The following is a 70,109-nucleotide window of genomic DNA, read 5'->3' as shown; positions in this document are numbered from 1 at the left end:
TTTTTCCGGTGTTATAACTCGGCTCCGGTGCTTGATCTCCAAATAATCATGAAACATGCAAAATAGATGAAATAACATAAGTATTGTGTCCCAATATGAAATATATCAATGAATAACAGCAAATTATGATATAAAATAGTGATGCAATTTGGACGTATCAGTGAGCTACTCGTTAAGATCGGTAACGAGCTAGGCTTCACCAGGTTTGACTTCGAGTGACTTTAGTTCTCTCAAATATTTGGCACGAAGGAGCCAAGCAAAATAGTGTTCTTAACCATGCTTGAAACTCCTACATCAGGATCTAAAAACCTATGCTTTCTCTCTTCCTCACCAGGCAATGGACACATGTTTTTTTTCCATTGCCTCCTTAACGATCCTTAACGAGCTGCTCGCGAGCGCTCGCAAGAACATAACGAGTCAAGCTGAACAGTGATTTCAGCTCATTATTCTTAACGAGCTTAACGATTCGAGCCTTAACGATCACGAGCTTAACGAGCCGAGCCTTAACGATCCGAGCAGCTCGTTAGTCCACCCCTAGACACGCTTCAGGTGTTGTCACCTCCTTGTAGGTGTTGATCTAGATCCCTTGTCTATGTTAGTTCTATTGGTGTCTCTTAATCATTTTGGTCATTGTCTAGTGGAAGTATGCTCAAAAAGATGGTTCGACGTGGTTCGACGTGTTTTCGGTATATATAGGGATGGGATGAGGCAACACCTCGACAACCTTTCTACCATGTTTAGCTTGTTGTATTTGTTCTTGTAGGCTATGATGTTGTTCTTCTCTCTTCTATGTAATATAATTGTAAGCTGGTGTTATCACCAGAATTTGACCGGATCAGAGGTGGGCCACGATTGAAGATGGGCTTGAAGAATATACATAGAAGAAATACATGAATCGGCCTTATATGCAAAGTTTGGGCTAGTTTGCCCATGTATCTGTAATATAGTAGGATACGTGTTGATTAGACAGAGTTTGGGCTCGTGCCCGGTTGGGATTGTTCCCACGTTAGAGAGTCTACGGACTATAAATATGTATCTAGGGTTTATGGAATAAACAACAATCACGTTCACCACAAACCAATCTAGGCGCATCGCCAACTCCCTTGTCTTGAGGGTTTCTTCCGGGTAAGCACCATGCTGCCTAGATTGCATCTTGCGATCTAGGCAGCACACGTTTATTCGTCGTTCATGCGTTGCTCGTACTGAAGCCTTTTTGATGGCGAGCAACGTAGTTATCATAGATGTTTTAGGGTTAGCATTGTTCATCGTATCATATGCTATCGTCGTGCGACCCTTAGATATCTAGCCGTCCTTACACCTATCTTGGGTGTAAGGGCGGCACCCCGCTTGATCATTGTTTAGTAGATCCGATCCGTTATGATTGCTCCTTGTTCTTCAAGGATTAGTTTAATATCTGCATAGTTAGGCCTTACAAACGGGTTGAAGGATCCAGTGGCGCATAGGGTGTAGTTTGCTAGCCCTAGACAGGATGTTCCGAGGATCAACTTCGTGTTGGTTTTTAGGCCTTGTCTAGGGTCGGTTTACGAACACCGTGCGTGGCCGCCGAGCTCAATCACGAGTAGGATGTTCCGATTATGCGGTGAAAACCCTAAATCGTAGTAGGTCGTTTTAGCTTTATCTTGATCAAGCAGGACCACCATCCGATCGTACACCTCGTACGTATCATGGGTGGATCGGCTCCTTGAGCCGATTCACAGGACAACCTGAGAGCCGATCGAGGCTCGTATTTAATGTTTACGTGTATGCCATGCCGGAAACTAAGCGAGGCACATCCAACACCTTCCTGACCAGGTATAGGTCAGGTGGCACGCCCTTGCACCAGCATCGGACGTGTGTGCCGAGGCTTTGCGGGCCGTCGCTCGGAGGGACCAGGCCCAGCCCGCAGCTCCCGGGAGCCTCCCGGCTCTACGGTGTTGCCCGCCGCTACCCGCCGGTGGGTTTCGACCGCAACACATTCCGGCACGCCCGGTGGGACAATCTTCGACATCAACCGCATCGCCATCTACATCCGAGATGGCGGAAGGCACTCCAGTCAAGTACGAGGATCTGACCGAGGAGCTCAAGAAGAAGCATGACGAGATCAAAGCAGTCCTCGAAGCCGACCTCATCGGCTCTTTTCACAGAACCCGTTCACATGGCATCAGGTGGAAAGGGTTCTCACCTGAAGGCGCGCTCGATGGAGTGGACCTGTCCACCCCGTCAGAAGAACGCACCAGGTCTCTGCGTCAGGAGATTAACTTCATGGTGGCTCATTCGCTGCACCGCCATTCTGAGAGCCTGGTGAACACTTTGGAGCGTGTCGCTCTGCGCGTGATCCAGGAAATCATGAGCCATCAATATTCTCCGTCAGGACCAGCTCTGGGGACTCACCAAGGAGAGATGCCACTCCAGTCCCGTTCGCCGCTGCCGTTCGCGTTGGCAGCGCCAGAAGTGCCAAATTCACCGGCATCCGCCGTTAACATGGTGGAGCGCGCTTACCCTGGAGGGCGCCAGCCAAGATTCTCGTTCAATATCAACATGATAGGGCTCGGGCACCACCCTGGTAAGGACAGAGACGAGGGCAGCTGCTCTCACAGCGAAGACAAGGAGGAAGCTGTTCCACGCGATCGGCCCCGACACCTCCAAAAAACCCCGGTTACAATCAAGATGAAGGCCGATTCCAGCGATCGGCCCGCATTATCCGTACCACACGCTCTCCCTGTATTTGGTGTCGACCTCACAGGTGACGGAAAGCTAGGATATGGGTTTACATCGGCTGATGAGCTAGAAGAAGTCGACATCGGTCCTGGGGATAAGCCGCGACCAACTTTTATCAGCAAGAAGTTAGATCCACATCTTAGGGGTCGATGATAGCTCTGCTAAAAGAATACCCGCATTGCTTTGCATGGGATTACACAGAGATGCCCGGGTTGGACAGGAGCATCATTGAACATCGGCTTCCCCTTAAGAAAGGGTTTCGGCCGTTCCAACAACGAGCACGTCAGATGAAGGCCGAAATTCTGGAAGAGGTGAAGAAAGAGATCGAGAAGATGTTGGCCGCCGGGTTCATCAGGCCGTGCAGATATGCTGAATGGATCTCCAGTATCGTTCCTGTAGAAAAGAAAGACGGCCGATGGCGTGTGGCCATCGATTTCCGAGATCTTAACAGAGCCACTCCAAAAGATGAGTATCCGATGCCTGTGGCAGAAACATTGATCAATGCAGCTGCTGGCCACAAGGTGTTGAGCTTCATGGATGGCAATGCCGGCTATAACCAGATCTTCATGGCTCCAGAAGATATACACAAGACCGCATTCAGAGTACCAGGGGCAGTGGGCTTGTTTGAATATGTGGTCATGACCTTTGGGTTGAAGAATGCTGGTGCAACATACCAAAGAGCCATGAATTATATATTTCACGATCTGATCGGCAAGTTGGTGGAAATCTACATTGATGACGTGGTAGTCAAGTCTGTCTCCATGGAGGGACACTTGGATGATTTGCGACGCATCCTAGACCGAACTCGGAAGTTCGGATTGAGAATGAATCCAAAGAAGTGTGCCTTTGGTGTGAAGGCCGGTCAGTTCCTAGGTTTTCTGGTTCATGAACGGGGAATTCAGATCGGCCTGAAGAGTCAGGAGGCAGTGCGTACCATGCAGCCGCCCACCACGAAGAAAGAGCTCCAACGTCTTATCGGCAAGATCAACTTCGTCCGACGATTCATCTCTAACCTGTCAGGGCGAATCGAGCCGTTCATGGCGCTGGGTGAAGATTAAATCCGATGACGAGTTTCACCGGGGGCAGCAACGGCAGCAGGCGTTTGACGAGATTAAGCGGTATCTGACAACGCCGCCTGTGCTAGTTCCACCCCAACAAGACAGGCCGTTCTATATCTACTTATCAGTATCTGACACGTCCATCGCTTCGGTGGTGGTGCAACTCTATGAGGGCGTTGAAAAGGTCGTTTTCTACCTCAGCAGAAGGATGTTGGACGCGGAGACAAGGTATCCTGAGGTCGAGAAGCTTTGCCTTTGCCTGTTCTTCACCTCGCACCAAGCTTCATCACATCCTTTTGACGGCAGAGATCATCGTCATATGCAAATCGGACGTTGTCAAGCACATGCCGTCGGCCCTCGTTTTGAAAGGCCGGCTTGGTAAGTGGATGTTTGCATTGACGGAGTTCGATCTTCGGTATCAGCCTGCGAAAGCAGTCAAGGGACAAGCGTTGGCCGATCTTATAGCTGAACGGATTAATACTAATATAGCAGCACTATCTGTACGTGCGTGGGCTATGTTCTTCTATGGATCGGCTTGTGATGATGGTTGTGGCATCGGCATTCTGCTCGTGTCGCCTCGGGGGGCAACATATTCTTTCGCCATCAGGCTATCTACCCCTTGCACCAATGATGGCGTGTATTTCACACGTTCGTTGGGCAACCCCAAGAGGAAGGTATGATGCGCACAGCAGCAAGTTTTCCCTCAGAAAGAAACCAAGGTTTATCGAACCAGGAGGAGCCAAGAAGCACGTTGAAGGTTGATGGCGGCGGGATGTAGTGCGGCGCAACACCGGAGATTCCGGCGCCAACGTGGAACCTGCACAACACAACCAAAGTACTTTGCCCCAACGAAACAGTGAGGTTGTCAATCTCACCGGCTTGCTGTAACAAAGGATTAACCGTATTGTGTGGAAGATGATTGTTTGCAGAGAAACAGTAAAACAAGTATTGCAGCAGATTTGTATTTCAGTATTAAAGAATGGACCGGGGTCCACAGTTCACTAGAGGTGTCTCTCCCATAAGATAAAAGCATGTTGGGTGAACAAATTACAGTCGGGCAATTGACAAATAGAGAGGGCATAACAATGCACATACATGACATGATAAGTATAGTGAGATTTAATTGGGCATTACGACAAAGTACATAGACCGCCATCCAACCGCATCTATGCCTAAAAAGTCCACCTTCAGGTTATCATCCGAACCCCTCCAGTATTAAGTTGCAAAGCAACAGTACAATTGCATTAAGTATGGTGCGTAATGTAATCAACAACTACATCCTCGGACATAGCGCCAATGTTTTATCCCTAGTGGCAACATCACAACACAACCTTAGAACTTTCTGTCACTGTCCCAGGTGTCAATGCAGGCATGAACCCACTATCGAGCATAAGTACTCCCTCTTGGAGTTAAAAGTAAAAACTTGGCCAGAGCCTCTACTAGAAAAGGAGAGCATGCAAGATCATAAACAACACATGTATAATAACTTGATAATTAACATGACATAGTATTCTCTATCCATCGGATCCCGACAAACACAACATATAGAATTACAGATAGATGATCTTGATCATGTTAGGCAGCTCACAAGATCCAACAATGAAGCACAATGAGGAGAAGACAACCATCTAGCTACTGCTATGGACCCATAGTCCAGGGGTGAACTACTCACTCATCACTCCGGAGGCGACCATGGCGGTGTAGAGTCCTCCGGGAGATGAATCCCCTCTCCGGCAGGGTGCCGGAGGAGATCTCCGAGAATCCCCCGAGATGGGATCGGCGGCGGCGGCGTCTCAGTAAGGTTTTCCGTATCGTGGTTTTTCGCCTCAGGGGTTTCGCGACGGAGGCTTTAAGTAGGCGGAAGGGCAGAGTCGGGGGCCAGACGAGGGGCCCACACCACAGGTCGGCGCGGCCAAGACCTGGGCCGCGCCGCCCTATGGTCTGGCCACCTCGTGGCCCCACTTCGTGTGTTCTTCGGTCTTCTGGAAGCTCCGTGGAAAAATAGGACCCTGGGTCTTCGTTTCGTCCAATTCCGAGAATATTTCGTTACTAGGATTTCTGAAACCAAAAACAGCAGTAAAACAGAACCGGCACTTCGGCATCTTGTTAATAGGTTAGTTCCGTAAAATGCACGAATATGACATAAAGTGTGCATAAAACATGTAGGTATCATCAATAATATGGCATAGAACATAAGAAATTATCGATACGTCGGAGACGTATCAAGCATCCCCAAGCTTAGTTCTCGCTCGTCCCGAGCAGGTAAAACGATAACAAAGATAATTTCTGAAGTGATATGCCATCATAACCTTGATCATACTATTTGTAAACATATGTAGTGAATGCAGCGATCAAAACAATGGTAATGACATGAGTAAACAAGTGAATCATAAAGCAAAGACTTTTCATAAATAGTACTTCAAGACAAGTATTAATAAGTCTTGCATAAGAGTTAACTCATAAAGCAATAAATCAAAGTAAAGGTATTGAATCAACACAAAGGAAGATTAAGTTTCAGCGGTTGCTTTCAACTTGTAACATGTATATCTCATGGATAATAGTCAACATAGAGTAATATAACAAGTACAATATGCAAATATGTAGGAATCAATGCACAGTTCACACAAGTGTTTGCTTCTTGAGGTGGAGAGAAATAGGTGAACTGACTCATCATAAAAGTAAAGAGAATGGTCCTTCAAAGAGGAAAGCATCGATTGCTATATTTGTGCTAGAGCTTTTATTTTGAAAACATGAAACAATTTTGTCAACGGTAGTAATAAAGCATATGAGTTATGTACATTATATCTTACAAGTTGCAAGTCTCATGCATAGTATACTAATAGTGCCCGCACCTTGTCCTAATTAACTTGGACTACCGGATCTTTGCAATGCACATGTTTTGACCAAGTGTCACAATGGGGTACCTCCATGCCGCTCGTACAAAGGTCTAAGGAGAAAGCTCGCATTTTGGATTTCTCGCTTTTGATTATTCTCAACTTAGACATCCATACCGGGACAACATGGACAACAGATAATGGACTCCTCTTTAATGCATAAGCATGTGGCAACAATTATTATTCTCATATGAGATTGAGGATATATGTCCAAACTGAAACTTCCACCATGAATCATGGCTTTAGTTAGCGGCCCAAAGTTCTTCTCTAACAATATGCATGCTCCAACCATGAAGGTGGTAGATCTCTCTTGCTTCAGACAAGACGGACATGCATAGCAACTCACATGATATCCAACAAAGAATAGTTGATGGCGTCCCCGAAACATGGTTATCGCTCAACAAGCAACTTAATAAGAGATAAAGTGCATAAGTACATATTCAATACCACAATAGTTTTTAAGCTATTTGTCCCATGAGCTATATATTGCAAAGGTGAATGATGGAATTTTAAAGGTAGCACTCAAGCAATTTACTTTGGAATGGCGGATAAATACCATGTAGTAGGTAGGTATGGTGGACACAAATGGCATAGTGGTTGGCTCAAGTATTTTGGATGCATGAGAAGTATTCCCTCTCGATACAAGGTTTAGGCTAGCAAGGTTATTTGAAACAAACACAAGGATGAACGGTACAGCAAAACTCACATAAAAGACATATGGTAAACATTATAAGACTCCATACCGTCTTCCTTGTTGTTCAAAACTCAATACTAGATGTTATCTAGACTCTAGAGAAACCAAATATGCAAACCAAATTAGCAAGCTCTAAGTATTTCTTCATTAATGGGTGCAAAGTATATGATGCAAGAGCTTAAACATGAGCACAACAATTTCCAAGTATCAAATTATCCAAGACATTTTAGAGTTACTACATGTAGCATTTTCCAATTCCAACCATATAACAATTTAACGAAGAAGAAACTTCGCCATGAATACTATGAGTAGAGCCTAAGGACATATTTGTCCATATGCAACAGCGGAGCGTGTCTCTCTCCCATAAAGTGAATGCTAGGATCCATTTTATTCAAACAAAACAAAAAACAAAAACAAACCGACGCTCCAAGCAAAGTACATAAGATGTGGCCGAATAAAAATATAGTTTCAGGGGAGGAACCTCGATAATGTTGTCGATGAAGAAGGGGATGCCTAGGGCATCCCCAAGCTTAGACGCTTGAGTCTTCTTAATATATGCAGGGGTGAACCACCGGGGCATCCCCAAGCTTAGAGCTTTCACTCTCCTTGATCATATTGCATCATACTCCTCTCTTGATCCTTGAAAACTTCCTCCACACCAAACTCGAAACAACTCATTAGAGGGTTAGTGCATAATAAAAATTCACATGTTCAGAGGTGACACAATCATTCTTAACACTTCTGGACATTGCATAAAGCTACTGGACATTAGTGGATCAAAGAAATTCATCCAACATAGCAAAAGAGGCAATGCGAAATAAAAGACAGAATCTGTCAAAACAGAACAGTCCGTAAAGATGGATTTTATTAGGCCACCAGACTTGCTCAAACGAAAATGCTCAAATTCAATGAAAGTTGCGTACATATCTGAGGATCATGCTCGTAAATTGGCGTAATTTTCTGAGCTACCTACAGGGAGATAGACCCAGATTCGTGACAGCAAAGAAATCTGGAACTGCGCAGTAATCCAAATCTAGTACTTACTTTTCTATCAAAGACTTTACTTGGCACAACAAAACATAAAACTAAGATAAGGAGAGGTTGCTACAGTAGTAAACAACTTCCAAGACACAAATATAAAACAAAAATACTGGAGTAAAAACATGGGTTGTCTCCCATAAGCGCTTTTCTTTAACGCCTTTCAGCTAGGCGCAGAAAGTGTATCTCAAGTAACATCAAGAGACGAAGCATTAACATCATAATTTGTTCTAATGATAGAATCATAGGGTAACTTCATTCTCTTTCTAGGGAAGTGTTCCATACCTTTCTTGAGAGTAAATTGATATTTAATATTACCTTCCTTCATATCAATAGTAGCACCAACGGTTCGAAGAAAAGGTCTTCCCAATATAATGGGGCAAGATGCATTGCATTCAATATCCAAGACAACAAGATCAACGGGGACAAGGTTATTGTTAACCATAATATGAACATTATCAACTTTCCCCAAAGGTTTCTTTTTAGCATTATCAGCGAGATTAACATCCAAATAACAATTTCTCAATGGTGGCAAGTCAAGCATATCATAGACTTTTTTAGGCATAACAGAAATACTTGCACCAAGATCACATAAAGCATTACAATCAAAATCTTTGAATCTCATTTTAATGATGGGCTCCCAACATCCTCTAGCTTTCTAGGAATAGAAGTTTCAAGTTTTAGTTTCTCTTCTCTAGCTTTTATGAGAGCATTTGTAATATGTTTCGTGAAAGCCAAATTTATAGCGCTAGCATTGGGACTCTTAGCAAGTTTTTGCAAGAACTTTATAACTTCAGACATATGGCAATCATCAAAATCTAAATCATTACAATCTAAAGCAATGGGATTATCATCCCCAAGGTTGGAAAAAAATTCAGCAGTTTTATCACAAGCGGTTTCAGCGGTTTTAGCAGTTTCGAGTAATTTTGCGCGCTTTGCACTAGGAGTAGAAGCATTGCCAACACCAATTATTTTACCATTGATAGTAGCAGGTGCAGCAACATATGTATCATTAGCATTGCTAGTGGTGGTAATAGTCCAAACTTTAGCTACATTTTCCTTTTTAGCTAGTTTTTCATTTTCTTCTCTATCCCACCTAGCACGCAGTTCAGCCATTAATCTTATATTCTCATTAATTCTAACTTGGATGGCATTTGCTGTAGTAACAATTTTATTTTCAATATCCCTATTAGGCATAACTTTCGATTTCAAAAGATCAACATCAGAGGCAAGACTATCAACTCTAGAAACAAGATTATCAATTTTATTGAGCTTTTCCTCAACAGATTTGTTAAAGGCAGTTTGTGTACTAATAAATTCTTTAAGCATGGCCTCAAGTCCAGGGGGTGTATTCCTATTATTGTTGTAAGAATTCCCATAAGAATTAGCATAACCGTTACCATTATTATAAGGATATGGCCTATAGTTATTACTACAATTGTTCCGATAAGCATTGTTGTTGAAATTATTATTTTTAATGAAGTTTACATCAACATGTTCTTCTTGGGCAACCAATGAAGCTAATGGAACATTATTAGGATCAACATTAGTCCTATCATTCGCAAGCATAGACATAATAGCATCAACTTTATCATTCAAGGAAGAGGATTCTTCAACGGAATTTACCTTCTTACCTTGTGGAGCTCTTTCCGTGTGCCATTCAGAGTAATTAACCATCATATTATCAAGAAGCTTTGTTGCTTCACCAAGAGTAATGGACATAAAGGTACCTCCAGCAGCTGAATCCAATAAATTCCGCGAAGAAAAATTTAGTCCCGCATAGAAGGTTTGGATGATCATCCAAGTAGTCAGTCCATGGGTTGGGCAATTTTTAACCAGAGATTTCATTCTTTCCCAAGCTTGAGCAACATGTTCATTATCTAATTGTTTAAAATTCATTATGCTACTCCTCAAAGATATAATTTTAGCAGGGGGATAATATCTACCAATAAAAGCATCCTTGCATTTAGTCCATGAATCAATACTATTCTTAGGCAGAGATAGCAACCAATCTTTAGCTCTTCCTCTTAATGAGAAAGGAAACAATTTTAATTTTATAATGTCACCATCTACATCTTTATATTTTTGCATTTCACATAGTTCAACAAAATTATTGAGATGGGCAGCAGCATCATCGGAACTAACACCAGAAAATTGCTCTCTCATGACAAGATTAAGTAAAGCAGGTTTAATTTCAAAGAATTCTGCTGTAGTAGCAGGTGGAGCAATAGGTGTGCATAGGAAATCATTATTATTTGTGCTAGTGAAGTCACACAACTTAGTATTTTCAGGGTTGGCCATTTTAGCAATAGTAAATAAAGCAAACTAGATAAAGTAAATGCAAGTAAACTAATTTTTTTGTGTTTTTGATATAGCAAACAAGATAGCAAATAAAGTAAAGCTAGCAACTAATTTTTTTGTGTTTTGATATAATGCAGCAAACAAAGTAGTAAATAAAATAAAGCAAGACAAAAACAAAGTAAAGAGATTGAGAAGTGGAGACTCCCCTTGCAGCGTGTCTTGATCTCCCCGACAACGGCGCCGGAAAATATGCTTGATGGCGTGTATTTCACACGTTCGTTGGGCAACCCCAAGAGGAAGGTATGATGCGCACAGCAGCAAGTTTTCCCTCGAAAGAAACCAAGGTTTATCGAACCAGGAGGAGCCAAGAAGCACGTTGAAGGTTGATGGCGGCGGGATGTAGTGCGGCGCAACACCGGAGATTCCGGCGCCAACGTGGAACCTGCACAACACAACCAAAGTACTTTGCCCCAACGAAACAGTGAGGTTGTCAATCTCACCGGCTTGCTGTAACAAAGGATTAACCGTATTGTGTGGAAGATGATTGTTTGCAGAGAAAATAGTAAAAACAAGTATTGCAGCAGATTTGTATTTCAGTATTAAAGAATGGACCGGGGTCCACGGTTCACTAGAGGTGTCTCTCCCATAAGATAAAAGCATGTTGGGTGAACAAATTACAGTCGGGCAATTGACAAATAGAGAGGGCATAACAATGCACATACATGACATGATAAGTATAGTGAGATTTAATTGGGCATTACGACAAAGTACATAGACCGCCATCCAACCGCATCTATGCCTAAAAAGTCCACCTTCGAGGTTATCATCCGAACCCCCTCCAGTATTAAGTTGCAAAGCAACAGACAATTGCATTAAGTATGGTGCGTAATGTAATCAACAACTACATCCTCGGACATAGCGCCAATGTTTTATCCCTAGTGGCAACGAGCACAACACAACCTTAGAACTTTCACGTCATCTGTCCCGGTGTCAATGCGGGCATGAACCCACTATCGAGCATAAGTACTCCCTCTTGGAGTTAAAAGTAAAAACTTGGCCAGAGCCTCTACTAGAAACGGAGAGCATGCAAGATCATAAACAACACATGTATAATAACTTGATAATTAACATGACATAGTATTCTCTATCCATCGGATCCCGACAAACACAACATATAGAATTAGAGATAGATGATTTTGATCATGTTAGGCAGCTCACAAGATCCAACAATGAAGCACAATGAGGAGAAGACAACCATCTAGCTACTGCTATGGACCCATAGTCCAGGGGTGAACTACTCACTCATCACTCCGGAGGCGACCATGGCGGTGTAGAGTCCTCCGGGAGATGAATCCCCTCTCCGGCAGGGTGCCGGAGGAGATCTCAGAATCCCCCGAGATGGGATCGGCGGCGGCGGCGTCTCAGTAAGGTTTTCCATATCGTGGTTTTTCGCCTCAGGGGTTTCGCGACGGAGGCTTTAAGTAGGCGGAAGGGCAGAGTCGGGGGCCAGACGAGGGGCCCACACCACAGGTCGGCGCGGCCAAGACCTGGGCCGCGCCGCCCTATGGTCTGGCCACCTCGTGGCCCCACTTCGTGTGTTCTTCGGTCTTCTGGAAGCTCCGTGGAAAAATAGGACCCTGGGTCTTCGTTTCGTCCAATTCCGAGAATATTTCGTTACTAGGATTTCTGAAACCAAAAACAGCGTAAAACAGGAACTGGCACTTCGGCATCTTGTTAATAGGTTAGTTCCAGAAAATGCACGAATATGACATAAAGTGTGCATAAAACATGTAGGTATCATCAATAATATGGCATAGAACATAAGAAATTATCGATACGTCGGAGACGTATCAACCAACAATGCTGCTGAGTATGAGGCAGTGCGCAAGGGAATGGAGTTTCTTTTGGAAGCCGGGGCAGAGGCAGTGGAGCTTTTTGGAGACTCGAAGTTGGTGATATCTCAACTCACGGACGAATACAAGTGCGAGAGTGAGTCACTTTTTCCGTATTGGGTGGAGTGTCGTGAGCTGATGACACATTTTCGGTACATCAATTTCAATTGGGTTCCAAGGTCTCAGAATACCGACGCCAATGATCTCGCACAGATGGCGTCAGGATACAAGGACATACCAGACGGGTCAGAAGTTCAGGTGCAGTTCCTGGAACAGGATGATTGGAGAGCCGATATCTTCAATTATTTGAAGGATTCGGCTCGGGGGGCACCTAAAAGGATAAGATACAAGGCTATGAAATATGTCCTTATAGGAGATGACATGTTCTACGGGACGTTGGAAGGGTTACTACTCAAATGCCCGGGACCAACCGAGTCTAATCGGCTCTTACATGAGGTGCATGAAGGCGCCTGTGGAACTCACCAATCGGCCCATAAGATGAAGTGGTTAATTAGGCGATCAGGATTTTATTGGCCTACCATGCTGGAAGACTGCTTCAACTACTACAAGGGATGCCAAGCGTGTCAGATGTTCGGAAAAATCCAGATGGTGCCCGCATTAGCGATGAACCCCATCATCAAACCTTGGCCATTTCGAGGTTGGGGCATGGATATGATCGGCAAAATACATCCTCCGTCAAGCAAGAACCACGAGTGGATTCTGGCCATTACAGATTATTTCACCAAATGGGTGGAGGCCGTTCCCATGAAGAAAGTAAAATCGGAAGATGTTATCCAATTTGTCAAAGAACATGTCATTCATAGGTTCGGGATTCCCCAAACCATCACGACCGACGGAGGTTCGGTCTTTGTTTCTAAAGAATTCAGAAAGTTCTGCGATGACATGGGGATTAAGCTAATCCGATCATCTCCATACTATGCTCAAGCCAACGGGCAAGCCGAAGCATCCAATCAAAGCCTGATCAAGATGATTAAGAGGAAGATTGAGGAGAACCCCAGGGTGTGGCATGAGACGTTGTCAGAGGCTTTGTGGGCCTATCGCATGTCATGCCATGGAGCTATAAAGACTTCGCCGTACCAGCTTGTCTATGGGCAGGAGGCCGTATTACCTTGGGAAATTACGGCTGGATCGAGACGTGTCACGTTTCAGAATGACCTGACGCCTGAGGAATATGCAACCCTGATGAGTGACACTATTGAGGATGCAACGGAACTTAGACTTTGGTCGTTAGAAAAGATTAAGGAGAACAAAGCCAGGGTGGCTCGGGCATACAATAAGAAGGTGAGACCAAAGGAGTTTCAAGTTGGTGATCTAGTATGGGAAGCCGTGTTGCCACTAGGAACCAGGGATAAAACATACGGCAAATGGTCTCGTAATTGGCACGGTCCTTACAAAGTCATCCAGGTTCTGAAGGGCAATGCCTACATGCTTGAACAGTTGGATGGTGTGAAGTTCCCAGTGGCCGTCAATGGCCAACATCTCAAGAAGTATTTCCCAAGCATGTGGGAGGATGGGCAGTGAGATATGGAGGCCGATTCTAAATCGGCCAGTAAAAAAAAATCACAGCCGATGCGCAAACATCGACTTGAGAAAACATGTAGAGACAACAGTATGCGTACAGCCGATGCACGGGTATCGACTTCAGAATAATAAAAGCCGATGCATTGCCATCGACTCTAGAGGTACAAGCTCAATTAAGCAGGTTAACAGAGGATGGTTTGGACATGAGCTAGACCTGTTGGACCGTGTGGATAGGCAGCGGCTTGGCCTCAAATCGCGTTTATAGTACAAGCCGATGCCCTGCCATCGGCTCTCTGTACAGCGACTTCGTTCGACGATCGGCAAAGTTGACAAGAAAGCAAGATTAATTGGGGAATATTTTCTTCATTAATAGTGGGATTTCTTACAAAGAAAGAGCCGATTGCTCGGGGAAGAAAGAACAAAAGCCGACTACTACTACTAGTCCCTAATCTAAGGGCCGTTGCTGCCCTCGTCGTCGTCGTCGCTGCCACCAGCGCAGCTGCTGATAGGCTCCTCATCGCTGCTCCCGTAGCCTTCTACAGGAGCCTCGTCTTCCTCATCGTCGTCATCGCTGCCGTCGTCCCACCAGGCGCGGAGGCGCTCCGCCGGTGGGTAACCTTCGAGGGAGTCGTCGTCGTCCTCCTCCGCCTCTTCCTCGGAGGAGGTGAAGTCGTCCCAGGAGAAGCGGTCGTCCTCGCTCTCCGCCTCCTCCTCCCCGTCGACGAGGAATTGAAGGTCGTCCTCTCCGTCGGTCAAGGATGTGTCATCCTCGGACCAGATGGAGGAATCGTGTTCCTCCTTGTCCCACGTCGTTGGGGCGAGGATGTCGTGCGCCGCCAACGAGCCCCACTCTGGCGTCGGCTCACGGAAGGGAGATGATACATAGGAGAAGTTTGAGGAGGCAGAAGAGGAGGAGGAGGAAGAAGACATGGCTACGGAGGAATGGGGTTTTTTTGCCGATGGCTAGTACGGAGCAGGAGGGTGAAGGGGCGAACTGCTCGACGCGGTTAAATAATGGGATATTGGGGAGAGTTAATGCTACAACAGTTTCCGAGGAAATGGTGCCAAAGAATTGTCGAATCGCGCATAGAAGTCAAGAAGGCAAGGCATCATGATGAAGGATACTGCGACGGTTCTGCTCTGCCACGACATGACCCGACGAAGAAAAAGCAGAGTGATTTTGGAATTGTCATTTCCAAAACCAGGGGGGCATGTGTTATCACCAGAATTTGACCGGATCAGAGGTGGGCCGCGATTGAAGATGGGCTTGAAGAATATACATAGAAGAAATACATGAATCGGCCTTATATGCAAAGTTTGGGCTAGTTTGCCCATGTATCTGTAATATAGTAGGATACGTGTCGATTAGACGAGTTTGGGCTCGTGCCCGGTTGGGATTGTTCCCACGTTAGAGAGTCTACGGACTATAAATATGTATCTAGGGTTTATGGAATAAACAACAATCACGTTCACCACAAACCAATCTAGGCGCATCGCCAACTCCCTTGTCTCGAGGGTTTCTTCCGGGTAAGCACCATGCTGCCTAGATCGCATCTTGCGATCTAGGCAAGCACTACGTTTATTCGTCGTTCATGCGTTGCTCGTACTGAAGCCTTTTTGATGGCGAGCAGCGTAGTTATCATAGATGTTTTAGGGTTAGCATTGTTCATCGTATCATATGCTATCGTCGTGCGACCCTTAGATATCTAGCCGTCCTTACACCTATCTTGGGTGTAAGGGCGGCACCCCGCTTGATCATTGTTTAGTAGATCCGATCCGTTATGATTGCTCCTTGTTCTTCAAGGATTAGTTTAATATCTGCATAGTTAGGCCTTACAAACGGGTTGAAGGATCCAGTGGCGCGTAGGGTGTAGTTTGCTAGCCCTAGACAGGATGTTCCGATGATCAACTTCGTGTTGGTTTTTAGGCCTTGTCTAGGGTCGGTTTACGAAAAGCGTGCGTGGCCGCCAGGCTCAATCACGAGTAGGATGTTCCGATTATGCGGTGAAAACCCTAAATCGTAGTAGGTCGTTTTAGCTTTATCTTGATCAAGCAGGACCACCATCTGATCGTACACCTCGTACGCATCATGGGTGGATCGGCTCCTTGAGCCGATTCACAGGACAACCTGAGAGCCGATCGAGACTCGTATTTAATGTTTACGTGTATGCCATGCAGGAAACTAAGCGAGGCACATCCAACACCTTCCTGACCAGGTATAGGTCAGGTGGCACGCCCTTGCACCAGCATCGGACGTGCGTGCCGAGGCTTTGCGGGCCGTCGCTCGGAGGGACCAGGGCCAGCCGCAGTCCTGGGAGCCTCCCGGCTCTACGGTGTTGCCCGTCGCTGCCCGCCGGTGGGTTTCTGACCGCAACAGCTGGTCACACCATCAACGTCTCATGTATGTATTGTGTTGGGGTAGGGGCGCACAAAGCAAAACCACCTCCTTACTATGCATGTGTGAAATTCAAGATAAATTTCAAGGATAGCTTCAACCAATAGAACAAACACAAGCACACGCACAAGTGACACAAGGATTTAAGTGGAAAACCTCCTCAACTTGAGAAGGGAAAAACCACGGGTGTGGACCAACCGGTCCACGCAAGTATTCTCTAGAACATCTAGAGATTGCAACCCACTTCACCTCGTTTCCCACCGGCAACAACAACAACAACCACGGGGCAAGATACAACAAGGCAGTGCTCTTCGGTAATAATCAAGCTGCTCTTAAACCGTAGATCCAATTAGCACCAAACTTGGCAGACAAGCAGACATATGAGTTTCCAACATACTGGAAAAAAAATCAGCTCAATCGGACACCATTTACCTGCCCAAACTGTTCGTCTCCCAAAACTACTCTGTCTGAAACTGCAGCAGTCCGTACTGACTTCACCACTCTCAAATCTGATTCTCCTCTGACCCAAATCTCAAACCAGATATCCAGATCGAAGTACTCAGAGTAAGGAACAAGCCCATCGAGTTTGGAGCCGATCCAAAAACCTTTGAGCCTCCAAACACCAGCTTGAAGACAGACCAGTTAGATCTCAGAAATCTGGACATAGACCGCCTCCCCTTCTTCTTCTTCCTCTCTTCTCACTTGGTTATGGTATTCTAGTGTGTTCTCTCACCCTGTCACAACAGCAGCCACGTTCTGACTTGCTCTTGCTCTCACATTTACAGCCACCAAGGGTGGTTAGGGTTTTCTCCTTATCTACCTTTCAAGGAGGCAGCACAACCGTTAGATGCGAGCCTCGATCATCGGTTGATACGTGTTGGATTTTCTGGGCTGATGTTGGGTTGCCAACACACCTCCATGTGGAGGGACGTGGCCCAACATATTGTTGGTTGTATGGGGATTTATGAATTTGAAGTCAGGCATGTTGGTGCCTTCTCTATATAAAAAAAAAGTTCACTGCTATCTCTCTCCGCAACGACGACTGTGAGATAAAGCCGTTCACGAAAAAAAGGAAGATAAAGCCGACTGGTGGTATTGCCAAAATGGTCGCTCGGCAACAGATCTTGATGGTTACATAGTATCGGTTCTTGATTTTGTTGATGCTAGTACTAAGGATGTGAATCAGAAATTCAGATTTGATCTTGGGTGCATATGCTCTCCATTTATCTAAAAACTTAAATTTCAACGGGACCATAAAAATGAAGGTTCAAAAGAAAAATCAAGTATTCCTTCTGTTTAGAAATTGTTTGATCTGGTATTTTTCTAAAATGAACGAACCTACACACAAAAAAGGTCTATATATGCGCAACTAAACCAAATTTAACCAAAAGCTGCATCAACTAATTTAGAATTCGGTGCAAATACACTGTGAGTCAGCCACTGATGCAAATTATGTTGCAACACACACAAAGGCAATATCAAGACGTGCATTACGAAGAAAATGTTAACTTCAAACAGAAATCAATGGACTCGATCATGGCAAGTAGAAAAGAAGAAGGCTCCCAAGGGTGCACTAGTATATATCGAACTTTTTAAGGTCCCCTTTCGCACATGGTAGGCTTTTTTCTTGTGCGGTGTGGAAGCTTACTAGCGGCTAACCATTTTGACAGTATGCCTATGGTCTAGGAATGATCTTTCATGGAGACATTGCACACTGAAAGCATAAATAGATTGTCACTAAACTATCCTACACGATTTCGGTGAAATCGTTAGAATTAAACCTAACCGTGTGCACTATGTGAGCTACGGTTTCCAAACTTGTTCAATTTTGATCCTGGCCATAGACGGGACGTGTGTGTTGTGCTCCCACCAAATTGCCTACTGGGTTTCATTTAAACGTGTGGAGCCTGTTCGCCTCCTCCAGAAGGCCACTTGTTGGCGATGAGGCAGCTTCCTTCGCTGCATCGCTAACCCTATATAAAGCCTCCGCGACACGCCACCCCTCTTGGCACGCAGCAGCTCTCCCGTTGATACACTAGTTTCAATCAAGGTTTTGGTTTCAATATGGCTCGCGGTAAGAAGACCGAGATTTCCTCCACCAAAATATTAAGATATCTAATGTTACAAATTGCAGAGGGACAATAACGATTAATGCAAAAAGAGGCCTAGATTTCGTCCACCGAAATCTTAGGGTCTCCAGTGTTCCAAATTCATGCCGTGCACTTACTACTTTGAATCAGGGTTTGATTCATTTCAGATAGGCAAACGAACCAACATAAGTGTCCTCTTTTCATTTGTCCTTTGTTTCTACGTTACGTGGTACATATACTATACAACACAATCATGCCCTACCTACAGTACAGGCTATCACATTCAGAAACTCCATATTTATTTACTACTACTCCACAATGTTCTTGTACTGAACCACCCGTCTACATATGCAGTCTACTCTTGTTTCTCCCACTGGTACGGCCTGGCAATTAGCCGAAGTCCCACCCGCCTTGGCATCGTCAGACCTGGTGTGTCTGACATGTCGAGCTCCCCGGGTGCCATGCCATCCGGCAGCTCCCATTGCATCCCTGGGCAGATCCTTCGCCCAGCGCCGAAGGGTATGAACTGGAAGTGTCCGCCCCTGAAGTCCACCTCGCTCTCCAAGAACCTGAACATTTGGGAACGGATGATTACCATCGCAGCGACATAGATGAATTCAATGATCAAGCTTATCTTGGATGTCAACCTCTCGGGGAGAAACTCGTCGGGCGCGTGCCAGGAGGCTGGGTCACGGTTAATGGCCCAGGAATTGACGAACACCAGCGTGTCCTGGAGGCGGAGCGTCTCCTTCACGACCGCCTTCAGGTACGGTGTTGTCGCGGCGCCGAGCATGTCCGCTTTGGCAATGCCGCCGGCGTTGCGGCTGCGGACCTCGTGCTCCAGCTTCCTCATCGTCGTGGGGTTCTTCATCAGCTCCGACATTGCCCACTCCAGCGCGATGTAGATCGTGTCGTGTCATGGACCAAATGGAAGATGTGGCCAGATCAGCTTCAGGAAAGCAGCGGAGGAGATTGAGACGCGCAGGAAGAAGACCGGCCAAGATCGACGGTCCTGAATGGACGCAGTGAGGACCAATCAGTGACTGCCACGTGGTGGCTGTGACGCAGCAAGATGGTCAGGCCGGTGTCTTAGCGAGTGCGTGCGTGGGTTACGTTGGTCGTTGGACCAATGTGTAAACAGACTTCCTCTCTGTCCCTCTCGTGTTTCTCTCTTCTTCCCCAAAACTGCTACCTCCAGATCTAGTTCCTACCTCCATTGTTGTGCTTAAATCCTTGTAAGGTGTATCTGGAAGTAGAGGGATCTTAACATGTCGGTACCCGCCGCAAACATGTCCTGCGCGCGTGATCAAAATCCAGAGCCATATATCGAAATTTGTTGCGAGCATTTAGAAATAATGGATGTTTTCCAAATTCAAAATAAATACCCCCATGAGCGACTTGACGATTTCCCTGCTAAGCTCGAACCCGTCATGTCCCCCTTGCTCCTGTAGCGCCAGCAGCACGTCCACGAAATCCTCCTCCGTGCCGTCATCGTCGTCGCCACGCCCACCCCTCCTACCCTCGTGCTCCTGCACCACCTTCTCCAGCAGCTCGTCCCACCGCCTCGAGTTTCTCCGAGCCCTCGTGCCGCCGCCAGCGCCGGGCAGCAGCACGTCCGCCCACGCCAGCGCCGGGAAGTAGTCTCCGACGCGGAACCCGCCCATCAGCGCCGCGTTCTCCTTGATCAGCTCCCTGAACAGCTCGCTCCTCCCCTCCTCCTCCCTCGAGTGCCTCCTGCAGACCACACGGCAGATCACGTCGTGCGCGAACCGGTACAGCGCCCCGCTCACGTCCACCACCGCGCCGGCAGCGGCGAAGGAAGCGACGGCCTGGACCAGGGCGGCCACCTCTTGCTCTCTCATGGGGTTATGGCGGCGGGACCGTGAGGAGCTGAGGACGTGCTCGGAGCAGCAGGAGCAGAGGCGGCGGACGTGGCGCCAGTGCTCGCCGTGGGGCGTGAACACCATGTCCTAGAAGCCGTAGGTCATGATCTCGGCTGCGCGGATGTAGGGTCGCGTGGCGAAAACGTGGTCGTGCGCGCGCATTAGCTCGAAGGCCGCGGCGGGAGAGGAGGCGACCAGAGCGGGGACATGGCCGAGACGGAGCCGCATCAGGTGGGGCGCGCCGTTGGCCGCGGCGAGCGCGCGCAGTGCGCGGTGAGGGATCGCGCCCACCTGGTGCAGGTTGCCGATGACGGGCAGGCCGCGTGGAGCCGGAGGGAGGCGCCGAGGGTCGACGCCGCGGCGCTTCTTCTCGAGGTAGAGGAGGCCGGCTAGGAGCAAGGGGTGGAGTAGGAGCACGGCGGCGAGTAGATCCATGGTGACCGCGACGGACTGTTTCAGTGAATCTCGACAAGCTTTGTGCTCAGTGGTTAACTGGCTATATATGCTACTGGCCTGAGCTATAAACAACACTTTTTGCAAGGAAAATATACTCTCAAGTCTCGAGCAAGACTTTGAGCAAGACTTGTTTTTGTTAGGGCAATATGCTTGTTGTATTACCAGGGGCCAAAGGCCACAATATATAGTACATGTACACGTGCACATATGCAGAAAGCCCCCTAACATATGGGGAAACTACAATAGACAGATATATACATCTAACACCCCCCCTCAAACTCATGTTGGATCCACAACACTGAGTTTGGAGAGTAAGAAATCATGCTGCGCTCGAGTCTGTGCCTTCGTAAAGAAATCTGCCAACTGCAAATCTGAAGGCACATAATGAACCGCAACAACATCATCACTGTACTGTGCACGTGTGTAAAAAGCATCAACACCGATATGCTTGGTCAGCTCATGCTTGACCGGATCACGTGCAATGCGATAGCACCTGTACTTGTCGGACAAAAGTGGAGTGGGTGTCGTAACAGAGACCCCAAAATCTGCAAGCAACCACCGTAACCAAGTCACCTCGGCAATCAACAAAGCCATAGCCCGCAACTCAGCCTCAACACTCGAACGGGAAGCTGCGACCTGTTTCTTCGTCTTCCAAGCAACAAGCGAACCACCAAGAAACACACGGTAAGCGAAAGCGAACGACGATCCGTAGGATCACTCGCCCATGTAGCATCCGAATAGCACTGGAGCTAGAGAGAGCTGGAACGGGGAAAGAAAAGGCGACGAGTGATCGTGCCACGAAGATAACGAAGAACACGGGAGGAGATGACTATAGTGAACAGTGGTAGGAGCTGAGACAAAGCGACTCGGAATATGAACGAGGGTAAGAAATATCGGGACGAGTGACAGCAAGATAAACAAGACTCCCAACAAGATGGCGATAACGGGTGGGATCAGGAAGAGGATCACCATCAGTAGGACGAAGCTTAACATTAAGCTCCATAGGAGTATCGACTGTGCGCTCATCCCCAAGAGCGGCACGAGCAAGAAGATCCTGAATGTACTTTTCTCGAGAGATAGAAAAGCCATCGAAGTGGAGGAAACCTCAATGCCAAGAAAATAGCGAAGAGGACCAAGATCAGTCATAAGAAACTGATCACGAAGACGAGCCTTGACGAAGGCAATATACTCGGGATCATCACCGGTAATGATCATATCATCAACATAGAGAAGAAGAAGAGTACGTCCACGAGGAGAAGTGTGAACGAAAAGTGCTTGGATCATGAAGACTAGGAGAGAAACCAGCAGCGGTCACGACAGAGGCGAAGCGCTCAAACCAGGCACGAGGTGCCTGTTTGAGACCATAGAGAGAACGTCGAAGACGACAAACCATCCCATCGGGAACGAGAATACCCGAGGAGGAGGCAGCATGTAAACCTCCTCACTCAACTCGCCATTAAGAAAAGCATTCGAACATCAAGGCTGGGAGACGGACCGGCGGCGAACGAAGCAACGGCAAGAAGGGTACGCACGGTAGTCATATGAGCCACGGGGGCAAAAGTCTCATCATAGTCACGGCCGTGCTCTCGCTGAAAACCACGAGCCACAAGACGCGCTTTATAGCGCTCAAGAGATCCATCAGAGCGAGTCTTAATTTTATAGACCCACTTACACGTGATGGGACGAACACCAGAAGGGGGAGAAACAAGATCCCAAGTGCTAGTGCGCTCAAGCGCAGCGATCTCCTCAGCCATGGCAAGCTGCCATTCAGGATGACGCTCGGCATCCCGATAAGAAGTCGGCTCGGAAACGACAGAGAGACCATGCCGACTAGGAGAGTAACGAGCCGGAGCACGACGCCGACGAACAGGTCGGGAAGGGGGAAGCTCATCTGCAGAAGACAAGTCATCAGAAGAAGAGGAAGAAGGGACAGCATCGGAAGGAGCCGGAGCCGGAGAACGAGGAGTACTAGGTAGACTAGACGAAGGAGAGGATGGCGCCGAAGGGGGCGCATCAGAAGTAGGAGGGAGGGGAGGAGGGACAGCAGGGGGTGCATCCGGAAAAAGAAGAAAAGAGATATCATCCACCGGGTAAGTACCCGGGGTGGGGCGAGGATAGAAGGGACGCGTCTCATCAAACGTGACGTCACGAGAGATGCGCATCCGACGACCAACGGGGTCCCAACAGCGATAGCCCTTATGCTCATCACCGTATCCGAGAAAAACACACTCAACGGACCGAGCGGTCGGTTTGGTGCGTTCGCGAGGAGGCAGAAGGACATAGCAGACGCAACCAAAAGAACGGAGAGGCGAGTAGTCTGGAGAAACACCAGAGAGACGCTCGAGAGGAATGCCACCCTGTAGAGCAGCGGAAGGCTGGATGTTAATGAGGTGAGCCGACGTAGCAACAGCCTCAGCCCAGAAATGTGGCGGAAGAGAAGAGGCAATCATCATAGCACGGGTGGTCTCAAGAAGATGACGATGCTTACGCTCGGCGACGCCATTTTGAGCATGCGCGCCGGGACAAGAAAAGCGAGCGAGGGTGCCCTCCTCGGCAAGGACACCACGAAGGTGCTTGAGAGATATACTCACCGGCGAGAATCGGCATGGAACACGCGAATGGGTGAGGAATGCGAGTGCGGACCATGGCCGCAAAACGCCGATAAATAGAGAGCACCTCACTTGCGAGAGTGCATGAAAAACACCCGGGTGTACCGTGAAAAATCATCAATGAATAAGATATAGTATCGATGGCCCCCTTTCGAAGCGAAGGGAGCCGGACCCCAAACATCCGAATGGACTAAATCGAACGGTCGCCGAGTGACGGACACACTAGTAGGATAGGGAAGGCTGAATCTGTTTGCCTAACCTACAACCACGACGAGTGTAACGACCCATCTCCGGAAACGAGACCCTAGAAGGCCACGATGAACCAAAGACGACGAGGCGAGAGTCACAAAGGTGACCAAGACGATGATGCCACTTGCTGAAAAGAGCCGGTGACAGAGGCAACAACCGGAGGAGAGCGCGGATGAAGTGGCAGCGGAAGGAACACGAAGCCGGTCTAACTCCCAAAGCCCCGGAGGCGACGGCTACGAGGGCCAGCTCCAACCGGGGACTGTGTGCGACGATCCCGAACCGCACAAGACTCGGCGTCAAGAATGACGCGACAACCAGAATCGGTGAGCTGGCTAGCGAGAGAAAAGGTTCATTTGAAGGCGAGGAACATGAGAAACATCGGGGACGAGAGAAAGAGGGAGTAGAAAGGGTGCACGTACTAGAAACGAGGAATAGAGGTACCATCGGCCGTGACAACACGGACGGGAGAAATAAGAGACCGAAGAGCGGACAGAATAGAGGACTCGGAGGTCATATGAAAGGAAGCTCCGGAATCCGGATACCACGGGGACGTACTCGATCGTGTAGAAAGTGGTGGTCGCGCGGTGCCGGAAGAGCCGGTCCACGGAACCGGCGAGCGCCGGCGAGTAAGAGTACGGAGTAGCGAGCGGACCACGAAGACCCACGAGAATGTCCTGATCGGAGAGTGCAAGCGCGAGAAGATCCCGAAGAGCCAGCCTGGCGACGATCCCGGAGCTGGCCGACGTAAGCGGGATCCCGCGTCCAACAGGTGGAGGAAGTGTGGCCAACCTTGCCACAGTAGGTGCAATGAGGACGAGATCGGAGACTCGGACCGCGAGGGTGCTGACGTATACTGGAATCCCAAGCATCAAGCAGGCGGTGAAGCTGCGCTATCTCATGCGCAGAGAGGGGCGCGACTGGAGAGGTCGACATACAATCAGGTGCTGACGAGGAGCTATCACCCACACGCACAGAGGCCACCAAAGGGGGTGACGAAGAGCAACACGCCGATGAAGACAGAGTCGGCAAAGCGCGGTCATAACCACGTGAAGAGGCCGTGAAAGTCGATGTAGAGTGGCAGGCCGACGTAGACGGAGTCGACGAAGCGCGGCCATAACCGCGGGAAGAGGCCGCAAAAGTCGATGTAGAGCGGCGGGCCGACGTAGACGAAGTCGGCGAAGCGCGGGCAGAGCCGCATGAAGATGCCGCAAAAGTCGGTGAAGCGCGGGCAGAGCCGCATGAAGAGGCCGACGTAGACGAAGCCGGCGAAGCGCGGGCAAAGCCGCATGAAGAGGCCGCAAAAGTCGATGTAGAGCGGTGAGCCGACGTAGACGGAGTCGGTGAAGCGCGGGCAGAGCCGCGTGAAGAGGCCGCAAACGGAGGCATACACGGAGGCAGCGGACAAATACCAAGTACCGAAGGGAGGCCCAAAGATAAGGCGGGATCAGCAGAAGAAAACATCGGATAACAACAGCCGACGACAGTATTTTTTTTCTGTTTTTTTTTCTCTTTTTTTTTTATCTCAGACGTAAGTCAACTAGACCAGAAGCTGAGCCAAAACCGGAGCTGAGCCACGCGCTGAATCAGATCGGAGATCAGATCGGGGCAGGAGAAACCACACGCGGAATCAGATCGGAGCAAGAAGCCACACGCGCGGAATCAAAACCGGAGCTGAGCCACGCGGAGAGCAACACATCCAATCCACACGGAGAGCAGCACGAATCCACGCGAAGAGCAGGAGAGATCAAATCCGGAGATTAGCAGGAGAGATCAAATCCGGAGATTAGAATCCGGGCGGCGCGACGCGGAGCCAGGAATCTAGGGCGTGGCGCGGAGATCGAATCGGGCGGCCGGCCGGGCGGAAGATCGAAGCCGGCGGCACGCGCGGGGGAGGAATCGGGCGGCCGGGCAGAATCGGCCGGAGAGACTGGAGCAGAGGAACCGGGCGACGGACGGGAGATTGAACAAGCAACTTCGGCCGCGGAAACTAGAGGATCAATATTTGCTCTGATACCATGTTAAGGCAATATGCTTGTTGTATTACTAGGGGGCCAAAGGTCACAATATATAGTACATGTACACGCGCACATATGCAGAAAACCCCCTAACATATGGGGAAACTACAATAGACAGATATATACATCTAACAGTTTTCTCTATTCAAACCATGGTGTACTGAGGAACCAACCTATCGAGGTCAGGGAGTTGACATTTTGTTGTGACTTAAAAGCATGCAGGTTTAAAGAGCCTCTCTTGTATACTAACTTGTTCTCTTCAAGTGCTAAAAGAATTGGGTAAGTTGAATGCTAGTGGAGGCGACAGCCCTCTGTTGTAACTTGTTCTAAGTGCTAAGACTAGTCACAATGGGAAGTATCATACACTAGTATCATCCACATGATATTAGTTTATGATACTAACCCCACAATGTATAGTATCATAAGATAGTATCATAGTATCATCATATTTAATGTTTTGTAGAATCTCAATGCAAATGTGTGTACATGATGTGTTTGCCATTAAGTTTTCTAGTTTTACGTGCTATGATACAGTATCATATTATGATACCACTCTCATCTCTCACCTCATTAATTGGTGTGCCACATCAGATTTTTGCCAACATGGTATGCATGATACTACTTAGACTGCTCATAGTGGGAGTAACATAGGTAGTAACATCACACATATCAAGACATTTTGGTGACATGGCATACTAATAAATGAAGAAAGAGAGTGAGGTGCTAACTAGCTATGTTACCATAACATCACATATCTCAAGGCAATATGAGTCTACGACATAATTAATGACACATTGCATGACACCACATCTAAGTTACTTCCACTATGAAGGTAGTAACTTAGACTAGTAACATGACATATGTTACTAGTCTAAGTTACTCTCCACTATGAGCAGCCTTAGAGCAAGTACAATAAGGTCTAGTCAGCTGGCTACAAGAATTAAAATAATATATTTGTGCCTAGTTGGAGGAGAGAGAAGAGGAGAGAAAATGTAAGTGGGCTCTTATGCAAGAGCTAGCTCTAGCACGTGCTCCTAAACAAGGTGTGTGAATGAAAGGCGGGCCATCCATTGAAAAAGTAGCACATTCTTATAGCCAACTATTGTACTTGTTGGCTATATGTTAACTATAGATGATATGGCATCTTGCTTATAGCCAACAACCGGCTATACTATTGGAATTGCTCTTATGATACTTCCATTGTGGCTAGTCTAAAAGTATTTTGTAGGTTGAATGTTAATTAGTGGTGGCGGCAGCCCTCTGTCGTGACTTTTTCTGAGAGTTTCAAGATCGAGGCGTCACATTTGAATTTAGGACTGAACTACCGACCATCTTATAGTGCGGCGCCTTACTCGCTTGTCAGACATGTTTCCCACAAGAGAGGAAATTGCAGCTTTCATCGGGTTACTGGAGGCTTTTACCAATTAATTCTATAAGATTTTTGCATTTTTCACTACTTTTCCGGTCGTCACCACATCATATATGTCAACGCAAACACATCACTATAACTTGAGTCATATCCTCTACGTGAATTTATTTTCTACCCTCGTAAATAATATACTACATTATACTCCGTCATATGTCAATGATCGGGATACATCGACAAGCACGAAGGAGAGAAAGGGGGCATGAAAGCTCGAGGAGTGAAGACGATCCATTTATTGAGTTGTATCAAGATCCTCTTCAAAGATTTTTTTTTTTTTGAAACGAGGCAAAAGCTTTGCCTATCCATTAATTAAGAAGAAAGGTGCCCAGTTAATTAACGACCGGGCGAAAACCGATACAAACCCAGACTAAGACCGGCACACAAGGACCCAACACATCAACGATACAACGGACGACACACTCGCCAAGATCAGCTGGCCTACCACCCATGCCGGAGAGAAGACGCCATAACTGCTATGGGAGGAGCAGGCATAGGACACTCCGACAAGGTGAATAAACCGAACCTCCAGGAGAACTGCACCAAAGCGATCTTGTCGCCCACACGACACGAGATCGATGTCCACAACACTGCCAAACTTTCGGGCCGCCGCCCCGACATCCAGCCACTCCGCCACGCCCAGCGCAGACCACCGACACCACCTTCCGGGACCGCCATCCCGACATACCACCGCTCGCGACCGAGCTGTGACGCCGCACGACCCGGCCGCCCGCAGCCCAAGCTACACCGACAAACCGCCCGCAGACCACGACCGCCACACCAGCATCCGGGGCCGCCGCCCCGACGTAAAGTCCAACCACCTCCGCTGAGACGCGTCGACCGAGCCGACAACCTCGCCACACAAGTGACACAAGATTGCCACCCAAGCCAAGCCAAGATTGCCACCTCTTCAAAGATTTGGTTTCCCCCTCTTCGTGATTTAGTAGTGCTTAGTCTCTCCCATGGTAGGGATTCTACCGAGTTGCTACTTTCTCACCATGAGTGTCATTTCTTTGTTGATCTCTCCCATGGAAGGGATTCTTCAAAGAGTGAGTATAAATATTTGCAACTAATGTGACTTTAAAGATTTTCATTTCCATTCAACAAATCCTGAAGTCTAAAAAAATATGTGCTTTGTGATGAAATGTGAGTCTTGTGCAAATTCCTATCAAGCCGAGTTGTGGCAGAAAACCCTTTCGGTGTCAGTGATTGCAAATATGTTGGCCAAACAATGGAGAGTATCTTGCCGTCCAGGTAGACTGGTGCGCAATAACACCGAAAAGCAATTATAGTGGTTTCAAGTTGTTCAGAATCAAGGAGAGGGATATTAGTTGCTCAGAATCAAGGAGAGGGACATCACCATCGAGGTCGTTGAAATGGACAACAAGAGTGACGAGGCAACCAATTCACGGTTACTCACGGCGATGGACCTAAACATGATATAAGCTTCTACTTGATGCGTGGAGCCAATAATGTTAACCGCATATGAAAGCATACAACACTCAAGGCCAAGCAGGCTAATGCACTGTTCTGGTCTCCTGCTGGGCAGTTCATTGTTCTTGCTGGGATGAAGGGTTTTAGTGGCCAGTTGGAGTTCTATGATGTTGATGATCTTAAAACCATGACCATAGGAGAGCATTTTATGGAGACTCGTGTCATGTGGGATCCCACTGGAAGGTGAGCAAGTCTAATCCTATATAACCAAGAACTTATTGGCCTCACTATTTTCGTGAAATTTACAAAAACGATTTTCTAACATATGTACACATAATAGCTTATGTTAATTATTTAAACTGAACTGTTGAAATATATGATCTTTAAATTTAGTTGCTCGTAATATGCAGCTAAACTGGCTATGCATAGTTTGTTGGTAGTACATTCAGCATATTTCCCATCAAATTTAGTTGAACTAAGATATTGTTTTGTCCAGCTTCATTGCAGCTACAGTTACCTCAGTTGACGAGACTGAGAACACTTTTCAAATCTTTTCTTTCGCTGGGAAGCAGATTTATAAGGTGTCAACGGAACAGTTTTGTCAGGTACCTTAGTTCTTGTCTGAAGGGACACCTTTACATGTCATTGCAATGCTTTGCTCCTTGCTTTTTATTATTAACTGAATGACGGTGCAATTCTATTGGCGCCCAAGGCCACCTTCACTGCTTAACCTTGAGAAGGTTCAAGAAATCCCATCTCAACCTCAGGAGGTACAGCCAAAACCGCCAACAAGAGGCATTCAACCAGCTCCACAAAGAGGAGCATAAGAGGAGGAACTGGAAACAGAGGAGTTGGAAGATGTCACTCAGTAAATTGTTTGCTTTTAAGCTGGTCCTGGTCCTCTTGTACATTGTTACTAACATGGATAGACACATATATGCCTTCATCAAACTAGGTACAGGAACCTAGGTACACATCTGCATCCACAAGGATGCATTGCTGCAATCAATCATCCCATCAACGCTACATAAGGACACTTAAGTTGACAACTGAATCCTGAATTTCCAGACTCCATCCATCAATAGTCAAGTTTCTAATTCTACATTGCCCATGAAAGTGGTGCCTGCTGATGTTTGAATGATATTGCCCTCTTTAGAGCAATACAGCAAAATAGAATGGTGGAGCTAAAAAAAAGGGAGGAATACACCTACAGCACTAATTTATTGGCTGGCAAGTCCCCTCCACAAATAGATTCCTGATCACATATCAAATCTAACATCCCATTTTCCATCCATATAACCATTAAGAGTCCAGTTGTTTTCCCTCAGCTGGAAATAAGGCATCTGCAATCACATGTTTTCAAAACAAAATTACAAACACATATGAAATTCAAACTAGCTAATGTGGTGCTCAATAGTAAATGAATGACCTAACTGATCCTACTATTGTGGTGTAAGGTGCGGAAGAAATGGCTGTCAGGGTACACAGTTATCAACTACATCAGCAAAACAGATGGCCAAAGGAACTCTTAACGGAAGATAGTCAAAAGGGGACGCATGGAACCTCATACCTGTGTCTGAAAATTATTTGTACAAGAACTAATAAGATACGAGGAGGTACATATCAGACAATAACCGATATTAAAGTGAAATTAATTTCTAGTAATCTGACCAATATACTTCTATCTCCTAAGGTTTCTTCAGAGAATGTATGGTGACTGACTCTTGAGGACCAAGTGTCTGCTGCTCTGAACCTTTTCTAAGAGGAACCTTCGTATGCATAGGCATGGATGGTTTAGTGTCGGCCCGATGGTTTGTTGCTAACTTATATAAATTCAGACACAACCAATGTTCCTAAACTGTGAATGGTTTATAATGAAAAGAGAAGTAGCGAATCCCAGCAGACCATACGGGAATAAAATTTGCAGAACAGTTGAACATCTTAATTTTGCAGATACACACATGTAGAACACTTATCACAAATTCAGCAGTTGGGCTGATAACCACTGTGCATAGAAACGACAGACAGATAGGCATTGGTAATTGGGCAGGCATTGTGCAAATCATACCTTGCGGTAGAGCTCGTATCCGGCCTTGAGCCTGACGTCCTGGCCCTTTCTGAAGTCAAGAATGGTCCAAGCAATTTCGACGGCACCGCTCTTATTCCTCTGCGAGAACATAACAATGCTAAGGTTCAGTGCAAGAGATGATTAAGTAAGGCCACGAATGCAGGTGGAAGAAGGGTGCAATGAGAGCATTTGTACCGGCTGGAAGTCCTTGTCGGCGAGGAGGCGGCCCTTGATGTTGAGCCCCAGGAGGCCGTCGGAGGTGAAGGAGACGGCCTTCTTCCCGCGGAGGCTGTACCTAAAGATGTTGCCTCTTTCCAGCTGCACTCCTGCTCCGACATTGGCCGATAGCTGGGATTCCCGTTGAAGATGAAATCTTTATCTTCTTGACTCGGCAATGGATGGAGAGCGTGGAAGTGGAAGGGGAGAAAGAAACGCAGTTACCAACCTGTGGGAAGAACTGCCTAGCGAGGAGGGCGAGGTGGCTGGGTTTCCTGGTGCTGGTGTCGATCTCCGCGTGAGCCTGCGATCGATTGATTAACTTTGGTTAGGGCAGAGGTAGTAGGAGGAGAGTGGGTAGTAATGAGTGAAGGGAAGGGGGCGTGCGTGCGTGCCTGGAGGAGGGCGTTGGAGGCGAGGGGGAGCTTCTGCTTGGCGTGGATGCGGAGGCCGTGCTGGCTGGGAGTGGAGTCGGCGCCGCGCAGCCGCAGGGAGGTTTCCATCACCATCCAATTCCACTACACTACTACCAGACCCACCGCGACGGCGGCGGCGATGGAGTGGAGATAGATAGGGTTCGTCCTGTCCTCTGCACTGATGAGCTTGGTTTGGGAGCCGAGCGGAGAAGACGATGACGAGGACTTTGATGCGTTGGGCCGGGCCTGCTTCTACTCTTCAGCCCGCCCACCATACACATGCATTGCTTCTCTTCTTCTAGCCCATTCCATCATTTTGGCCTGGGCTAAGATTACACCTGCCAAAACTCGGCCCGGTGCTAAAAATGTAGGCCCAAGCCCAGCCCTACTGCGATGCCTATAAATCAGACCCAAGTCAGGTCACGAACAAGGAAAAGCCTGCCCTGCCCGCCCTTGCCTTGGGGCTCACGCCCTCGTCCGCCCCGACGTGCAAGCTCGGACGGTCTCACGCAGACCTGGCCATGGCAGCCCGGCCCAAGTGGCCCGGCCCGACCCAGCCCGAAAAACTTGGGCCTGGGCCGAGAAATGTTGGCCCGACACCCGGGCCTAGGTAGCCCGAAAACTGAGTTTAACACTACGGCCCGGCCCGTGGCCCGACGACCCGGCAGGCTTGGTGGGTTTTTGGTCGGGCCAGGCCGGGCTTGGGCCGATTTTTTTTGCGTCGGGCCTACCTCGGGCCGGCCCGAGGCCCGGCCCGGCCCGACACATGCGCAGGTATAGTCTCACGGGTCATCCAGACCGGGCTTCCCATGCCTAGGTTTAGCTTGTATCCCTTTGTTGTTTATATGTAAATTTTTACACACTACAATCTCATGGGTATGTGGTGACTCTCATGGTGTCCCTAATGTTGTGTTCAAGCTGTGAGCAGCAGTGTTTTACATCATGCAAGCTTGTGTATATTTTGATGCAAACTCACAAACAACATATTGTAATGTATTTGGCGTCTGCTAATGTTATGTTCATGTTGCGAGCATTATTCTAATATATTGTAATCATATGTGTATGTTGATGCAAATACATTCACAACATGTTGCCTTGGCTCGATCAAGTGGATGCATGTTGCAAGTGTCATTTTCATGATACAAGAGTTATTTTGACATGTTGTGAACTCATCTGTGTTTTGTTGCAAACACATGCACGAAGTGATGTGATGAATTTGTCTATCTGCTGCAAATGGTGCCTTCATGTTGCAATCGTAAATTCTATGACGTAAGTTCTTCGAGTACAATGTTTTTGCCAAACCATTTTACAAGATGTTGCACAACATGACATGGAAGAAAAAACAAGAGTGACCTAGAACCAAGCTACATGGGAAACATATGTAAACATTGTGAAGTGGCAACTACTGCAATTATCCCGTTTTTCTGGTGTGCTGGTGTTAATAATGTGAAGTCACTATCTCTGCTGTATCGAAGAAATTAAATGGTTACCAAACCGATCGTTTCTGTCATAGGATCGGCTGTTTGACGATTAGTGTCGCCCTTGCCCGCAAGAGGTGGCCGGCATCCTTCTTCTCGCCTAGGCCATTTGACCCCAATTCGCTTGACATATTTAAACTTTCACGATGCGGTATCATAATTGCTTAATGAATGTCAACACAAACTAGGCATACTTGTATAGCACCACAACTTGGAAGACATTCCCATGTGCAGTACATGGGGCACTGGCTTTGAATCAAGCGCGAAATAAACTGAAATCATTCCCAGCTACAATACATGTGCATTCTCAGCCCTAAAGATTAGTAGCACCCTAAAGATTAGTAGCACCAGGAAATATAATGAACGAACATGAAAACTATATAAACAGATTTACTCCAACCAAGAAATAACAAGTTTTGATTTAAAAAATGGGTAGTAACACGGACCCAAAAATATTTTTAGGGTGAATGTCTCATGTATTTATGAGCATTTGTGTTTTTTTACTGTGTTTCAGAAAGAAAAAGATGACCTCCCCCTTGTCTTCCAAATCCTTTCCCTAGAGGGTTCATAAAATGCATTTCCAAAAGCATAAATATGAGGATAAAATGACTAGTTAGCTCGGTCATCTCATCGGCATACACCAGACAATTTTTGTATACCTATTATACATAGTTAATCAATAAAGTTCCAGTTGTTGACCCTAAAAAAGTTGTCCACGTTTTCTCCTCGATAATTTTGGTTCTTTACGCTATCCTTCGTAGCATTTTTTTCATAACTAGGCTTAGAATAGTGTGCTAAAAGAGAAATAGCAGCAACCTCCTTCAAATTTTAAAGACGCTTTATTTTGCTAGTGGTGTGCCATATTTTAAATAACGTTTAAAAAACTAAATATAGCCTAAAATAGAGAATTCCAAAAAAAAAAATATAGATAATATACTCCAAAAGTGATAGAATCATACATACATAACCACATACAAAAAACAGTTCCCCAATTTCTTTAGACGCCTAACATCAACATTCCACGAGGAAACAACATAATATAAATATTTTTTAAAAATCATCAACATTAGAGATATTTTCTTCTAATTTAGAAGAGGAACCAACCATATTACACTTCACGAAAAATAAAAAAATAAACAACTTTTTAAGTAGCAAAACTTGCCCCTTTTGGCCAATAAGATGAAAAAATAGCGCGCTAATGCTATATCATTTTTGTGCTGCGATATATCATGATAACACGCTATTATCACACAAATAACGCCAATAGCACCGTAGCAAGCAAAATTGTTAAAATTTAGCGTGTAATCTCCAAATATGCTATAACACGCTATTAGCACACAAATAACACGCTATTTTAAACCATGGGTGGTAATCGTACGAAAACACTGTTTGGAATTCGGATAGGGCGATTTGTAAAAAAAAAGTGATCTCAAAAAACAGGTTGTGACGTTTTGGGCAATCCTTATTTTACCCGGAAGCGGAAAGAGAACCGGCCCATATAAGCCCAAGTAGTCTACTGCGTAACATCGTTCCCTGGTACCGCCGCTGCTCCAGCGCTACTGCCACTTCGGAATTACAAGAATTTCCTCTCCCCTGGTCGGCGGCGGCGGTGACGGCGACGGGAGGATGGCGAGCGTGTACATCCCGGTGCAGGGCACGGAGGAGGAGGTGCGGGTGGCGCTGGACCACCTCCCCCAGGACGCCTCCGACATCCTCGACATCCTCAAGGCCGAGCAAGCCCCTCTCCACCTCTGGCTCATCATCGCGGTAAATCTCCTCGCAACTCGCCGCAATCCCGTGTCGTGTGCCCCGCCAAGGTTTCCTCGCGATTCTACCGAGTTCTAGGTCGTCAGCGGCGGTGGTCAGATGGGTTTCTAGGGCTAGGGAGGATCTCGTGGAGTTTCGCCCCTGCAGATGCAGATGCGTCCTGTTTCAGTCCTTTCAAGGGTTTGGCCTATGTCGGCACATCCTTTTGAATTTCCCAGAAGCGCCTGTGCCATCGCGTTGTCCTGGTTGTTCAAGCCCAGCTATTTCGGTCTGGGGCTGATGCTAGTGCTGTTGATGAGGATCTAACAGTTGGTAACTAGTACTAGAATATCATGGTGATTTTTTTGGACACATAATGTGCGTGGAAGGAAGGTCCAGTGAAGAGGAGGAGCTAGGCCACAAGTTCATTCTCGAAATCCCAATCCTGCCTTAACTTGCATTTAATCTAATGTTTAGGGTTTTACTTGCATACCCTATCACCTGATTTAGTAGTTGGTTTTCTTGCGAAATTGAATTATCTGGACTGTTAAGTTTGTATCTATTTAGCTATTGAGGAAATACCCACCTGCGTTTTCTAATAACTTGTGAAATTTATTGGCAGAGAGAATACTTCAAGCAAGGAAAGATAGAACAGTTCCGACAGATTCTAGAGGAAGGATCTGGCCCTGGTTAGTCTTTCAGTATAATTCTCGCCCTCTATAATTTATGATTTGAACAGTAATATCACCTTGAATTATACCATACTAGTTAATTTTCTCATGGAATCATTCCCTCTTCTCTGCAGAAATTGATGAGTATTATGCTGAAGTGAAGTACGAGCGGATAGCCATCCTTAATGCTCTGGGTGCTTTCCATACTTTCTTCGGAAAGGCCGAGAGAGCACCGCAGAAGGAAGCGCATTTCAAAGAGGCTACCCAGTACTACAATAGGGCATCCAGGATAGACGAAACTGAGCCATCTACATGGATTGGAAAAGGGCAACTCTGTGTGGCCAAGGGTGAGCTGCAAATGGCATCCGACTCATTCAAGATTGTGCTGGATGAGGATGGGGATAATTTCCCAGCCCTTCTTGGTCAGGCTTCTGTTTATTTCCTGATGGGTGATGCGGAACAGCAACACAAAAAGGCTTTGGAATGTTACAGGAACTCGTTAGATCTCTATAAGAGAGCTCTGCGGGCCTATACAGATTGTCCTCCTGCTGTAAGGCTTGGTATAGCTTTTTGTCGATACAAACTTGGTCAGCTAGACAGGGCTCGACAAGCTTTTGAACGAGTTTTGCAGTTGGACCCTGAAAGTGTTGACGCACTAGTAGCACTTGCAATCATGGACTTGCAAACAAATGAGGCCGGTGGCATTCGCAGAGGGATGGAAAAAATGGGAAGAGCCTTTGAAATCTATCCTTATTGCACTTTGGCACTCAACCACCTAGCCAACCATTATTTCTTTACTGGCCAGCATTTTGTGGTTGAGCAATTGACTGAGACTGCTCTCTCTTCAAGCAATCACGGGCTACTGAAATCACAGTCCTACTATAACTTGGCCAGATCATACCATAGTAAGGGGGACATTGAGACTGCTGGACGGTATTATATGGCATCTGTCAAAGAAATCAATAAACCGCAAGACTTTGTGTTGCCATTTGTTGGACTTGGTCAAATACATCTGAAATTTGGTGACTACAAACGTTCCTTAGCTAGCTTCGAGAAAGTTCTGGAGGTACACCCTGAAAATTGTGAAAGTCTAAAGGCCATTGGGAACATCTACACAAACTTAGGTGAAAATGACAAAGCCATAGAAACCTTCAAGAAAGTTACACGGATTGATCCAAAAGATCACCAGGCATTTGTTGAACTCGGTGAATTGTTGGTGGAATCAGATTGGGCTGCTGCCATGGAATACTTGAAAACAGCACGTAGTCTCCTAAAGAAGGCAAGTGAGAAAATACCTGTTGAGTTGCTCAATGGAATTGGGCTTCTTTATTTTGAAAAGGCAGAGTTTGAGCTGGCTGAACAAAGCTTTAAGGAGGCACTAGGAGATGGTATCTGGGTTTCAATGATGGATGGGAGCGTTGGTAGATCTATGGTTAGCTGGAGTGTACAGTACAGGGATCAGACATTCTTTCACCAACTTGAAGAACAAATGCCTGTTGAGTTACCTTGCGATAAGGTCACCACATTGTTTAACTATGCAAGATTACTGGAAGAGCTTCAGGATACTGTGAAAGCCAGCCTCCTTTACCGTCTCATTATTTTCAAGTACCCGGACTACATTGATGCCTATCTGAGGCTAGCGGCTATTGCAAAAGGAAAAAACAATATTCAACTGAGCATTGAGCTGATAGGTGATGCTCTGAAGATAAATAGTAAGTATCCAAATGCACTCTCTATGCTTGGAAGTCTTGAACTCCAGAGTGATGAAAACTGGCTCACTGCAAAGGAACGTTTCCGTGATGCTAAAGATGCTACTGGGGGAAAAGACCCATACTCTTTGCTTCAGCTGGGGAACTGGAACTACTTTGCTGCCAATCGCCCTGAGAAAAAGGCCTCAAAATTTGAGGCTACTCATCGGGAGAAAGCAAAGGAGCTATTTTTGAATGTACTAAAGCAGAATCAGAGTAATATGTTTGCTGCAAATGGTATTGGAATCTTACATGCCGAGAAAGCCCAATGGGATATTGCCAAGGAGTTATTTACCCAGGTACATGAGGCTGCATCAGGAAGTATATTTGTTCAGGTACCTGATGTATGGATCAATTTGGCTCATATATATTTTGCCCAAGGCCTTTTTCAACAAGCAGTTAAGACGTACCAAAATTGCCTGCGGAAGTTCTTCTACAACACAGATGCAACTATACTCCTATACCTCGCCCGAACACATTATGAAGCTGAACAATGGCAAGAGTGCCGGAACTCTTTGCTGAGAGCTATACATTTGGCTCCATCCAATTATTTGTTACGGTTTAATGTCGGCGTTTCAATGCAGAAGTTCTCAGCTTCTACTCTACAGAAGACAAAACGAACAGCTGACGAGGTTCGTGCAACAGTGAGTGAGCTTGAGAATGCCATCAGGGTGTTCAGCCTGTTGTCTGTTGCATCGACATACCATTCCCATGGTTTCGATGAGAGGAAAATAGAAACGCATGTGGAGTATTGCAAACATTTACTTGATGCTGCAAAGGTTCATCGTGATGCAGCTGAACAAGCTGAGCAGCAAACCAAGCAAAGGTTGGAAGTTACCCGCCAAATTGCTTTGGCTGATGAAGCTCGCCGGAGGGCTGAAGAGCAGAGGAAGTTTCAGCTAGAAAGAAGGAAGCAAGAGGATGAATTAAAGCAAGTAATGCAGCAGGAGCAGCACTTTGAGCGTGTCAAGGAACAATGGAAACATTCCAGCAACAGCGCTGGCAAGAGGAAGGATAGATCCAAGCATGACGATGAAGATGGGGAAAGTGGGAAGAGGAGGAGGAAGGGTGGCAAGAGGAGGAAGGATCAGAAGACAAAGATGCAATACGAGGAAGAGGAAGAGGATCAATACAGAAATGAACCAGAAGAAGATGATTATGCAACTATGACTGGCGGTGACAGGTCAGGGAAAGCCCCCGATCACCTTCTTGCGGCTGCTGGTCTTGAAGATTCTGACGCCGAAGATGAAACGGGACATCCCCAGTCTGCGGTAGAGCGAAAGAGACGATCAGCATGGTCAGAATCTGATGATGATGAACCAGCGCGGAGGCCAGTGGAACCTAGCCCACGCGCAGACGATCCGAGTGAATGATATAGTTTGTAGGACGATGCTCTCTTGAGAATGAAGGCAATGAACATGTATGCGATAACTTTATGTTTATGCAGACATTGGCTCCCTTGATGTGTAACAAAAAAGCAATGGCGATCATCAATAGTTTAAGGGCGTCAAAGGTAACACAAATACATTCAGGTTGATGGGGTTTTTGCAGTTAGACATGATCTTGGTAATCTAATCTCTGTATATCTCTGACGGCCCTCATACTGAAGCACCGGCCATGTTGTATGCACTCTACGCTACAGGTCAGATGGGATGTAATCGTGTTATCTTTGAAACTGACTCAATGGTGCTGAAGCATGTGATGACAAGCGAAGAGTACAATCGTGCGTCGCTAGGTGCTCTGTTCCAGGAAATTAAATTTCAGCTGAAGAAAGTTGTTTTTGGCGCTGTAAAACTTGTTGTATGTCCAAGGTCTTGTAATATGGCAACACACAGTTTAGCTGAATCCTTATTTGGCCATTTCCCAGAATTTGAAATGGACGCTGTATCTGGTGATTTAGCCAGCATGAACTATAAGTTTAATCAGTTTCGTAGCAAGAAAATTTAGATCAGGTACATGTATTCAACATTCTACCCTTCTTTTTTTTGAGATCCACATTGTACTGTAGAAGTCTAGAGTTATGATTTAACAGCATGAACTATAAGTTTGTAAATCAGTCTCGTATTCAACATTCTACTCTTTTATTTTCGAGATACACATTATATTGAAGATTAGATGATTTATCAACATGAATTTTGCGTCAAAGAAGCTAGCTCATACCCTCTCTTCAAGACACTCGATAACAAATCATTGCTATAATAATATCATAATAATCCCGTGCAAATTCATGGATCCCTTGTAGCGAGGAGGCTAGCCTTTGAGCTACCACATATGGTTCGGAAGCACCACAGTGCCTTCCTGAGGGGCCCTGCTGTCGGCATGAGAACTTTATGTTTGTTTAGGAAATGGTGAAGAAGCTTTATGGTGCGAGACTGACTAAGTTCGACATCACTAAAGTGTTTAACGCCATGGATTGGGTTTTCTTAGTGGAGGTGATGTCCAAGTAAGGTAATCAACGGAAAGGTCAAAAGGTACTAGCACACAGATTGTTGTCACCTCCATATGCATAATACCAAATCACTCCAAATAACACACACCCCCCCCCCCTCTTGTTCTTGCATACAAGTTTGTTCAAAACATAGCATACATGAACGAAGTAACATATGCATTTATCAATACGTCAATCACAAAATACTTCATTGCATCTTATTACTCATGTCATAATAGAAGATCCACAATCAAAATATTACAAAGATGATCACAATCATGATAGACAGCTCATGTGATACTAATTAGTGAAGAACATAGAGAGAGACTGATGCAAGCTACTTCCGCAAACCCATAGTTCAGATGTGAACTACTCTCTCTTCATCATGGTAGTTGCGGTCATGGTGTTGATGAAGATGGGGGAGAAACTCGTGGTGACTCCAGTGGCGTTCTCCCTCCAAATCTCCGCATGACTTATTTGTTTTGTGCATTTCTCTGTTTGCGGTCACCTCCTCACGATTTCGCGATGGGTGCCATATTTATAGATGGTTTTAGGGTCAAACTCATTGGATGTAGTGAAAACGAAGGTGAAAAGCCCCCCCCCCCCCAAAAAAAACAGAGCGGTCATGGGGTGGGCCGCGCCATGGGACCTCTCTCCTTGACCACGCGCCTCCTCTACTGCTTCTTCTCATCTTCTGACATTTCACGAAAAAATGATGCTCCAAAAAATTCAGCTCAATTTGACGTCCGTGAAATCCCTAAAACTCAAAAACATGCAAAATATGGTTTTCTATAATGCAGTACTAAAAACCAATAGAAGAAAACTGTATTGCAAATTCCCATAAATCAATGTAAAACAACTAGAGAACCTCACATTTCATGCATATATCATATAATATCATATTAAAAGCACCAAAGTTCATGGATACAAGCTAGCCTTTTCTCAAAGCAGTCCTTTACTATCTTTCATTCTCCACTAAGCAATTTCTTTTCGAGGACCCCCCCCCCCCCAACCCCCATACAGTTCCACCGTCGCAATAGAGCATTTGCTTATATTTTTCCTCTTAACTATTTGCCGTTCCAAAACAGAAAGTCCTGCTTTTGTAGAAGTTGTTTTGGACCATTTTTTTCAAACATACATAAAATAAGTTTTCATGGTCACGGCTTTATCTTCCACATATTGAAGGATGTACACTCCACCTTCAACCAGATGAAGAATCAAACCGTCAACCTGGTCATTCTCTTTTGCTCTTGCAATTAAAAATGCTAACATGCAAATGTGTTTTTTTTACTTAGCTAATGCATTGTTTTCTCGGTATTTTCCACTGCACAATCAATTCTTTCGCTAAATATATATATGTGTGTGAGGGAGTAATTTTTTTCCCCTTGTTAAAAGATAGGGAAAAAACATATTGTGTGATTAACCCTATATAACTAGGAAGCTTATTCTATTTTTGGCTGTTAACTTTTGAATGAGCTCCTTTCGGGTACATCCTAAACAATTTTCGTATGTATAAATTTAATAAATATGTAGTACTGCACATTTATATTTGTGAGTTGCATGATGAGAATGCCAGAACACTTTCCATTATAATTTTGTATGCATGAAGAGATGAACACCCAGTAATACAAATTTCTTGTTTGTGAGGTGTAATTTGCAACACAAGTGACAATGTGAAATCCTTACCGATGTTTTTTTATGCGTTACTTGGTTAACATAGTATTAGTTGGGGAATCTCTTTTAAGAAGAATAGCTTTATGTTGAGTCGCTGAGCTAATTATCCTCCTTTTCCCCCCGTTATCATCTTGAGAAGTTTATCACTGTTACTCCCTCCTTCTGTTTTTATATACCTGTTACCACCAGAATTTAACCAAGTCTGAAGATGGGCCGTGATTAAAGGGGCTTAGAAGATGTGCACGGAAGATATACCCGAACCGGCCTTGTACAAGAAATTTGGGCAAGATAGCCCGTGTATCTGTAAATTATAGTAGGATACGTGTCGGTTAGGATTAAAGAGACAGAGTTTAGCTCGTACACGGTTGGGTCTATTCCCAAACTAGAAAGTCTACGGACTATAAATATGTATCTAGGGTTATTGAGAAGGAGGACGATCACGTTCACAACAAATCAATCTAGGCGCATCGCCACTCCTTGTTTCGAGGGTTTCTCCCGGGTAAGCAACATGCTGCCTAGATCGCATCTTGCGGTCTAGGCAGTATCAGTTTATTCGTTGTTGGTGTTGCTCGTGCTGAAGCCTTTTTGATGGCGAGGAACACCCTTATCTTAGGTGTTTTGGGGTTGATGACAATGCTTTCACGACGTACTTGTTTAGCTACGCTACCTCTCGACATCTAGCTGCCCTTACACCTATTTTAGGTGTAAGGGCAGCATCTTGCTTGTTCGTTATCTAGTAGATCTAATCCGTTATAGTTGCTCCTTGTTCTTCAAGGATTGATTTGATATCCGTATGGTTAGGCCTTATAAACGGGTTGAAGGATCCGGTGGTGCGTAAGGTGTGGTTTATTAAGCTCTAGAGGGATTGTTTCGGGGATCAACTACACGTTGGTTTTTAGGCCTCTTTAGGGTTAGTTTTCCATCATCTTACGTATCTGCTAGGCTCAATTACGCATAGGATGTTCCGATTATACGGTGAAAACCCTAGACTATCGTAGATTAGCTTAGCTTGATATTGATTAAGCATGATCCCCCATGTCCTTATAAATCTAATATGAACCATGGGGCAATCGGCTCTTTGAGCCGATCCACAGAACAATTTAAGAGCCGATCGGGGCTCGTATTTAATGTTTACGTGTTTGCCATGCGGAAGCTGGTCGAAGCAATCCATCACCTTCACGACCGGGTATAGGTCGGGTGGCACGCCCTCGTAAGCACCGGGACGCGTGTGCCGGGAAGGCATTGCGGGCCGTCGCCCGAGGGACCGGGGTCAGCCGCAATCACGGGAGCCTCCCGGCTCTCTTGTGTTGCCCGTCGATACTCGCCGGTGGGTTTTTGACCGCAACACATTCGGCACGCCCGGTGGGACATTCTGCAACAACAACAACATCGACATCTGCAGCAACCATGTCAAAAGCTGCGGATGAGGTGGTTGGCGAACCAGTCACGTACGCAGATCTGCCCGAAGAGCAAAAGAAGAAGTATGATGTGATGAAAGCCATCTTGGAAGCCGATCTCATCGGCTCTTTCGTGAGGACCTGTTCACATGGAGTAAGGTGGAAGGGATTCTCCCCTGAAGGTGTTCTTGACGGAGTGGACCTGTCTACCCCTTCGGAGGAACGCACCAGAGCTCTGCGCCAGGAAATCAATTACATGGCGGCTCATTCTCTACACCGCTATTCTGAAAGCCTGGTGAATACTCTCGAGCGCGTCGCGGTCCGTGTGGTGCATGAAATCATGAAGCATCAGTACTCCCCGTCAGGACCTACCCTAGGGACTCACCAGGGAGAGACACCACTCCAGATCAGACCACCGCTACCATTCGCGCTTGCAGCACCAGAGCCGCCGGGTTCCCCGGCGTACGTCGTCTACAAAGTGGGAGGCGATCCTAGCGATTTCCAGTTCCTATATGAGCCACCTAAGGAGATCCCACATGGATACGTGTGCACATACGTGCCGGACTGCAATGCCTTGGCGCGCACAAGCCAGGTTGCACCAACAGGGATTTCTGGAGCAGATGCTGACAAACAAGCATGGTTGGCAAAATATGCTACTGGAACGAGCCATGAAGGTTCGGTCCCTACAACTAATACCATGGAACAGATCAGCACCATCTTGAGAGACCAATTCGGCATCTTGCCGAAGAGGAAAATAATCGGCTATTCCAAGCCGTACCCGGACGAGTATGACCTGATCCCACTGCCACCGAAGTATCGGCTCCCTGAGTTCTCAAAATTCAATGGAGCAGAAGGATCTAGCTCAATAGAGCACGTAAGCCGATATTTGGCACAGCTGGGCTTGATTTCAGTATCAGACCCGTTACGTGTGAGGTTTTTCGCACAATCTCTTACGGGATCAGCCTTTGGGTGGTACACCTCGTTGCCACCAAACTCAGTCCGCACATGGAAGCAGCTAGAGGAGCAGTTTCACGTGCAATATCATTCAGATGCTACCAAAGCTGGCATTGCCGATCTAGCCCAGATGCGGCAGAAGCGGGGAGAAACAGTGTCTTAATACATCCAACGTTTCAGGACTGTCAGGAACCGATGTTATTCGGTTCGTTTATCTGAGAAGGAAGCAATCGAGCTGGCAGTGTTGGGCCTCGCAACGCCGATCAAGGATTTGACTTCCCAAGCAGAGTACAGTTCATTGTCGCACATGGTGCAGAAACTCACATCCTATGAGCAGCGGCACCCTGAATTGTACCAAGACAAGTTCAAGCGTCCGGTAGGTCTGGTTGAGATGGAAGAAACTGAAGATCCTGCACCAGACCTGGAGGTGGCTGTAGCTGAATGGGCTCGGGGGGCAAATCCCGTGTTCTGCAAATGGGTAAAACCACAAGGGCCTGCAAAAGGGTTTGATTTTGATTTGAGCAAAGCTGAGCAGATTTTTGATCTATTGCTCAAGGAAAAACAACTGAAGTTACCCGACGGCCATAAGACCCCTACATCACAAGAGTTGAATGGGAGGCCGTACTGCAAATGGCATCACTAGTTCACCCATACCACCAATGACTGCAAGGTGTTTCGTCAGCAGATCCAACTGGCGATAGAACAAGGCCGATTGCTTTTCGGACAGTTTGCCATGAAAGTGGACACACATCCGTTCCCTGGCGTCAACATGGTGGAACCAAACCACTCCGCGAGGCGTCGACTGGATTTCTCGTGCAATGTCAACATGGCAGGGCCTGTGCGCCACCATGGCAAGGATAAAGAGGAAAGCAGTCACTCCCGCAGCAAGGAAAAGGAGGAGGCCGATCCACGCGTTCGGCCCCGATATGATGACAAGCGGTACCTTACCAAGGAACAAGTGAGAAGCGTGCGATACCAAAAACCACTCTCCACGCACCTCCTCAACAAATATGAATATCAGTATGACCGACGTCGGCAGTACGACAGAAACGACGAAAGATACAATCGGTCTGATGAAGATAAAGGAAGGTACCGTCGGCATGACAGAAACGACGAAGGGTGTGACCACCGCGCTAAGGAGAGGTCAAGGGAACAAGAGGATATAGATAGACACTGGGACTGTCCCTTCTTCAAACACTGCTGGGATTCAGGGATGAGCCGATTGCCTACCATCGACAACTGCCCGGAGTGTAGACGCCGGAAGAAGGATGCAGGGGAAGTCTCAGTTTTCAAGCGTCTAGGACCTCTCCCGCCACAGAACAAGCGTGCTGAGTCCTCTCAAGATGAACACTTTGAAGAGTCAGAAGATGAAGAAGAGGATAGGTACCACCGGCCAAGGTGGTGCCCCGATGGACTCAGCCACTCCCAAAAGCGTAGGGTTCAGCGGCTACGTAGCTTGGAGCAAGCCGAAGCGCGATACTTGCACACGTTGAGGAAAGCACGGCCCGATCTGGCCGTGAAAATTCAGCAGGCTTTGGACGAAGAGACTCGTCCACCAAAGAAAGTGTGGCGTCCTAAGCAAACGAAAGCCGATGCAGATACATCGGCTGGCACGCACATGGTGTTCTTCCTCCCATCAGAGTTTCGCGCCCCAGGACTGGAAGAAGTGCCGATAGCACAGTTGGACTGCGGTCCACGGCCAGTCATCTTTGAGAAGCCACGGGAAAAGGGCTACAAACACATGAAGGCCCTGTACCTCAAAGGATATATCAATGGGCAGCCTGTCGGCAGGATGTTGGTTGACACGGGAGCGGCGGTAAATATAATGCCATATTCCATGCTACGACGTTTGGGACGCTCTAGTGCTGATCTGATCAAGACCAACGTCACCCTAAACGACTTCAACGGCCAAGCATCGGGGACGCAAGGTGTCCTGAACGTGGATCTAACCGTAGGCCGAAAGACGATCCCAACCACATTCTTCATCGTCGACAGCAAGATTACCTACGCCGTCCTGCTAGGAAGGGATTGGATTCACGCCAACTGCTGCATTCCATCTACAATGCACCAATGTCTGATACAGTGGGATGGGGACGACGTAGAAGTCGTGCATGCAGATGACTCGATCGACGTCTCGATAGCCGGCATGAACATTTGGGACTCGGAAGACCAAGAGCCGCTCTCTGGAATTAGTTTGGACGGCTGTGATCGCATCGAGGTGACAAAAAACGGGGTGAGGCTGGTCTTATCCACCGGCCTGATAGAGTAACAAGAGCAACATCCATCGATATACGTGGCAAGGCCGATCCCTGCGATCGGCCCCAAAAAATAAAAAGCAAGGATCTCACTGCAAACATGTCACGTAATTGTGGTAGGGAGACTCCCTCCTGTAAGGGAGCACATGCAAGTTGTAAACCTTCATTGAGCAATTCAATCAACATGGAGGCCGATTCCAGCAATCGGCCAAAATTATCCTCACCATACGTTCGCTCGTGTTCAACATCGATCTGACAGGCGACGGGAAGCTAGGATATGGATTCACGTCAGCTGATGAGCTAGAAGAGATCGACATTGGTCCTGGGGATAAGCCACGACCAACATTTATCAGCAAAAAGTTAGATCCGCATCTGAGGGGCCTGATGATAGCTTTGTTGAAAGAATACCCAGATTGTTTTGCACGGGATTATACGAGAGATGCCCGGGCTAGACAGGAGCATCATTGAACATCGGCTACCTCTCAAGAAAGGATTTCGGCCGTTCCGAGCAACGAGCACGGCAGATGAAGGCCGAAATTCTAGAAGAAGTCAAGAAGGAGATTGAGAAGATGTTGAGCGCCGGGTTCATCAGGCCATGCAGGTATGCTGAGTGGATATCTAGTATCGTACCTGTGGAGAAGAAAGACGGCCGATGGCGCGTTGCCATAGATTTTCACGATCTCAACAGAGCCACTCCGAAGGATGAGTACCCTATGCCGATAGCTGAAACGTTGATCAATGCAGCGGCTGGTCATAAGATTTTAAGCTTCATGGATGGTAATGCCGGTTACAACCAGATTTTCATGGCTTCGGAAGATATACACAAGACTGCCTTGAGAGTACCGGGTTCGGTGGGCTTGTTCGAGTATGTGGTCATGACATTTGGGCTGAAGAATGCCGGTGCAACATACCAACGAGCCATGAATTACATCTTTCATGATCTGATCGACAAGTTGGTAGAGATCTACATTGATGACGTGGTGGTCAAGTCTGTATCAGTGGAAGGACACCTGGAGGATTTGCGACGCATCCTGGACCGAACCAGAAAGTTCGGACTTAGAATGAATCCGAAGAAGTGTGTTTTTGGTGTGACGGCCGGTCAATTCCTGGGCTTCCTAGTTCATGAACGTGGAATTGAGATCGGCCTGAAAAGTCAGGAGGCAGTACGAACAATGAAGCCACCTACCACCAAGAAGGAGCTCCAAAGCCTCATCGGCAAAATCAATTTCGTCAGGAGGTTCATCTCTAATCTGTCAGGACGAATCGAGCCGTTCATGGGATTGGTAAAAATCAAGCCTGATGAGGAGTTTCACTGGGGGCAGAGCAACAGCGAGCGTTTGATGAGATTAAAGAGTATCTGACGAAGCCGCCCGTGTTGGTTCCGCCCCAGCAAGACAGGTCATTCTATATTTACATGTTAGTAGCCGATACTTCTATCGCCTCAGTGGTAGTGCAAATCTATGATGGCATGGAAAGAGTCGCTTTCTACCTCAGCAGAAGGATGTTGGATGCAGAGACGAGGTACCCGGAGATCGAGAAGTTGTGCCTCTGCCAATTTTTTACCTGCACCAAGCTTCATCACATCTTCCTGACGGAAGAAATCGTCATCATTTGCAAATCAGACGTCATCAACCACATGCTGTCGGCTCCTGTTTTGAAAGGCCGACTCGGTAAATGGATGTTTGCGTTATCGGAATTGGACCTCCGGTATCAACCTGCGAAAGCAGTCAAAGGATAGGCCTTGGCCGATCTAATCGCTGAACGAATCAGCACTAATATAGCAGCACTGTCTATATGTGCATGGGTCATGTTCTTCGATGGATCGGTTTGCGACGATGGTTGCGGCATCGGCATCGTACTCGTGTCGCCCCGGGGGGCAACCTACACCTTCTCCATCGGGCTATCTACCCCTTGCACCAATAATGTTGCTGAGTATGAAGCGGTACGTAAGGGGATGGAGTTGCTGATTGAAGCCGGGGCAGAAGCAGTGGAACTCTTTGGAGATTCAAAGTTGGTGATCTCCCAGCTCACGGACGAATACAAGTGTGAGAGCGAGTCACTCTTCCCGTTATGGATGCATTGCCGCGAGTTGATGACACAGTTCAGGTACATAAACTTCAACTGGGTCCCGAGGTCGCAGAATACGGAGGCGAACGATCTCGCACAAATGGCTTCAGGCTATAAGGAGATAGTAGAAGAAGCCGACGTCCAGATACATTTCATGGAGCCAGATGATTGGAGAGCCGATATATTCAATTACTTGAAAGATCCGGCTCGGGGGGCACCTAAACGGATAAGGTACAAGGCCATGAAGTATGTCCTTATCGGAGATGACATGTTCTACAGGACCTTGGAGGGGTTACTTCTCAAATGTTTGGGAACAGCCGAGGCGAATCGGCTCTTACACGAGGTACATGAAGGCGCCTGTGGGACTCATCAATCGGCTCATAAGATGATGTGGTTGATCAGGCGATCAGGGTTTTATTGGCCCACCATGCTGGAGGACTGCTTCAATTACTATAAAGGGTGTCAAGCATGTCAGAGGTTTGGGAGCATTCAGATGGTACCCGCATCAGTAATGAACCCCATCATCAAGCCTTGGCCATTTCGAGGATGGGGCATGGACATGATCGGCAAAATCCATCCTGCATCGAGCAAAGGCCACAAGTGGATCTTGGCCATTACAGATTATTTTACTAAATGGGTGGAAGCCATCCCTATGAAGTCAGTAAAATCGGAAGATGTTATCAATTTTGTGAAAGAACATGTCATTCATAGGTTCGGGATTCCCCAGACTATCATGACCGATGGAGGTTCGGTCTTTATCTCCAAAGATTTCAGAAAGTTCTGCGACGACATGGGAATTAAGCTGATCCGATCGTCTCCATACTATGCTCAGGTGAATGGGCAGGCTGAAGCGTCCAACAAAAGCCTTATCAAGCTGATTAAGAGGAAAATCGACGAGTATCCTAGACGTTGGCACGAGGTATTATCGGAGGCTTTGTGGGCTTATGATACGTCCAATTTGCATCACTATTTTATATCATAATTTGCTGTTATTCATTGATATATTTCATATTGGGACACAATACTTATGTTATTTCATCTATTTTGCATGTTTCATCATTATTGGAGGATCGAACGCCGGAGCCGAGATTCTGCTGGAAAAAGCACCGTCGTAACGCAATATTTCGGAAGATCAACTGTGGAAGGAAATTATACCAAAAATCCTATTTTTCAAGATGACGAAGGAAGCCGAAGGAGGAGCCGGGAGGAGCCGTGGTGGGCCCACACCCTAGGGCGGCGCGGCCCAGGCCCTTGCCGCGCCGCCATGTGGTGTGAGGGGCCCACGACCCCTTTCGCCTCCTTTTCTTCGCGAAACCCTTCGTCCCGAAGACCTAAGCCACAGAGGGTACCTCACGAAGAGTTACAGCCGCCTCTGCGGGGCGGAGAACACCAGAGAGAAAAGAGCTCTCCGGCGGGCAGGAATCCGCGGGGAAATCCCTCCGGGAGGGGGAAATCGACGCCATCGTCACCGTCATCGAGCTGGACATCATCTCCATCACCATCATCATCATCTCCACCATCATCACCGCCATCTCCTCCGCAGCACCTCGTCACCGCCGTAGCAATTTGGGTTTGATCTTGATTGTTTGATAGGGGAAACTCTCCCGGTATCGATCTATACTTGTTGTTGATGCTATTGAGTGAAACCATCGAACCAAGTTTATGTTCAGATTGTTATTCATCATCATATCACCTCTGATCATGTTCCATATGATGTCTCGTGAGTAGTTCGTTTAGTTCTTGAGGACATGGGTGAAGTCTAAATGTTAGTAGTGAACTATGGTTGAGTAATATTCAATGGTGTGATATTTAAGTTGTGGTGTTATTCTTCTAGTGGTGTCATGTGAACGTCGACTACATGACACTTCACCATTTATGGGCCTAGGGGAATGCATCTTGTATTCGTTTGCTAATTGCGGGGTTGCCGGAGTGACGAAACCTAAACCCCGTTGGTATATCGATGCGGGAGGGATCGCAGGATCTCAGAGTTTAAGGCTGTGGTTAGATTTATTCTTAATTACTTTCTTGTAGTTGCGGATGCTTGCAAGGGGTATAATCACAAGTATGTATTTAGTCCTAGGAAGGGCGGTACATTAGCATAGGTTCACCCACACAACACTTATCATAACAATGAAGATTATTTAGCCGTATGTAGCGAAAGCACTAGACTAAAATCCCATGTGTCCTCGAGAACGTTTGGTCATTATAAGTAAACAAACCGGCTTGTCCTTTGTGCTAAAAAGGATTGGGCCACTTGCTGCAATTTTTACTCTCGCACGTTACATACTCGTACTTTATTCAACTGTTACATCAAAACCTCCTGAATACTTGTCTGTGAGCATTTACAGTGAATCCTTCATCGAAACTGCTTGTCAACACCTTCTGCTCCTCGTTGGGATCGACATTCTTACTTATCGAAGATACTACGATACACCCCCTATACTTGTGGGTCATCAAGACTATTTTCCTGGCGCCGTTGCCGGGAGTGAAGCGCTATTGGTAAGTGGAATTGGTAAGGAAAACCTTTACTCGTTGTGCTGATTTTATTTCTGCTTGCTGCTATAAGTCATTATGGAGAGATCTTCTCTTCAATTTCTATTTGGGAAATCTACTACTACTGCAACGGTAGTAGATGAGGCGCCAGGTGAGGAAGTGATACCATATAAAATACCTATGAAAATTATTGAACGTGTTATGGATAACCGCTATGAAGGGGATGGAACTGTCCACCCCGGTGATCATTTACTCGTTTTTGCATGAATTATGCGGGTTATTCAAATGTGCAGGTATTGCTATGGATGAAGTGAGGAAGAAATTATTCTCTTTATCGCTGTCCGGTAAGGCGGCGCATTGGTATAAATTACTCGGATAATGGGGATTCTCTTGAATGGAATGATATTGTGCCCCGGTTTTATTCTAAGTTCTATCCTCCAAGTGAAATTCATAAGGATCGGAATCGCATATATAATTTTTGGCCTCATGATGGAGAGAGTATTGCCCAAGCTTGGGGGAGATTGAAGTCTTTAATGCTCAAATGCCCCATTCATGAGCTTCCTGGTAATGTTATTATTGATAATTTCTATGCAAGACTTTCTTTTCAAGACAAGACCTTGCTGGATACTTCTTGTTCTGGATCATTTACACGCAACAAAGAAGAGTTTAAAAGGGACCTTCTTGATCGAATCCAAGAAAATACTGAAGGTTGGGAGAACGACAAGGATAGAGAATAAGGTATAATTTATGATTATAAATGCATTGAAGCTTTTATGGATACTGATTTATTTCGTAATATGAGTGCTACATATGGTCTTGATTCCCAAGTTGCTGTAAATCTTTATAAAGCTTTTGCCTCTCATTATGAATTGCCTAAGAAGAATTTTGATAAGTATCATGAACCATACAAAGATAAAATTGACTCATCTATTAATAAGTGTGTTGTTATTGAAACTGCCGATCGTGTTATTCCCGAAGCCTATATTGAAAAAACTCCTTTCCTCGCTAAAATGAAAGAGTACTCGTTATAAATAGTGCGGTTCATAAAAGTGAAAAGAAACCTAGAGAACCCGAAGAACAAATAAAAGTTGAACTCTGCTGTTGCAATTGTTAAAGATCTTGTGACTCGAAAATGTGGAGGATGGTCATATTATTTTCTCGTGAAGATGCTTCTAATATTGTTTCACATCCTAATAAACCCAAACAAGCTAGTGTTCCTATGCTATCTCGTTAAAATTGGTGATCATTGCTATTATGGATTATGTGATATTGGTGCAAGTGTTAGTGCTATTCCGTATGAGCTTTACACGGAGATTATGCACGAAATTGATTCTTGTGAACTTGAAGATATTGATGTGGTTATTCAGCTGGCTAATAGAGAAACTATTTCTCCAATTGGTATTGTCCGGGATGTGGAAGTTTTATGCGGTAAGATTAAATATCCTGCTGACTTTTTGGTACTTGGTTCTGGTCGCTAGTGATTATTGTCCTATCATTTTTGGTAGACCTTTTCTAAATACTTGTGGAGCTATTATAGATTGCAAGAAAGAGAAAATTTTGACTAAATTTGCTGGTGAATCTTATGAGTTTAACTTCTCTAAATTTACTAAAACTCCTTATAAAGCTGATTTGCCTAGTAATGATTTTAAAATGGAGCAAGTGTGCATCTATTGTTCTTGTTCCTAACAATCCTTTGCAAGCAACATTTGGAGGATAGCGAGAGTGAAATTTTTAGGAAAGAAAGAGAGGAGCTTGAGGAGATTTTTCTTCGCCAACCTATTCTCAAGCATGATTTACCGGTGGAAGATTTGGGTACAACACCGCCACCTAAGGAAGATCCTGTTTTTGATTTAAAGCCTTTACCCGATAATCTTAAATATGCTCATATTGATGATAAGAAAATATATCCTGTTATTATTAGTTCTAAGCTTACAGAGTTTGAAGAAGAAAGATTATTGCAAATATTGAAGAAACACCGAGGAGCTATTGGCTACACTCTTGATGATTTGAAGGGGATTTCTCCATCTATTTGCCAACATGCTATTAATATGGAAGATGATGCAAAGCCTGTTGTTGAACCTCAGCGTCGTCTAATTCCGAAGATGAAGGAAGTGGTAAGGAATGAGGTATTACGACTTCTTGAAGCTGGTATTATATATCCTATTGCTGATAGTAGATGGGTTAGTCCTGTACATTGCGTTCCCAAGAAAGGGGGTATGACTGTTGTGCCTAATGATAATGATGAGCTTATTCCTCAAAGAGTGGTTGTAGGGTATAGAATGTGCATTGATTTTCGAAAAGTTAATAAAGTTACTAAGAAAGATCATTACCCTTTACCATTTATTGATCAAATGCTAGAAAGATTGTCTAAAAATACTCATTTTTGCTTTCTTGATGGTTATTCTGGATTTTCACAAATTGTCGTTAAAGCTAAAGATCAAGAGAAAACCACTTTTACTTGTCCCTATGGAACTTATGCTTATAGACGTATGCCTTTTGGTTTATGTAATGCTCCTGCTACTTTTCAAAGATGCATGTCTGCTATTTTTCATGGTTTTTGTGAAAGTATTGTAGAGGTATTCATGGATGATTTTTCCGTTTATGGGAATTCTTTTGATAGTTGCTTGCGAAACCTTGATAAAGTTTTGCAGAGATGTGAAGAAACTAACCTTGTTCTTAATTGGGAGAAATGCCACTTTATGGTTAATGAAGGAATTGTATTGGGACATAAAATTTCTGAGAGAGGTATTGAAGTTGATAGAGCTAAAGTTGAAGCTATTGAGAAGATGCCTTATCCGAGGGATGTTAAAGGTATTCGTAGTGTTCTTGGTCATGCTGGGTTTTATAGGAGATTTATTAAAGATTTCTCCAAGATTTCAAAGCCTCTTACTAATCTTCTTCAAAAAGATGTACCATTTGTTTTTGATGATGATTGTAAGGAAGCTTTTGAAACTCTTAAGAAAGCCTTAACAACTCGCTCCTATAGTTGAACCTCCCGATTGGAATTTACCATTTGAAATTATGTGTGATGCTAGTGATTTTGTTTGTAGGCGCTGTTCTTGGACAGCGAGTAGATAAAAAACTGAATGTTATTCATTATGCTAGCAAAACTCTTGATGCTGCTCAAAGAAATTATGCTACTACTGAAAAAGAATTATTAGCTGTAGTCTTTGCTTGTGATAAATTTAGATCTTATATTGTTGATTCAAAAGTTACTATTCATACTGATCATGTCTGCAATTAGATACCTAATGACAAAGAAAGATGCTAAGCCGAGGCTTATTAGATGGGTACTTCTTTTGCAAGAATTTGATTTACATATTGTAGATAGGAAAGGTGCTGATAATCCTGTTGCTGATAACTTGTCTAGATTGGAAAATATTGCTTATGATCCTGTTCCTGTTAATGATAGTTTTCCAAATGAACAATTGGCTGTAATAAAGGTGAGCTCGCGAGACAGTCCTTGGTATGCTGATTATGCTAACTTTATTGTTTCCAAGTACTTGCCTCCAACCTTTTCAGCTCAAGCAAAGGAGGAAATTCTTTTATGACTTGAGGCATTATTTCTGGGATGACCCACACTTATATAAAGAAGGAGTGGATGGTATTATGCGAAGGTGTGTTCCCGAATATGAACAACAAGAGATATTGAGTAAATGTCATGGCGAGTGCTTATGGAGGACATCACGCCGGAGAAAGAACCGCGCAAAAGGTTCTACAATCAGGTTTTTATTGGCCAACTCTCTTCAAGGATGCGAGAAAGTTTATTTTATCTTGTGATGAATGCCAAAGGGTTGGTAATATCTCCGGACGCAATGAAATGCCTATGAATTATACTCTTGTTATTGAACCGTTTGATTGTTGGGGATTTGACTTCATGGGACCTTTTCCCTCTTCAAAAGGTAACACTCATATACTTGTTGCTCGTTGATTATGTTACTAAATGGGTGGAAGCCATACCTACAAAAAGTGCTGATGGTGAGACCTCTTTAAAAATGCTTTTAGATATTATTTTCCCTAGATTTGGAGTGCCTAGATATATTATGACTGATGGAGGTTCTCATTTTATTCATGGAGGTTTTAGAAAAACTCTTGCTAAGTATGGTATTAATCATAGAATTGCTTCCGCTTATCATCCTCAAACTAGTGGTCAAGTAGAATTATCAAATAGAGAGATTAAATCTATCTTGCAGAAAACCGTTAATAAATCTAGAAAGAATTGGGCTAGTAAATTGAAGGATGCACTATGGGCTTATAGAACTCGCTTATAAAAACCCCATGGGAATGTCACCTTATAAAATGGTTTACGGAAAAGCTTGTCATTTACCTTTAGAGCTAGAACACAAAGCTTATAGGGCTGTTAGAGAATTAAATAAAGATCCTAAACTTGCCGGAGATAAGAGGTCGCTACAATTAAGTTCTCTAGATGAATGGAGAAGTGAAGCTTATGAAAATGCTAAACTCTTTAAAGAAAAAGTTAAAAAATGGCATGATAGGAGGATCATCAAAAGAGAGTTTAATATTGGGGATAAAGTTCTATTGTATCGGTCTCGTCTCAGATTCTTTGCAGGGAAATTACTCTCGAAATGGGAAGGACCATATGTTGTCGAGGAGGTGTATCGCTCAGGAGCAATCAAGATTAGCTCTCTCCAAGGCAATGCTACGCAAGTGGTGAATGGACAAAGACTCAAGCATTATATCTCGGGTGACTCTTATAATGTTGATGTTGATATTATTCAAGTGGAAACACCGGAAGCTTTCATCAAAGGACAAATTGACAGTCCGCCAGAACTCAACTTTGAATAGGTAACAGTACTGGTAATGAAAAGTACGCAATTTACTTTCCGAACAATATTTTCGCTGTTTTTAGAAAATATGAGAAATTACGAGTTCGAAACGGAGTGGAATGGACGCACGAGGGGGCGCCACCATAGGCCGGCGCGGCCTAGCCAGGGCCCGCGCCGACCTATGGTTTGGCCGCCCCGTCGCCCCTTTCCGACTCTGGTTCGATCTGGTACTTTCCTTTTATCGAGAAAATTTTTGCTATATAATCCCTCGGACCCCTGGAGGTCCGTATATCGTTTTCTCGACGTGTTTTGTTTCGAGCTGTTTCTGCCAGGATCTGTTTTCAGTTTAGAGGCACCATGGTCTCCAAGAACAAGGGCAAGGGGCTTTCGGAGGAAGAAGTGAAGGAGGTGCCATCGAGACAAGATCGGCAAGCTCGGAGGGAGCAAGCAAATCTTGGTGGGATCCGTTGACACTCAACGTTCTTTTTCTCATAACTTGCGGGGACCTCTACCACCCGCTCTCAGCCTCGACTCCTTCCCCATGATGGAAGAAGTTCTACGGATTACCGATGAGTTTTGTGATCAATATCGGGCTCTAAGAAGAGAAGTGGAGATACTCCAGGAGGAGAATTGCCGTCTCCGAAGAATGATTGAATACCACTCGATTCGCATCACAAGGTCGTCATCGCCAACCTCAGATAACAATGAATCTCTTCGAATCTTAGTGCAGAATTGTCAAGCTGAGAAACTGAAGTTGAAGGAGTTTATTAAGAAGCGCGGGAAGAATTCATCACCACCATCGCCAAAGGAGTAATCCATCATCGGTATTGGCATCCCCTTGGTTTGTTCCAAGCTTGGGGGAGTGCCGCGGTATCACATTATCATTACCTTTTACTTTTTACTATTAAGTAGTGTCATATCATGAGTAGGGAAGTTATCGTATGAGATGGGTTGCAGTGTGGAGTATCTCTCCTTTAGTTTGTCTATGTATCCCTTGGTGTGAGTTATCGATATGGAATATTAATGAGAAGTCTTATCATTTACATATTGCACATCTTATTTTAGTTTGCAATCTCTATGATTCATCTTGTTGTTAGTATTGGTATCACTTTGGGAGCATTGAATAAATCTATTTGGTTTTGGCAAACTTAGCATTGGTCAATAGCAACAACACTTTGAGGTTTAAATAGAAAAGAGAAATGCATGTAGATGTTTCATTGTCTTTCTTGTTAGCTCATAGTTCATTATTCTGAAGTTAAAATTGTTTGTGCTTACAAGGAAGATGCATGATTGTTTCTATCATATGTATATTTGTTTGTTTCCCTCGACTCTTATGCTTGCTAATTAACCTTGCTAGCCAAAGACCTGTACCGAGAGGGAATACTTCTCGTGCATCCAAACCTTCAACCAAACCTATGTTATTTGTGTCCACCATACCTACCTATTACATGGTATTTTCTGCCATTCCAAGTAAATACTTCATGTGCTACCTTTAAACAATTCAAAACTTAGTATCTCTTATTTGTGTCAATGTTTCATAGCTCATGAGGAAGTATGTGGTGTTTTATCTTTCAATCTTGTTGGGCAATTTCCACCAATGGACGAGTGGCTTCATCCGCTTATCCAATAATTTTGCAAAAAGAGCTGGCAATGGGATTCCCAGTCCCAAATTAATTAAACTAAATAGACACTCCTCCATGGTATGTGATTGATGGACGGCACCCGAAGGATTCGGTTAGCCATGGCTTGTGTAAGCAAAGGTTGGGGGGAGTGTCATCATCATCATAAAGCTAAAATAAAAAGGCACTCCTTCATGGTATGAGATTGTTGGCAGGTACCCGAGGATTCGGTTAGCCATGGTTTGTGAAAGAAAGGTTGGAAGGAGTGCCACACAAAAGGAAAATATTATGGGAGCCGCTCTTAGGAGGTTGTCTGGCAAGGGGGTTAGAGTACCCGCTACCAGTCGTTGACAACAACAAACACCTCTCAAAACTTTACTTTTATTCTCTTTATATGATTTCAAAACTGAAAAAGCTCTAGCACATGATTTAATCCCTGCTTCCCTCTGCGAAGGGCCTGTCTTTTACTTTATGTTGAGTCAGTAAACCTATTTCTCTCCATCTCAAGCAAGCATTTGAGTAGTTGTGATCAAACCATTATATTGTGATTTGCCACATCATGTCTTTTATTCTTCCTTGTTTAGTACAAGTTTTATCTGAATGAATATAGCTTTGCAAGTTATCAATGATTATGAAGAGACCATTATGATTGAGTATGCAAGTTGTGCATTATAAACTTTAAACATGAGAGCGCTGCTCAAGAAGATAAATATAATCTATTAATTGTTCTCTGACCAAGAACGAAGTTTGCCATCACCAATTATGATTTCTCATGCACCTTTACTTGTGATTACCTTATACTTGTTTCAATATGAGTTATAAGAGGTTGTTTACTATAATGTCCTGTGTGAATGAATATGATGTTTCTTGTCCGTATTTTGGTTATCGACTCTTCACTCCATAAACATGTGGTCATGTCTATTGAGTTCGGTTTCGCTTGGGGACAAGCGAAGTCTAAGCTTGGGGGAGTTGATACGTCCAATTTGCATCACTATTTTATATCATAATTTGTCTGTTATTCATTGATATATTTCATATTGGGACACAATACTTATGTTATTTCATCTATTTTGCATGTTTCATCATTATTGGAGGATCGAACGCCGGAGCCAGGATTCTGCTGGAAAAAGCACCGTCAGAACGCAATATTTCGGAAGATCAACTGTGGAAGGAAATTATACCAAAAATCCTATTTTTCAAGATGACGAAGGAAGCCGGAAGGAGGAGCCGGGAGGAGCCGGGGTGGGCCCACACCCTAGGGCGGCGCGGCCCGAGCCCCGGCCGCGCCGCCATGTGGTGTGAGGGGCCCACGACCCCTTTCGCCTCCTTTTCTTCGCGAAACCCTTCGTCCCGAAGACCTAAGCCACGAGAGGGTACCTCACGAAGAGTTACAGCCGCCTCGCGGGGCGGAGAACACCGGAGAGAAAAGAGCTCTCCGGCGGGCAGGAATCCGCCGGGGAAATTCCCTCCGGGAAGGGGAAATCGACGCCATCGTCACCGTCATCGAGCTGGACATCATCTCCATCACCATCATCATCATCTCCACCATCATCACCGCCATCTCCTCCGCAGCACCTCGTCACCGCCGTAGCAATTTGGGTTTGATCTTGATTGTTTGATAGGGGAAACTCTCCCGGTATCGATCTATACTTGTTGTTGATGCTATTGAGTGAAACCATCGAACCAAGTTTATGTTCAGATTGTTATTCATCATCATATCACCTCTGATCATGTTCCATATGATGTCTCGTGAGTAGTTCGTTTAGTTCTTGAGGACATGGGTGAAGTCTAAATGTTAGTAGTGAACTATGGTTGAGTAATATTCAATGGTGTGATATTTAAGTTGTGGTGTTATTCTTCTAGTGGTGTCATGTGAACGTCGACTACATGACACTTCACCATTTATGGGCCTAGGGGAATGCATCTTGTATTCGTTTGCTAATTGCGGGGTTGCCGGAGTGACGAAACCTAAACCCCCGTTGGTATATCGATGCGGGAGGGATCGCAGGATCTCGAGTTTAAGGCTGTGGTTAGATTTATTCTTAATTACTTTCTTGTAGTTGCGGATGCTTGCAAGGGGTATAATCACAAGTATGTATTTAGTCCTAGGAAGGGCGGTACATTAGCATAGGTTCACCCACACAACACTTATCATAACAATGAAGATTATTTAGCCGTATGTAGCGAAAGCACTAGACTAAAATCCCATGTGTCCTCGAGAACGTTTGGTCATTATAAGTAAACAAACCGGCTTGTCCTTTGTGCTAAAAAGGATTGGGCCACTTGCTGCAATTGTTACTCTCGCACGTTACATACTCGTACTTTATTCAACTATTACATCAAAACCCCCTGAATACTTGTCTGTGAGCATTTACAGTGAATCCTTCATCGAAACTGCTTGTCAACACCTTCTGCTCCTCGTTGGGATCGACATTCTTACTTATCGAAGATACTACGATACACCCCCTATACTTGTGGGTCATCAGCTTATCGCATGTCATGTCATGGAGCAGTGAAAACCTCACCATACCATCTGGTCTATGGGCAAGAAGCCGTGTTACCCTGGGAGATCACGGCTGGGGCGAGACGTGTCACGTTTCAGAATGACTTGACGACTGAAGAGTATGCAGCCCTGATGAGTGATAGCGTTGAGGATCTGACGAAACTCAGACTTTGGTCACTCGAGAAAATTAAGGAGAACAAGGCCAAGGTGGCTCGTGCATATAATAAGAAGGTGAAGCCAAAGGAGTTCCATGTTGGTGATCTGGTATGGGAAGTTGTACTGCCGTTGGGGACTAAGGACAAGGCATATGGTAAATGGTCTCCAAATTGGCACGGGCCGTACAGAGTTGATCAAGTCCTAAAGGGTAATGCGTACATGCATGCTCGAGCAGTTGGATGGTGTGAAGTTCCCAGTGGCCGTCAATGGCCAGCATCTCAAGAAATATTTCCCAAGTATGTGGGATGATGGGCAGTGAGATACGGGGGCCGATTTTAAATCGGCCAGTAATTTTTTTTTTACATCAACTTGAGATTTTTTACATCAACCTGAGCAGTGGAATATGGGGGCCGATGTATGCAATCGGCCGATAAAAGAAATATATGTGCGAAGCAAGAGCCGATGCATGGTCATCGACTTGAGAATAAAACAGCCGATGCGTAGCCATCGACTCTAGTACTACAAAATTTTATGAGCAGGTATCAAGTTACAGTCTGAATTGAGGAATGTTTACTTGAAATCTGTCTAATTAGGTCTTTGATTTGGGCCGTATGAGCATCTATTCGGGGAAGACCGATACGCTGCTATCGGTTCTTGGTGCGTTGACATACTTTGGCAGTCGGAATGATGAAAATTGGAGAACCAAATTGGAGGAATATTCTGCATTGATTAACAGAAAGATCTTACAAGGAAGAGCCGATGGCTCTCAAAAGGATCATCTGATGCCTAATGCACTACTACTACTGGCCCTACACTACTCCCTAATCTAAGGACCATTGCTGCCCTCATCGTCGTCGTCCTCGTCGTTATCGGCACTGCTGCCGGCGGCGTCCTCGTCCTCGTCACTGGAGCCGCCGGCGGGGGATTCATCCTCCTCGTCGTCATCATCGTCATCGTCATCCGACCCAGCGCGAAAGTGCTTGGCCGGTGGGTACTCCTCGGAGGAGGAGGAGGAGTCCTCCTCCGCTTCTTCTTCCTCTTCGTCAGAGGAGTGGTCCGCCTCCCATGAGAAGAGGTCGTCGTCGCTCGCTGCCTCCAGTTCCCCGTCGGCGAGGAACTGGAGGTCTTCTTCGCCGTCGGTGAGGGGCTCGTCGTCCTCTGACTCGATGGAAGAATCCCAATCCCTCTCGTCCCAGTACTCGGGGGCGAGAGCCTCGTAGATGGCCATCAGATTGACCTCCTGCTCTAGTTCGCTGGAGGAGGAGCCGAAGGAGAGGCCTGATGAGGCAGAGGAGGAGGAGGAGGAAGAAGACATGGGTACAGAGGAAGGGGGTTTGTTGTCGATGGCTAGTACGGAGCAAGAGGATGAAAATGGCGAATTGCTCGGCACGGTTAAATAAAGGGATATGGGGGAGAGTTAATGTTACATCAGTTTCCGAGAAAGTGGTGCCAAAGAACTGTCAAATCGTGCAGAGAAGTTGAGAAGGCAAGACATCATGATGAAGGATAGTGCGACGGTTCTGCTCTGCCACGACGTGACCCTACGGAGAAAAAAAAACAGAGTGGTTTTGAAATTATCATTGCCAAAACCAGGGGGGCATGTGTTACCACCAAAATTTAACCAAGTCTGGAGATGGGCCGTGATTAAAGGGGCTTAGAAGATGTGCACGGAAGATATACCCGAACCGGCCTTGCACAAGAAATTTGGGCAAGATTGCCCGTGTATTTGTAAATTATAGTAGGATACGTATCGGTTAGGATTAAAGAGATAGAGTTTAGCTCGTACACGGTTGGGTTTATTCCCAAACTAGAAAGTCTACGAACTATAAATATGTATCTAGGGTTATTGAGAAGGAGGACGATCACGTTCACAACAAATCAATCTAGGCGCATCGCCACCCCTTGTTTCGAGGGTTTCTCCCGGGTAAGCAACATGCTGCCTAGATCGCATCTTGCGATCTAGGCAGTATCAGTTTATTTGTTGTTGGTGTTGCTCGTGCTGAAGCCTTTTTGATGGCGAGCAACACCCTTATCTTAGGTGTTTTGGGGTTGATGACAATGCTTTCACGACGTACTTGTTTAGCTACGCTACCCCTCGACATCTAGCTGCCCTTACACCTAGGGCAGCATCTTGCTTGTTCGTTATCTAGTAGATCTAATCCGTTATAGTTGCTCCTTGTTCTTCAAGGATTGGTTTGATATCCGTATGATTAGGCCTTATAAACGGGTTGAAGGATCCGGTGGTGCGTAAGGTGTGGTTTATTAAGCTCTAGAGGGATTGTTCCGGGGATCAACTACACGTTGGTTTTTAGGCCTCTTTAGGGTTAGTTTTCCATCATCTTACGTATCTGCTAGGCTCAATTACGCATAGGATGTTCCGATTATACGGTGAAAACCCTAGACTATCGTAGATTAGCTTAGCTTGATATTGATTAAGCATGATCCCCCATGTCCTTATAAATCTAATATGAACCATGGGGCAATCGGCTCTTTGAGCCGATCCACAGAACAATTTAAGAGCCGATCGGGGCTCGTATTTAATGTTTACGTGTTTGCCATGCAGGAAACTAGTCGAAGCAATCCATCACCTTCCTGACCAGGTATAGGTCAGGTGGCACGCCCTCGTAAGCACCAGGACGCGTGTGCCAGAAGGCATTGCGGGCCGTCGCCCGAGGGACCAGGGTCAGCCGCAATCCTGGGAGCCTCTCGGCTCTACTGTGTTGCCCGTCGATACTCGCCGGTGGGTTTTTGACCGCAACAATACCCCACTATCAAAATCTGGTTTTCTACAAATATAAGGCCATTATGTCTTCCTAAGAAAAAATGATTTTGTTTTTCCTCGTGCAATGGTGCTTATTAATCTAAAATTGAATGCAACTTGTAAGAAGGAGGCACAATATGCAATATATTTAACTACCACACGAAAGGTTGTGTTTTCAAGCGATTAATCACACATTTATTAGTTGGCTTTGCTTTTCTTGGTGAAGGGAATATGAGTTAGTGGCCTTATATCTAAAAATAGAGGAAGTAATTAATCTGAGATTGATTGGTCCGGTCTATTTCAATTTATTCGCTCGCATGCCATATATGCAATATGGAGGTAAGTTTGTCTTGCAGTTCTGCTAAGATCTTGCAAGCTTTTGTGTATCTTAAAATTTGACTATAATTATGCATAACAACAACCAAAAGCTTTTTTTTGGTGAACTGATGAAATAAATCCTCTAGGGTACTAATACAACACTTTTGGTATGCTGGCCATAACCACTTAAAAATTCTCTAGATTTTTGGTTCATAGTTTCTCATCACGTGTCAAAATGTGATAGTGATGCATGATGATTGTCATGTCATCTAACTTCCGTGTGGAATACTTTTCCTTTTCTTTTTTCAGCTATAAGGTTTAGAAATTTGCCTGAGTTAGTGGTACATTAACTGACAACCACTCTGTTTCATTTGTCTGTGAAGTGACAGTTTTAATTTCAAAAGAAACCATATGCCTGCTGGATTACTCTCTCTCTCTCTCTCTCTCTCTGGCGACGATAGCTCCAAGCACCATTGCCGTCCTATCGTTCCCATAGAGGTCTGCAATTTTCTAGCCATCTTGATTGTTGCATACCCTGGATCCGCAGTTGATGATGGGTGCCTCTCAATGTCTTGTTCGTGTCGTCTTGTGGTTGTATGGCCATGTTTTTCAAATCTTTGTTAAGCTTGGTTGTGGGTGTGTGATTTATGTGAGCTTAGCTCTGTTGTTGTAGTTTTTCGCCCGGTTTTCTCCTAAAAGCTACACACTTTTTTCTTAATTAATAAATGAGGTAAAACTTTAGCCTCTGTTTAAAAAACAGTTTTAATTTCATGTGTATTAATTTTTAGTTAGATGTTCATTAAATTTTGTGGTGAACATTCTTGGTACTCCCTTTCATATTCATAAATAAATTGAGCATTTCCTTTTCTTGGTGTACTACCAGGGTTTGAATTTAGCATGACCACTGCTTGTTCATTAAATTTTATGGTGAACATTCTTGGTACTACTCCATTTCATATTCATAAATAAATTGAGCATTTCATGCAGACAGAAAGCATGCGGATTTTGTGGAGCAGCTTGTTCCAGCCTAGAGAGATAACATCCACGCACGGCACGATCCAAGATAAATATTTACACACACAAAAATACAAGCTAGCAGGCATGTGTGGTGTGGGACTGAAATGAACATGATGACACGGTGGGCCTTGTTGGCTTGTTCTTCCATTCTTGGCGCAGCCGAAGCTCCCAGCTCGTCTGCTACTCCGGCCACGACCAGGAGAGCACTCCTGCTCTTCTCCACCTCACCCTTCACCCTCGCCGCCGTCGCCGCAGCAGCTCAGCCCTCCTCCACTCCCTACTCCCAATCAAGGACCCTGCAGCTCGGCCTCGACACCAACGGGTCGGTACCTTCCATCGATCGTCTACAGCTGCTACCCATTCAAATTCCGGTTAGCAATCCCCATTGTCATCATGTATGCAGGAAGATCAGGACATGCCCTTCCACCAATCCGGGCTGCGTGTGCACCAACCCCACCGTCGGTGCCTCCTCCTCCGTCGCCTCCCCGCTCATCATCCCGGACGCCACCTCCGCCGACGCCGCCGCTCAAGTACCCAAATTTTCACTACTCTCATTCACCTGGCTACTCAATCGACCCAAAATTAACTGATTCCCACTTCTTCCAGTCGTTGCGGCAGGCCATCATCAAGACACAGAAGAATGTCGTCTTCAGAGTTGACCAGCAGACTCCTCACGGTTGGGATCCCCGATTAAAATGACTGGGATTTCATGTAGGAGTATATAAGAATGTATACAACTATGCATGCAGGCCACTACATCCAGGCGGAGGTGGACGGCGGCTTTGGCCGGGACGTGATGGAGTACCTGGTCAGGAAGGACGCCGGCGTGGTGGCCTACCGTTGCATCGCCACCAAGGTCACCTTCATCTACCCCTTCACCACCGCCATCGGTGACTCGCGGGGGCAGGAACAGAGGGTCGCCGCCGTCGCACAAGAACTCGGGTGGTACGCGCCAGACATATCATCCTCCATCGACTTCGACGATGTTTCGACCTGATTCAGCTGGAGATACAAAGATGCACTATTGCAGAACATGCAGAAAGGTTGACGGATAATAATGTCGTCCTATATATCACGGCTTGTCATAGATGTGTTTTCTGGATTACACCCTGGAAGGTATATCAGATTTCATATAAGAAAAAGGCCAAGACGGCAGTTACAACAATACCAATTAAGGCTGCACAATGCATATATGTTTGTACTGTAGCTGTCAATTTGTGTTTGGAAAACAAGAATCATTATAGGAATCTCGCAGAAACAAGCTAACTATGGAACGATTTTGGGGAAACTTTTGCATGTCAATGGCATCTCTTGTTTGAAAATACGGGTCCTTTCTCCGAAGGAACTTTCACCAAAGATAGGCACACTCAGGTGGCATACAAAGGGTGCAAGGGACTCGCATGTGCTTGTACTGCAGCATTTTCCGGTTACATGCTGATCGAGCTTTCGAGTTCCCTAGGAAGAAGATGCAGGAGCCAGCCGATATAATAGGCAACTTGCTGGAGGAGGTGGGGAGTCTGGCGGAGAAATCTTCTAGCCAAAGTAAGTGTTTTCACAGGCACTTCACTTTCAGTTTCTTGTCCTTATGATGACATTCGATTCTTGCATTTTTCTCACACAGGGGGAGGAGAAATACTATCTTTGTGATTTGCTACTCTTTTTAAATTAATTGTTATTATAAGCCTAACTGAATGATCAAGATACAACATGGCTTCAGCGAATTCAGGTTCCCACACCTACTGAAGCTTCACTGCAGTCTTCAGCTAATGGTTGTTTTTTAGATCTTGGTTATCTAACGTGAGCGCTTTACATGGGACAACTTGTACTACATTATAACACATGGCTGCACGTTTACATTTCCTGGGGCTGAAGAATCATGCATTCTTGTTAAAATTTCAGCAGGAGCAGTCAGAAAAGGTAAACCAAAGAATCATTCTTGTGGACGGTGGTGGCCTCCTTTGGGACTTGGGAGGGCCTAGACTGGAAGAAGGGAATCATCAGCTCCTCTTGCCGGAAGATGCCGTTGTATTCCTTGTTTAGGTTAGCAAACGGGTTGCTTGCTTTGCTGTGCCAGATGTAAGGTAGAGCAGTCTTAGTAATACCCAGGTCGAAATGATCAGTAATAACATGTACTCGCAAGATAACTTGGTACAGATAAAATTGCAGCAGGATACGACGTACAAAACACGGTACCAGGAAGAATGTATTTGTGACCTGTGAGGGTTGTTAATTTCGTGATATACACCGAATCGTCCATGGCAATCTAATTATTCAATTTGCAGTAAGAAACGTTGCAAATTTTGAAGAAAATTAATATTTGGTTCCTTGGTGTACCATTTTGCCAACATATCATGCATCACAACGACCAATAGGCTGGCCATCACGCATAACGCCGAAATACATCGTCCTGGAAGCATGTCAAGTTTCTTTCCAACTCTCTGATCTTCGGTACCAAGAGCTCCTACGCATGGCTTCCTGATGATAGAACTCGAGAGTGATGGGGGACTGCGAGCAAAACACCAAAGTATGCTGCCCATCCTAGATAACCCGAGGAGGGTGCTTATGAAGTGAAAGGATCTCAACCTTGAGCACAAGTCCAGGGCTAACACAAGGCAAGTTAAGCTCATCGCTGGACAGAGCCGAGCCCGTGCCCAACTTTGGGATACAGAAAAAGAACAACAAAAAGACCAAAATATAAAACATAGTATTAATTAGTATGTATTTCTCTTCTGCTTCACACAGCCACACACCCAAAATCCTGGCGAGCTCTCTTCTGCTTGTTTTTTTTTTCATTTTATAAGATTCACACACATATGTTTTGTTCTTAAAATGAATATTACACTTTTCTTCTTTGGAGCGGAAAGAATCTTGCCCTTGGAAAAAATGATACTTCTCAAGAACAATGCACTCACTTATACACATTTTTCACGTTGGCAAGCAATGCTCTGCAATCAAATTTACATACAGCAACTACTGCTTCTGCCTTCCTTGCATACAACAACCACCTTCTGCCGGATCACCGTGTGTGTTAATTGTTATGTTAGGGTTTCTTTCCCTGCATCTGCTAACACAACAAGATAATGTTTGTTCATTCATCTTTTGTTTGGCAAAAAAAAAAAAAAAAAAAAAAAACACTCTCCAATGCATAGCATTAGTAGGAGGAGCAGGAGGAAACAGCTTGTTACCTTTCTAAGGTACTTCGCGTGAAGTTTCAGTGCAGCCTCGCAAGCCTTCTTTGCATCCAAGTTCCCGTTAACATTGTTTAGTATCTAAAACAAAGAAAGAGATGCAGTAAACAAGATCAGCAAAGCGAAGTTCAAATCTGCTAGAACCTATAACATATCTTATTTCAATCTTAGTTCAGAATCCTAATAAGTGTTCCATTATAAAATACTCCCTCCGTTTCTTTCTATAGTGCCTATAGATTTTTGGCATTTGTTTCATAATATAAAGCTGTAGCTTAGTTTTTTTTTTTAATTACCTCCTCCACCGGTCAACTCCCACACGACATGCATGAAAAAAATCTATACAAAATAGGAAACAATTAATTGAGATTCCTAATGCATAGCCCAAGGATTACTTAGATTTAGGAAGCAATGTTTTTCTTTTCTTAATTAAACCTGACTGCACATATATGGAGAGTCAATCAGACAGATTTGTGGGATTTGTTACGGTAAGTTAGGAAGTTATCGATTTCCCTAATTTTAGTCTGATCTCAAATCGTTCAGCCAGGGGGTCTTGTGTAAAAAATACTCTTGCGCTAATTTCCGTGTCAAAAATCTATAGGCACTATAGAAAGGAACGGAGGGAGTAAGAAATATGGCTTCATCCCAGCTTACCCTTATAAGGTCATCTAACCCTCGGGCTTCTTGCAGGAGCTTCTGGCTGTTCTCCTTCAGAACACTAGCAACCAGGAAAACAGAGATAGGGACAGGGCCATCAACAGCGTTTGCACCATTCTTCAAGTTCGCCCTCTCATACTTGCCAAACTGACGGGTCGGCTTTACTCTTGGTTTATGCCCTTGAGTTCTGTCAGTTGCAGCCCCGGCCTCTTCATATGTGGAGAACATGTCAGGATCATATTCCAGAGCCCACATCATCTGCGGACAGCAAATATGATCAGCTTTCAACCAAACCCTTTATTTGCAAATGAGAGTTAAAACTTCAGGAAACATACAGTACTAGTCCTTTAGACATTACAACCAGGGTGACACTTGGCTGGCCTTTACTGGTCTCTAGACAGTTAGTGAGTAGCTAATGATGAAAACCCGTGGATTCAATGAGTCTTCTAAGTTCTCCTTTTGTTTTGATCAACTGATGTGCAAAATAATGCAGCTTCAGTCTAAATCCATGTGCATTTCTAACTCAACTAATGTACAACAAAAGCATGAATGCTCTTTTGCATGTTACAGTGATCAACCCAACAAAGCTGGAGTGTGATTGTTTACCAGTGTAACCATCTTGACCAATTTCTGAATCCCTGGTTGGCTGATATCATTCGTTTTATTTTGTGGACACAAAAATAACCTGACTACATAAATAGTACGAAATATGCATTATTTTGGATGGCTTGCCTAACTAAACTTGACTTTCAACACCTTTGAACATATTAGTGGTATCATTAAAGAGAAGGAAAGAATCTCTGAATATGGCATCTAAAATAGAGTGGGAAATCTTATTTGAATTAAAGGAATTGTAGCCTTTGATAATTTGAGAAATGGATGCCACTGTATAACACAACACCACTGTAACTGATTTGATTCATAGATCAAACCTGATCTGGATGAAATGAACAGATATAATGTTTAAGATTTAGCAGCACATCAAAAGAACTATTTACCTCCCAGAGATACAAGGAGTCCCCAAATGACAATTCACGCCGAAACAACACCATGAACATACGGAATGCAAAGAGATAATCGCCCCCGCCAAGTGTTTCTGTGTTAAAGATTCAACAAGCACAATTGTAGTGCAATAACATCAAATGGATATCCAGTTCGCTGAGTCCTTATTACATACCTAGGTGGTCATGTAACTTTGGGTCCAGCACCTGAATGATAGAAGCAAGGTGCTGAAGCTGGTTCTCAACCCCAACAGATTGCTGTGTGCATCTGAAATTCCCTCGCTTTAAAATCAGAAATAGACAACAATAAGTGAAATTAGAAGAAACAAGCAAGGCTGAAGACTGAGAGAGAAGCAGTGCATACCAGTCTACGCATCAATCTCTCAAAGCACCAAAATGCGTCTGCTTCATCATTGAGTAACACTATCATCGGTGAGCATAAATCACTCATTCCTGTTTAATATATGGAAAGTACATACATAAGAATATTTTCAGACATTAAAGTAAGCTTTATATCTGCAAATAGGAGGATACAAGCACCTTGACAATAACCAACTTCTTTGTCGATCCACGCGTACACAGCTAGAATATCCCACAACTTGGAGAGATTTTCTTTCTTCTCATAGAACACCATGGATCGGTCAGTGCGCAGAACATCAAGACCTATCATAACCACACCCACAAAACATAAGACCGGGCAGAATAGAATAATGGCAGACAACAAGAAGTAGTAGCACATAATCGATGCTTACACCTTACCAATTTGGTGCAATGTGAGCTTCCACTCGATAATCTGTTTATCCGTCAGACGGTCCACAGAATCAGCCACCCCATTTCCATTGTTGCTGCTGGTCGAACCACCTTGCGACGTACCCTGGTCTGAAGTCGCTTCGAGTAGAACCAAAGGGTCCTTAATAGGCACGCCATCCTCAGTTATGATCGGGGCTGTGATGATTTTACCACTGCCCACGTGAGAATCCATATCTCTGCATTGTTCCTTCCATCTAGCATACTGCATTCTGCATAGGGCTCATGCTGTCAAAACAAATTAACAGCTGCCTTGAACAGGTGCTTCTGAATTCTTGGTAAGAAAAAAGATATAATATGAAGAATGTGGGAAAAAGGAGTCACGATTCTTATATGTAGCAGCACTAGTCGATTTCCACAGTAGAGAATATTAAGAGATGGTCACTAGCAAGTAGCAAGCAAATGAAGGTGACATGGGATCATACTAGCCTGTTATGGTTGTAAGGATACTAAAGACCAAGGCAGTGAGTACTATTTCATCCAAAACTTGCTTAGGTGTGTATCCAACCTTACACGTATTGGATGATATGGTAACTCGCTGTAATTCTTTGTAAACCGGTGATACCAGCGCTTTTAATTAGATATATTGTGTGCACTAATACGCAGTTCAAAAAATGACACTAGATAGCGAGCTTTTCTGGTTTCAGGCCCTAGGAGCACCCCCTAAGGTGAAGTGAACACATACCACATTTTGATAACGGAAAACAAGTGCGAAGAGAGAGCTGGGCAGCATTTTTTCAATGTACCCTGAACTAGCATTATTAATTTATTTACTTGTAGCCGAGAAAAGTATAGGCAGATGTGAGCACCTTCTGGTGTTCCTGATGTGGTCGCGCTCATCGAATGTGCTATCGGGATCGAAACAGCCAAGCAAGAACTCCCAAACCTCGTTCCTAATCGCAGGGTGCACACCCTAGACCACGGAGGAAGAAAAGGAGTGTTAGAGACGATGGAGGGGTGCTGGAATGGAATGGAATGAATGAGAAGGGAGGGTAC

The 70,109-nt window shown here is 45.3% G+C and overlaps 5 protein-coding genes and 1 pseudogene across 6 annotated transcripts in view; 3 read left to right on the top strand and 3 right to left on the bottom strand.

The window, feature by feature from the left end:
• Positions 1-18,977: 18,977 nt before the first annotated feature.
• On the bottom strand, positions 18,978-20,484 carry LOC124656115 (cytochrome P450 736A117-like). The gene is made up of 5 exons (XM_047194918.1): positions 20,470-20,484; positions 20,008-20,100; positions 19,893-19,916; positions 19,338-19,532; positions 18,978-19,283 (listed from the first exon to the last, which is right to left on the bottom strand). Exons 1-5 carry the CDS (start codon positions 20,482-20,484, stop codon positions 18,978-18,980), a joined length of 633 nt encoding a protein of 210 aa, XP_047050874.1.
• Positions 20,485-28,475: 7,991 nt separating this feature from the next.
• Positions 28,476-29,660, top strand: LOC124656114 (annotated as a pseudogene).
• Positions 29,661-29,694: 34 nt separating this feature from the next.
• LOC124657785 (outer envelope pore protein 21, chloroplastic-like) lies at positions 29,695-31,478 on the bottom strand. Its single transcript, XM_047196295.1, has 5 exons — positions 31,371-31,478; positions 31,205-31,279; positions 30,955-31,107; positions 30,760-30,858; positions 29,695-30,034 (listed from the first exon to the last, which is right to left on the bottom strand). Exons 1-5 carry the CDS (start codon positions 31,476-31,478, stop codon positions 29,951-29,953), a joined length of 519 nt encoding a protein of 172 aa, XP_047052251.1. The 3' UTR covers positions 29,695-29,950.
• A 2,979-nt stretch (positions 31,479-34,457) lies between these two features.
• LOC124652461 (protein CTR9 homolog) lies at positions 34,458-39,018 on the top strand. Of its 2 annotated transcripts, XR_006987714.1 has the most exons (4): positions 34,458-34,636; positions 35,238-35,304; positions 35,421-38,547; positions 38,677-39,018. XR_006987714.1 is itself a non-coding variant. In XM_047191476.1 (3 exons), exons 1-3 carry the CDS (start codon positions 34,496-34,498, stop codon positions 38,405-38,407), a joined length of 3,195 nt encoding a protein of 1,064 aa, XP_047047432.1. In that variant the 5' UTR covers positions 34,458-34,495; the 3' UTR covers positions 38,408-39,018. The 2 variants fall into 2 exon arrangements, 1 of the variants encoding a protein (XP_047047432.1); XM_047191476.1 differs by having other exon boundaries at positions 35,421-39,018.
• A 24,498-nt stretch (positions 39,019-63,516) lies between these two features.
• On the top strand, positions 63,517-64,598 carry LOC124655514 (thylakoid lumenal 17.9 kDa protein, chloroplastic-like). The gene is made up of 4 exons (XM_047194390.1): positions 63,517-63,785; positions 63,867-63,993; positions 64,070-64,139; positions 64,213-64,598. The coding sequence occupies exons 1-4, from the start codon at positions 63,568-63,570 to the stop codon at positions 64,458-64,460; spliced, it is 663 nt and encodes a 220-aa protein (XP_047050346.1). The 5' UTR covers positions 63,517-63,567; the 3' UTR covers positions 64,461-64,598.
• A 1,550-nt stretch (positions 64,599-66,148) lies between these two features.
• Positions 66,149-70,109, bottom strand: part of LOC124653960 (rab GTPase-activating protein 22-like) — a 4,633-nt gene continuing 672 nt past the window's right edge. Inside the window, exons 3-11 of the mRNA XM_047193011.1 lie at positions 69,923-70,026; positions 69,066-69,325; positions 68,847-68,969; positions 68,671-68,759; positions 68,483-68,588; positions 68,304-68,401; positions 67,303-67,563; positions 66,649-66,732; positions 66,149-66,524 (exon numbers count right to left, since the gene is read on the bottom strand). Of these exons, the coding sequence (XP_047048967.1) occupies positions 66,504-66,524; positions 66,649-66,732; positions 67,303-67,563; positions 68,304-68,401; positions 68,483-68,588; positions 68,671-68,759; positions 68,847-68,969; positions 69,066-69,325; positions 69,923-70,026 (1,146 nt within the window). The 3' untranslated portion in view covers positions 66,149-66,503. The remainder of the gene's footprint in view (positions 66,525-66,648; positions 66,733-67,302; positions 67,564-68,303; positions 68,402-68,482; positions 68,589-68,670; positions 68,760-68,846; positions 68,970-69,065; positions 69,326-69,922; positions 70,027-70,109) is intronic.

Source organism: Lolium rigidum, chromosome 5 (assembly GCF_022539505.1).
Source record: "Lolium rigidum isolate FL_2022 chromosome 5, APGP_CSIRO_Lrig_0.1, whole genome shotgun sequence".
NCBI lineage: Eukaryota > Viridiplantae > Streptophyta > Magnoliopsida > Poales > Poaceae > Lolium > Lolium rigidum.
Note: the sequence above shows the minus strand (reverse complement) of the source record. Positions and strands in the feature narration are given on the sequence as shown.

Coding starts and splice junctions, on each gene's coding strand:
- LOC124657785 (XM_047196295.1), bottom strand. CDS start 31,478: ATGGAAACCTCCCTGCGGCTGCGCGGCGCCGACTCCACTCCCAGCCAG. Junction 31,108..31,204: donor CTAGGCAGTTCTTCCCACAG/GTTGGTAACTGC, acceptor CGGGAATCCCAG/CTATCGGCCAATGTCGGAGC. Junction 30,035..30,759: donor GATACGAGCTCTACCGCAAG/GTATGATTTGCA, acceptor ATGTGATTGCAG/ATGCCTTATTTCCAGCTGAG.
- LOC124655514 (XM_047194390.1), top strand. CDS start 63,568: ATGAACATGATGACACGGTGGGCCTTGTTGGCTTGTTCTTCCATTCTT. Junction 63,786..63,866: donor CTCGGCCTCGACACCAACGG/GTCGGTACCTTC, acceptor TCATGTATGCAG/GAAGATCAGGACATGCCCTT. Junction 64,140..64,212: donor TGACCAGCAGACTCCTCACG/GTTGGGATCCCC, acceptor CTATGCATGCAG/GCCACTACATCCAGGCGGAG.
- LOC124652461 (XM_047191476.1), top strand. CDS start 34,496: ATGGCGAGCGTGTACATCCCGGTGCAGGGCACGGAGGAGGAGGTGCGG. Junction 34,637..35,237: donor ACCTCTGGCTCATCATCGCG/GTAAATCTCCTC, acceptor ATTTATTGGCAG/AGAGAATACTTCAAGCAAGG. Junction 35,305..35,420: donor AGAGGAAGGATCTGGCCCTG/GTTAGTCTTTCA, acceptor TCTTCTCTGCAG/AAATTGATGAGTATTATGCT.
- LOC124656115 (XM_047194918.1), bottom strand. Junction 19,917..20,007: donor TCGTCAAGTCGCTCATGGGG/GTATTTATTTTG, acceptor TCACGCGCGCAG/GACATGTTTGCGGCGGGTAC. Junction 19,284..19,337: donor TCCAGGACACGCTGGTGTTC/GTCAATTCCTGG, acceptor GCGCCCGACGAG/TTTCTCCCCGAGAGGTTGAC.